Below are 72,089 nucleotides of genomic sequence, written 5' to 3'. Positions count from 1 at the left end.
CCAAGAATATTTATTCAGGAAAAATGGTCAGATCTTATCATGAACAATAAGCTTTGTGGTATTTTAAATTGCCTATTCTGAACCCCTTGGCCCCAGATCTGTGGTAGCATGGAAAACCAACAGATCTGCAATTATGTTACCCATGAAATAGCAGCCTGGCACCTAATGGAGAGGCAGAAAGATTTGGAGCTCCCCAGCATTCCCATCCTCAAAGAATTATCAATATTTGACCCATCCAGCAGCTCTCTAAAATGTTCCATGCTCAGACATGACTTCATTTATTCTCACTTAAAATCCATTTTCTGTAAACTGGCCTGGCCACCGGCATCAGAAAAAAACAAGCAAACAAACAAAAAACACTCAGCAGCAATTGTTTACCACTACAGCTTCCAAATGCAGGGTGACTAGTTGGGGCTAATAAGAAGGGAGAGAAACCATATGAGACTCTTGACTCCAGGAAACAAACTGGGGGTTGTGGAAAGGGAGGTGAGTGGCGGGATGAAGTATCTGGGTGATGGGCATTAAGGAGGGCATGTGATGTGATGAGCACTGGGTGTTATATGTAACTAAAGAACATTGAACATTATATGAGAGACAATCTGAGGGTTTTACGGGGGGTGGGGAGGATGGGTGATCCTGGTGGTGGGTATTAAGAGGGCACGTATTGCATGGAGCACTGGGTGTTGTACATAAACAATGAATCTTGGAACACTGCATCAAAAATGAATGATGTATTTTATGGTGACTAACATAACACAATAAAAAAAACTAATGATGTACTACTATACGTTGGCTAATTGGATTTAAATTTTAAAAAGCAGAAACTATCCAAAATATTAAAAAAGCAAAACTGGGAGAGGAAATATCCGTAGGATGCCTTGAAAAGTTCCAACATATAACTAAGTTCTAGAAGGCCATGAAGTGAACTGTGTGCATACTCAAAAGATATCTGAGAAGACCTAGCCCTCACTTCTAGCTGACATGGGGAATCTGAAGGGTTAGGCAGAGTTATAAACTGCCTACCTGAGCATTGAATTCATCTCAAAACATGCTCAAAGCATCCTGATAAAGGCTGGAAGATTTATTGGTTCAAGGAATTTAATTCAATCTCTGTATAGTCATTAGCTCATCAGTAAGCTATCAGAGAAGAGAATCCAGTGGCCACAGATGAAAAAGTATCCAGGTTTTAATGCATTATTTAGGTAAAGTCACTATGCAAACAATAACAATGGCAACAAATAATAACAATGAATCTGGAGAGGGAGGTATCATCTGATTTATGGAGTTTCCACAATGTATTATTTTAAAGGTCCTATATATATAAGACAACTTACAAAATGTGCAAACAGCCAAGAAGGTATGGCTCATGGAAAAAGAAACAGTCAATGTAAACTGTTCCTGATGAAGCCTAGACATTGGCTTTCTCAAAGACTTTAAATCAACTTTTCTTTTAAATTTTATTTTGTTTTATTTTCTTAGTTAAATTGTTTAAGTAGTTGACACACAGTGTTACATTAGGTTCAGGTGTAAAACATAGTGATTCAAGTTCTTTTTGTTTATGTTATGCTCACCACAAGTGTAGCTACTCTGTCACCATACAATGCTATTACAATACCTTTGACTATATTCCCTATTCTGTGCCTCTTATTCCCATGACGTACTGACTCCATAACTGGAAGTCTGTATCTCTCCCTCCCCTTCACCCATTTCATCCATCCCCTCATCGCCATTCCCTCTGGCAACCATCAATTTGTTCTCTTTACTTATATGTCTGATTCTGCTTTTTGTTTGTTTGTTTTTTTGTTTTGTTTTGTTTTTTAGATTCCTCGTATAAGTGAAACCAGATGATATTTGTCTTTTTCAGTCCGAATTATTTCACTTAGCATAATACACTCTTGGTCCATCCATACTGTTACAAATGGCACAATCTCATTCTTTTTTTATGGTTGCATATTCGTGTGTGTGTGAGAGAGAATGAGAGAGATTCCTTATCCATTCATTTGTCAATGGATCATTGGGTTCCTTCCATATCTTGGCTATTGTAAATAATGTTACAAGAAACATAAGTGTGCATATAGCTTTCCACATTCGTGTTTTCATTTTTGGGGGTAAATACCCATTAGTGGAATTACTGAGTAATACGACATTTCTATTTTTAATCCTTGGGGGATCATCCATCCTGTTTTCCATAGTAGCCGCACCAGTTTGCATTCCCACCAACAGTGCAAGAGGGTGCTCTTTTCCTCCACATCCTCAGAAACACTTGTTATTTCTTGTCTTTTTAATTTTTCCCATTCTGACAGATATAAGGTGATATCTCATTATGGTTTTGTAAATCAACTATTTATAAACATGTTTAAATAATTAAAGGAAAGCAAATCTACATAATTAAAGTTAAATGAGAAGAATATCTCACCAAATACAATAATTTAATAAGGAGACATTACTTTAAAAAAAATCGAAGTTCTTGGGTTTCAAGGACAGTAATGAAATGAAAAATTCCCCCATTGGATCTCAATAGCAGATTTGAACTAACAAAGAAAGAATCAGTGAATCTGAAGGTAGGTCAACTGAGATTATCCAGAGTGAGGAATAGAAATCAAAAAAAAAAAAAAAATTAAGAAGCTTGAACAGAGAGTCAGAGGCCTACACTGGGTGTTGTACATAAACAATGAATCTTGGAACACTGCATCAAAAACAAATGATGTATTTTATGGTGACTAACATAACACAATAAAAAAAAAAATACACATAACAGGAGTCTCCGAAAAAGAGGAGATAGAGGAAGGGGCAGGGGGATTATATGAAAAAAGAACGACCAAAACTTCCCAAAATAGTTGAAAAGCATTAATCTACACATTCAAGAACTTCAGTAGATCCACGTAGGATAAAGTCAAAGAGAGATACACCTAGGCACAACATAATAACACTTTCAAAGCCCAACACAAAAAGATGACTTTGAAAGCAATAAGAGAAAAGCAACTCATTACATTTAAGAGATCCTCATTTCTCAACAACAGCCATGGAGACCCAAAGCCAGTAAGATGACATTTTTCAGGTGTTGAAAGGAAAAGACTGTCAATGAGGAATTCTATATCTAAAAAACTATCTTTCAAAATTGAAGAAAAATTAAGACCTTTACATATTAACAAAACCCTAGAGATTCTGTCTTTCCCACAAGCAATATTAAACTGAACTTTCAGGCTGAAATAAGAGAACACTAAACAAAAACTCTAACTTACATGAAGAGTTAAAAAGCACCAGGAAAGGTAACCAGATAGGTAACTATAAAGACAGAGCATATGGATTTTGGTCCATTTCTTTTTTCTTATCTGATTCATGATATACAGAAAAAAATTATAAAACTGCATTGATGGGCTTATAATATATACACACATAATTTGTATAACAATAATAAGCTTTAAGAAAGAAGGAGAAAATTGGATAATAGTTAACAAAGCTTTTTTTTTTTTTTACTATTGAAATTAAACCAGTATTAGTCTATAGATTAAGAGAAACTGCCAATTGTAATCTCTAGGGCAAACCATTAAGAAAATAATTAAAGAATTTAGTAAAATTGAAAGTGAGGCAATTACCTTGTATAACAAAAATATCTGTTTAAACTTCAAAACGGGCAATATTAAATGAATAAAGGAACAAACGACATAAAATATACGGAAAAGAAATAGCCAAGTGGTAAACATGGATCCTATCTTCTCTTTAATTACATTTAATGTAAATGTACTAAATCTTCCAATCAAAAATCATATATCTGTACAATGGATTTAAAAAGCCATTGTCTAATCATAGGCTGTCTACAAGGGACACACATTCGATTCAAAGTAGATTGAAAGTAAAAAGATGGAAAAAATATATACTATGGAAAGAATAACCAAAAATAACCCCCCTCTTTTTTTTGGCTATCCTAATATCTGGTAAAATAGAGTTTCAGGCAAAAGAGAGTTACTGACCAAAGAAAGACAGTTGAGAATGATTAAAGCAATAATTATAGGAAGGATATAATGATTAAAAATCTGAATGCACCTAAGAACAGAGTGCCTAAATATATGACACAAAAGCTGACACAACTGAAGAGAGAAATGCACAATTCATCAGTAGCTGAAGACTTCAACAACCCACTCTTGCAAATGAATAAATAGAACAACTAGGCAGGAGATCAGCCAGAAATTAGGAGATTGAAACAACACTCTAAGCGAGTTATATCTAACAGATTCCTGTAGAATACTCAAGAGAGGAATACACATTCTTCTCAATAGGACATGGAATATTCTGCAGGGTAGGCCTTATATGGGCCATAAAATAAGCCTCAATAAACTTAAAAGGTTTTAATTTATACAAATGATGTTCTCTGAACAATATGCTAATACAGATGTTAAGAAAATGAGGTTGAAGGTGGATGTGAAATATTCATATCCCTTTGTAGGGAAGGGGTGCGAAATGAGGCCAAGTTGTATGATAAAAGCAAATTGCAGGAGAGTCTATACTGAAAATCGCATTTTTGTGGCAGGATGAAAACACAACAAAAGTGATAGAAACAGGACATCATTTGTACACATGGTCGTCCTCCATACTGGCCTCTACTAAGTTTGGTGGAACTTTCTGGGCACTCAAAAAGGCTGCATATATATAGTCGGTCTCAAGTTGACTTATGGTGGAAATGCATGGTGCAGCTTTGCCTTTGACAGTTATCCTGTGTGTGTGTGTGTGTGTGTGTGTGTGTGTGTGTGTGAGTGTGTGTATGTGAGAGAGAGAGTGTGATTGTGTTTGCGTGTTGTGTACATGTGTACACATATCTATATATACTCGTGTGTATATAAACATCTATATGTGTTTGAATGTATACATGTATTTGTATATATAAATTTGTATTTATATATGTGTGTATCCTTATATTTTTATGTATGTATGTTTACAGACATTGGAAAATTAGAGAACAGTATTTGTTTTTGTTTCAGTTTGTTACCTACAGTTATCACTTCATGTAGTGTGATTATAATAGCTGCTTTAATATCTTTTTTCTTTCACTTCCAATACTTGTGTCATCTTTGTGCTTGCCTCTCTTGCTTGCATTTTCCCATGGAATTTATTAATGTTTCCCTGGTTTTTCATATACTAATTGATTTTAAGTATATCTGGACATTTTAGTGTTCTGGTTTTAGAGAAAGTATCATGATATCCTATAGAAAATCTCAGAAAATCTCTTTTATCCTACAGAAAATCTCTTTCTTTAGATAGATAGATAGAGAGTAATGTTTTCCTTATTTTACCTTCGTTTTAGTTTCAGGCCACAAATTTGTAACTTTTGTTGGCTGTTGTTCCAGTCTAGGTTCACATTTCAAAGCCTTTGTGATGCTATTCATATCTGGCCATATATGTACCAACCAGTGAGGAATGTGGGATAATGACAGTGGTCTACTTATTTGATCAGTACTCAAATCATTTAATATTATTTTTGGGTTCAGGTACATGCATGCACAGTTTGTCTAGAGCCCAGATCTTTATGCACAATTTTATGTGGTCATTTTCATGAGCTCCATTATCTCAGCAAACTCATTGGTGAATTCTAGGGCTTCAGGGTACCTATACTGATTTTGGCTAAAGTATTGCAGTTTAATTTCTCTCCTCTGCCTTGAAAGTTCTCTGATGGATTTCACCTCAAAGCTAAATAGCATAAGTACAGAACTAGAATGAATAGGAGAAACAACAACAGCATTGATGGAAAAGGAGTGTTTCTGTGGGAGCTTTGTCTGTCCACACTTGGTGTTTTAGTTTTCTAGGGCTGCCATCACAAAATGCCCCAGAGTGGGTGGTGTAAACAACAGGAACTTATTTTCCCACAGTTCTGGAGGATAAAAGTCTGAGATCAACTTGTCAGCAGGTTTGGTTTCTTCCAAGGGCTCGCTCCTTGGCTTGCAGATGGCCGCCTCCTCACTGTGTCCTTACAGGATCTTTCTTCTGTGCGTACACATTTCTGGTGTGTCTTTGTATGTCCCAATCATCTCGTCTTTTCTAGGACACTGGTCAGATTGGGTTAGGACCTACCCGTATGATCTCACTGAACTTTAATTACCTTTTAAAGGGTCCTGTCACCAAATACAGTCAAGTTTGGGGATAATGAGTCCTAGGGGTTCCACATATGAATTTGGGGGACTATAATTCAGTCCATTAGGGGTAAATCTCCATGAACTTTGATTTGGCAATGGATTCTTAGATAGGACAATAAAAGCGTGAGGAAAGAAGACAAAACAGATAAAATTGACTTTGCCAAGCTAAAACCCTTTTTATGTCAAAGGATGTTACCAAGAAAGCAAAAACAAACTATAGGATGGGATAAAAATTTTGTGGCAAGCACATATCTAAGAAGGGTCTAGTATCCAGAATGCATAAAAAACACAACCCAACAACAAGTAGACAGTCCAGTTTAAAAGTGGACTTGGGGGGGGGGGCCGCCTGGGTGGCTCAGTGGGTTAAAGCCTCTGCCTTCGGCTCAGGTCATGATCTCAGGGTCCTGAGATTGAGCCCCACATCGGGCTCTCTCTGCTCAGCAGGGAGCCTGCTTCCCACCTCTCTCTCTGCCTGCTGCTCTGCCTACTTGTGATCTCTCCCTCTCTCTGTCAAATAAATAAATAAAATCTTTAAAAAAAGTGGACTTAGGATGTGAATACAAATATCTTCAGAAAAGATATACAAATATGCAATAAGGACGGGAAAATCAGCTCAACATTATTAGCCATTAGGGAAATGCAAACAAAACCCCCATGCAATGCCACAGCATACTCACAAGGGTGGGTGTAATAGAATTATTTTTAAATGAAAAATAAAACATATTGAGCAGAATGTGGAGAAATTGGGATCCTTGTGCATTACTGATAGGTATGTAAAATGAATGTCGTCCCTGTGGGAAAGAGTTTGAGAGTTCCCCAAAGAGTTAAATGCAGAATTACCATATGACTGACTCATGAATTCCACCCCCAAAATTGCCACATGTTCATGGCAGCCCTATTCACCCTAACTAAAAGGTGGAAACACCTCAAGTGCCCATCAACTGATGGACGGACAAACAAAAGTGGTATGTCCATACAGTGGAATATCGTGCAGCCATAAAGAGGAATCAAGTACTGATACATGCAGCATGATGGATGAACCTCAAAACCATTACGCTAAGTGAGAGAGGCCAGACACAAAAGGTCACATATTGTATGATTTCATTTGTATCCAATTTTAGGCAATATAGAATAAATGTAAGCTAGGTAAATTCACAGAGAAAGAGAGCAGATAAGTGGTTTCTAGAATGTAGAGTCACAGATGGCAAAACGGGGGAGAACTAATTAAAGGGTATGAGGTTTCCTTTTGGAGTGGTGGTGTATTTTGGGACTTGACAGAGGGGATACCTGGAGAGCACTGTGAATGTACTAAACGCCACTGACATGTACCCTCTAAAATGGTGAGTTTTTATCACAACAACAACAATAATGATAAACAGAATAAAGTGCTGATTGGCTTTACACTTTTACAAATAGCGAATTAACTTCAACATCTGCTAAATGCATCATTTAGGAAACCTTTATGTTCTTAATAGTGGGGCTCAAATTACAGTAACAGTTGGGAATCCCACTAAATTTTAAAAGGGAGCCCCTGAAATCTTAGGGGAGCTAATGAATATAAAATAGAGGTCAGAGAGGTTTCCCTTGCCTTACACATTGAAAGTATTGCCTTACCTCAATTCCCCATGGTCATGGCACCCATTGTCCTAAAGTGTCTATCCTACAGTGGGCATCAGCACTCTGACACAATGGTTAATAAAGTTAAACTCAATCTTTGTCACTTATGAATGGGCTTGACAAAATGGGACCCAATGGACTGTCCCCACTGAAAACACTGATTACGGGCTAAGGAAAAAATAAAACAGGGCCTATAAAGATTGAAATCCATTATGTAAGTTCTATGTAAAGAAGGAATGACTTCCCCCACTGCTTCTCCATTTGACCTTCTCCAGTTTGGCCTGTTCTTAGACGCGGAAAGAATGAAGGATGCCTCAGGGTGGATTCCCACAGCCTTGGTACCTCAGGGTCTGGTCTCACACATTAAGGCCCCCATACCCAATGTTCTTGAAATTATGGACTCCATTCAGTCAGCAACTGCTAAAGGCTTTGCTATTATAAACTTGGCTAATGTGTTCTGTTCAGTGTCTGTATATCAACAGCACCTCAGTTGCAGTGTGCCTTCACTTCTGAAAGGACACAATACACATTTACCTGGCTACACACGGGGTACCTCAATGGCCCTGCCGTCATCTACAATCTTTGCAGGCAAGATTGTAAGCACATCCACATTTGTCTAGGATCACAGGTATGACATTACATGGATGACCTCTTCCTCCAAGGATAGGCATTTGGAACTGTCAGGACATGCAAATATTCAGAGGGGCTTACAAAAGGCAGGCAAGCCATTGTCCCACACATAGGGCAAGACCATGCCACCTTGGTTAAATTCCTGAAAATTAGTTGGTAAACCAAGGGCTGCTTCATCACTGACATCGTCAAGAACCAGCTATTGACCCTCTTGGCACCCACAATGCTAGAAGAAACCCAGCATCTTTTAGAACTTTGTGGGTCCAGTAGGAAATTCCTTGTTTGCCAGTGTTAGCTGAGCCCACTGATCCCGTTATTTAAAAATTGGCCTGCCTTGAAAGGGCCCCCTACAACAAAAGGCTCTAGAATCTGTCCAAATTACAAAACAGCAGGCACTCCTGTTGGGGTCTGCCAGAGAGTCCTTCAGTATAGATGCTTCAGCGACCTCCTCTCATGCCTTTTGGACTCTCAGGACCCCCTGTGATGACCATAAGTTGGTAATGGAACTCTGATAAAAGAAACACTTCTCCTCGGCCCTACGACATGAGACATGGGAGCAGCAACTGCTGGCTGCCTAATGAACTCTCTTGGATTTAGAAATTCTCATGGGCCCCAGGCCTGTGACACTCAGCCAGTTGCCCATCAGGCCTTGGCTTACGTCGCAGCACCCCCACAAGTTTAGCAAAGCCAGCAAGGCAAGGCTTCCTTGTTACAGATGGAGGTAAACCTGGGCCCCCTGGTATATCCCACTTGCAGGAGGGCTTGGCCTTTGCTGTTGTCACTCCTTTGCCAGATGCCATGGTACTGGAGGATGTCATCCCTCTCTCAGACCCCTTGGCTACCACGGGAGTCCCTTGGGATCACCTGAGGTGAAGAGTACTGGGTGTTTCTCTGGTTTATGACTGGAATTTTCACCATCACTCTGGTCATCTGTGATGGAGCTCTCAGCCCTTGACCAGGACGTCTCTAATAGAAGATGGGACCCAAGGGTCAGCACAACTGACTGAACGTTGGGCGGTTACCTTAGCACTGGATGAGTCGGCCAACAGGCGGTCCAATCTGCACATTTTTAAAAGACTATCCAGGTCGCTGGCATTGTTCTGGCTGTCTGACAGGGGCAGTGGCAGCAACGACAATTCCTTATCCAAGACTGTCCCCTTTGGGGTAAAGAACTCCAGGGATATCTTACCCCACAGGCTCCCAAAATATAAATCAAGGAGACATGTAATTCTACATATATGAAAGCCACAATACAAGGCCTCACCTAAGATGCTCCTTATCTGCTTTGGAGTTCCAGACGTTATTGGTAGTGACCGAGGCATCCATTTCACTTTTCAGGATACACAATGCTGAGCTCATGAACAAGCATTCAAGAGACCGTTCCTTTCCCTATCTGGCCTCAGGCTGCAGGACCCATAGAGTGCCACAATGGCTTACCTCCCGGACTTCAAATTCAATGAAATAGAAGTGACCCATTTTGGTCATCTGTCACACGTCTGGGATGAATTGTAACAAAGTGTCAGCTCCGTTCCTTGGTGTTTCACTGCTGAGGGCTTTTAAACCTCGGCCCTCCCTCGACCCCAGTGCCGCACATTTGAGCGAGCTCATAAAAACACCCACATGTTCTCTCCCTTGGTGCCGTTTGGATGGGTGGGGTTCAAACTACACAAGCCGCTGCCAGCACATGGAAACTCTCATGTTGCCCCCATCCACTAACCATAATAGAACTCCCAAACCAGTCTCCTTTCCCGTCTTTCTCAAGCCTGTTTTTTGGAGCTGCCTGGGAAGCCTGTCCTGCTGTCTCCACTCCTGCCCCACCCGACAAAAGCCTCATTATGTAAGTAAGTAAGTAATTACACTTTTCATATTCTCTTGGTGGTGTGTGTGGTTCTACCAGTCCTGACATTTGAACCAAATTTTGGGTAGGGGTCCATACTGTCTCAGAGTGTCTGCAACAGCTCTTCTCATGATTATTCTAGTAGCACACTTGTGGCAGGTGTGCTCCCCATCCCTGAAACTTTAGTGTTTGTCAGATCCAAAGAGAGTGTGTGTCCAGTAAGGGATATAGCTCATGTTCTGTTGAACTTGAAGTTACATCTAGTATGCAGTCTTTCTTCTGTGTCCAATGACAACAGCAAATGGAATTAGTAAAACAAAACAAAACAACAGCTGTTGATTGCTTCTTAGTTTTAAGAACCTTTACACATGAGGTCTTGGCCAAGTGGGGCTGAATACAACAAAAAGTCTTGGACTGTTGACTGAGAAATTGTTGTAGGAAGCTTGTTCTTTCAATGTCTGCCATGCTGCATTAATCCGCTCGGGCTGCCATTACAAAATGCCATAGACTGGGTGACTTACAAAACAGACATTTATCTTGCATGGTTCTGGAGGCTGGCAAGTCCAAGATCAAGGGGGGTGCTAGCTGATCAGTTTCTTAGTGAGAGCCCTCATCCTGGCCTGCCGACAGCTGCCTTCTTTCTGTGTCTTCACAAAAGGTGATTTGGGGTGGGGGGAGTAAACTCTCTAACGTCTTCTGATAAAGGCATTAATCCCAATTTGCAGAACTCACTTTCATGGCCTCATCAAAGCCTAATTACCTACCAAAGACCCCCATCTCCAAATACCATCACACTGTAGGTAAGGGCTTCTATGTATGGATTTGGGCGGGGCACACAATTCAGTCCATAGCATGTGCTTAGCCCAGTCCTCTCTTTAAAAGAAGTAGCTCTCTTTCTTGGTTCATTCTTTGGAGGCTTGAAGTGAATGGGGGCACATTCATGAATCACCTTCCACCTCCTATTTTAGAACTTCTTCTGTTCTCTGTTCTCCCTGCATCCATTTCGACTTTGTATGTTTTTTTTCTAAGGAGCTTGAGTACATCAAAACATCCTGATTCTCTTTCTCTCTTACGGGAGGTCTTTCACCATCGCTGATATATTTTTTTTTTAAGATTTTATTTATTTGACAGAGAGAGATCACAAGTAGACAGAGAGGCAGGCAGAGAGAGAGAGAGAGGGAAGCAGGCTCCCTGCTGAGCAGAGAGCCCGATGCGGGACTCGATCCCAGGACCCTGAGATCATGACCTGAGCCGAAGGCAGCGGCTTAACCCACTGAGCCACCCAGGCGCCCCACCATCGCTGATATTTCATCCGCACACCTTGTTTTTATCTTAAGTAGCTGTGTCTCTACTGGCATATCCCAGGGTGCCACCATACAGGGACACTATAGTCTTGCTTGCAATCATTAGAATTCAAAGGAAGAGACTTGCATGGGATCAAAGGGGAACCCAGGGTACTAAAGCCTTGAGGGAGGCAGAAGGCTTTGATCACTCATTGGGCGACAAGCATGTCAATCGTTGCTTCTCAGCAAATGAGCTTCGAGCTCATGGTGGAGGAAGTGGCTCTTTGTTGACCCTTCCAATTTCCACCTCCCATCACCAGCCCAACTGAATCTTTTCCGCCTTGTCCACTGCCACCTTAGGCGCAGTCTTGGTTGGCCGATTCTTGGGCTGCCCCTCTGCCCTTCCTGTTGCGGGACTTCCACGGGCACCTTCACAGACTGTTGTACCCTCTGAAGTCATCTTCTCTGCCACCCCCACCGCCTCCAGACAGGTCCTGCTGCCAACAGCCTCCCCTCAGGGGCAGTCACTTCAGCGGCCGCCATCCTCACCGCAGTTGTTGCAGCAGCACAATCAAAACTCCGGTTGAGGCACTGACTGGCAAGTCCCTCCTGCCATGTCTGCCACAGAGGAGCAAAGTCTGATTCCAGGTGGCCAGGACCCCAGACCCGGTGGGGTCCCGGTGTCCCCTTCAGAAGGGGTGGATGGGGTCGAGGAAGCCGCAGCCTTCCTGGCTTCTGAAGGGGTTTCCCGAGACCTTCCTGAGGAGGAGGGTGGGCAAGATGCTGCCCAGGCCGCAGAAAAGAGCCAGGAGGTAAAGCTGGTAGACGAGGAGGAGGGGGGGGGGGAGAGGACGAGGAAGAAGAGGAAGAAGAGGAGGAGGAAGAGGAGTTCGAGTTCGAGTTCAAGTTTGGAGATCAGGAAGACTATGAGTACCAGTCACCAGAGTTTGAGTTTGGGAACCAGGAGGAGTCTGACTATGAGTCAGAAGAGGAGGGTGAAAACGAGGAAGAGAATGAAGAAGAAGAGGAAGAGACTGAACAGGAGGAAGACAATGGCCAAGAGCCCGCAGATGTCCCAGAAGTCACCACGGCTGCTCCTGAGACCCCCATGGCACGGTTTTGGTCCCTCTTCAGGGCTCTGCTCCATTCCCTTCTACACCGTATCCATGATAATGACCATGTCCTGGTCCAGCCCCATGCAGGCCGCGTGGGAATCAGGCGCCACTCCCGGGAGCCTGAGGACCCTGGAGAGGGACCAGCGCCTCCAGAGGTGGAAGAGCCAGGAGAAGGACCAGCTCCCCAGGACCAGGAGCACCCGAGAGAGGAAGCGGAGGTCCGGGTGGGCGAGTACCAGGCAGAGGGCACCTCGCCCTGGGGGCCGCAGGAACCAACAGAGGAGGCTGTATCCCCAAAGGCAGAGGAACCTACAGCAGAGGCTCACGGAAAAGAGGACGAGGCCCTGGGCGATGCCTCCAAGTCCTCGGAAGCTGGGGCCTGTGCCCCCGACAAGGTCCAGGTTGGCGAGTGGCCGTCAAGTCCTCGGGCCCTTGCAGCCCCCCTTGGGGCACCCAGCTCAAAGGCAGGCGGTGCTCAGCACTTGCCTTTGGCGGTGAAGCAGCGGGTCAAAGCTCTCAAAAATCTTCAGGCCCAATATGCACAAGTGGAAGCTCAATTCTACAGAGATTTTCACGATCTAGAGAAAAAGTATGCGGCCTTCTACCAGCCTTTGTTTGATAAGAGATCTGAGATCGCCAATGCAATCTATGAGCCCACAGAAGGTGAATGTCAGTGGCAAGTAGGTGTCCAGGAAGGCGCGTGGGGGGGAATGGAAAGAGAGCCTGCGGGGAAAGGGCCAACAAACGGCATACCTCACTTTCGGTTGACGGCTTTTAAAAATGTGAAGATCCTTGGGAGGATGATCCGAAAAAATGATGAACTTGTACTAGAGCACTTGAAAGATGTAAAAATTAAATTTTCAGGGTTCGAGGAACCAATGAGCTTCACCATAGAATTTATCTTCAAGTCCAACGAATACTTTTTCAATGAAATCCTGACTAAAACATACCAAATGCGATCAGACCCAGATGATTCTGATCCCTTCCTCTCCAAAGGCCCAGAAATTATCAGCAGCATAGGATGTGAGATCTACTGGAAAGAGGGGAGAAATGTCACCATGAAGACGAGCAAGCTGCAGAAAGGTGAGGACCGCAGAAGCATTGTATCCACCACCAAGAAGACGCCCAGCTACTCTTTCTTCACCTACTTCTATCCTCCTGATTCTCCTGAGGGCAGAGTAGTCGATGTCGCCACCGATTATAAATTGGGCTATTTTTTCCGTGAAGTTCTGGTCCCGAAGTCCGTATTATTCTTCACCAATGAAGCCAGTGAATGTAAGTGTGGAAGCTCTGATGATGAGGCCCGAGAAGCTGGAGGTGAGGAAAAGAAAGCAGACGAGATCAGAAATGAAGAACCTGAAAAAGGGCCTGAAAAGCATCTGGACCCAGGCGAGAGCAGTTCCTGAGAACCCAGGTATCTGTGCGTCGCTTTGTGTATCATCCAGCCATGCCTGACATACATCAATTATGCTTCTAACTTTTCTCAGTAAAGTAAATAACAAAATGTCAAAAATTTAGTTCTGTGAGCCAGTTCGATGTTAATTTTGGATATCGGTGTAGAATGAAGCATATTCTGAAATGTACTTCATTCACAGCTTCAAGTCCTTTCAGTTGTAGCTGTAAGTCTTCAACAGGTGGGAGATGTGTCAGCCTGGTAGCAGAGACCAATGTTTGTTTAGAACTCGGTTGCCAGAACAAGCGGCTAAAGGAACATAAATCAATACCAGCTGGGCTTTCAACATATAGCCACAGAACTATGGTCTTTTATGCTAAGTAGGAGACGATTCCTTTGAGAATGTGACTATCACAGGAATCGTCAGAATTTTATTTAGAATTTTATTTATTTATTTATCAGCCATTTAAACCATTTATTCAGTTGTAAATGTTTATATTTCAGGGGACAGTGAAAAGAAAACAGCAATAGGCATGGTAAGATTATTGTTAATCACTGGTTGATAATTAACTCAATCTATATCCAACATATTTTGTCCTTTCCTTTTACTTTCTTCTTTTACAGATATTGGAACTTGGGCCCTGGGGGGTAAATGAGTGTAGTTTATGGATAGAGCATAGGCCTTTAAAATCAAAAGAAATGTGTAAATACCAGAATGTTGTCTCACAGCAAACAAACAAGCCTTTTTGGTTTGGCAAATAGCAGTTGATTTTGTTGTGTCACAGAATGGAGGACCTCAGAGTATGCAAAAGCTTGCTTATACCCAGGTGTCTGGGTTATAAGAGAGATACATGATTTCTCATTTTAGCTCAGGCATAAATAGGATTGGCTATTCTTAGACTTAGAAAGTAACTGTTGCATTTCAATCAAGTTCAATTGTTAATTGTCTCTTGTTTCATCTACAGTTTGGAGGCATAGTAAGACATGAACGAAGAAAGCCACAATGAATTTGTTCTTCAAGGAATGGAGATTTTCTGATATTTATTTGTCTTTCGAAATTTTAGCACCACTGGTTTTCTTCTAATGTCATCATATATTTGAGAGATATGACAGCATTTTGATGTTGAAAATAAAAGTTCACTTAAAATGAATAAGCTGCAGACTCTTTAGATATATTACAATGACTTAAATCTATCTTTGTATATTTTTGTTTTGGCCACCTATTATTGAAAGGAATCACTTTCAATCATTTGATAAGCCTGTTTTAGGTTCCTTTATTCATCCTCCAATTAATTAAAAAACTTATAAACAATTTACATAAAGAAAGGTGAGGTTGTCCCTACTGTATTCTTTTGAAGTACATGATGGATGACCTTGCTTACCTGGAGATCAGATGGCGCTGGTTTTTACTGAGCTGATATGGACCAGCAGCATCATCATCACCTGAGAACTTGTTAGGAATGCAAATCCTCAGGCCTCACTCCATAACTTCTGAATTGGTAATTCTGTCACAGTTTAGAAGTCCTCCCAGATGATTCTGAAACTCAGTAAAGTTTGGGAAACATTTCAAGCAATGAATGAGGGGAAATCAGCTTCATTTTTGGTAGGAGCAGCATTAACTCAGTGATGTGAAGCTGTTTCGGATAGAGAGCAAGGTCAGAGCTGGGGATGAGAGTGGAATTCTCCAAGACCTGGGACACAGATAAAGACCCCCTAGAAGGACAAACTTTGGATGGTTGCAGTGAAAAATAATGCATAAGAGAACCATCTCATTCCAGAAGAATACAAACACTATGACACAATGTATATGAATTTTCAAAATATGCAAAATAAATTTATACATTATGGATACATATATATGTAGTAAAAAGTAAGCATTGGAAATGCCAGCATATACAGCATGCAGAAAGGCCTATAATGCAATGATAAGGAGCCTTTTTAGGACACTGGTTATGTCTTGTGTAGAGGGATAGTGAATAATTCAATTGGGGACAGGCTGTCTTAGTTTTTTACTTCTGTTATAAAAAATTACACAAAGTGGGTGGCCTAAAACAGAACTTCATACCTTCATACTCTGGGGTCTGATTCTGGCAGTTCCGGAGTTCTGGAGTTCTGATTTCAGGTGAAATCAGGTTGAGGACACAGACACATTTCCTTCTAAGATCCAGAAGAGAATATTCCTGTCTCTTCTAGATTCTGGTGATTTCTGAAATTCCTCTGTTTGTGGCAGCATAACTCCAATATCTGCCTCCATTATTTTATGTCCTTCCCTGTGAGTCTGTGATTCAATTCTGCCTCTCCTTTCTCTTACGTTCACATTAGTCATGGGGGTTAGGCTCACCATAATTCCAGGTTGAGTTCATCTTGTGTCTCTTAGCCTCGTTATATTTGCAAAGACCCTGTTTCTAAATAAAGTCACATTTATAGGGACCAGATACTAGGACGTGAAAAATTTCTTTTTGGAAAACGCAGTTTAGCCCAGTACAGGTATGCAGTGGGTGTATACAAATACACCTGTATTTGTAATGTTCGATTTCTTGAGTAAGGTGGTGGGTAAATGGATGTAGTATTGTCTATACCATAGACTGTGTAGGTCTGAAATATTTCCTAATAAAAATGACAATGTGTTAAAGAGGGAAAGGAGAAAACGGGCCTAAAATCTGGAAGCTGTTTAAGGAAAATGAAAGTCTTAATTTGCCAGAGTAGAGGATCAGAAGAAGGCCAGAAGTTTGATAGGAGAAGATCCTGTTTCTACATTTATATAAGACTGCCTAGGTTCTTGTATTTGGCATCGATACCTTTTTCTTTCGTATTCTGTGGTAGCACTCTCATGTTCTAACTAATATTAGAATGATCTATGTGTGTGTGTGTGTGTCTGTCCTCTGCTCCACCCCTTCAGACACTGTACAGATTGTGAAATTCTGAATAATTACAAGCTTAAAAGGTTTAATTTATCCTTCCTTCCCCAAATATCAAGCACTCTGTTCTCCCCCTTCCCAGGTGCTCAATTAATGCACCCTCAACCTTCCCTTTTCACCAGTGTTGGCATTTTAAAATGTATTATTACAGGAGTGCCTGGGCTGTTCAGTGCGCTGAGCATCTGACTCAATTTTGGTTCAGGTCATGATCTCAGGGTTGTGAGATCAAGCCCTGCATCGGGCTCTGCACTTGGCAGGGATTCTGCTTGGGGTTCTCTCTCTCCCTCCCCCTCTACCCCTTCCCCCTGCTCTCTAAAATAAATAAATAAGTCTTTAAAAATAAATAAAATGTGTTATCACATAGTACTTCTTATGACTAGAACTACATGGTGAGAGAATGTATAGGACCCTTCGTCATCATTATTTAAATGGAAAGGGCAGAGCAAATAGACAACCATCCACAAGTGTGATTCGAAGGCCCTCAGTTTGTGTCTGATTGGTTAATTCATGCTGTACCAGTTATTAAATACAGCATTTTTTCTTAGGCCCTATCAAAAGAGGCCCATCTCCTAAACATTATGCTTTGAAGGCTCTCTTTGGTTCTCTTGGTGATAGGTTCTTCCCACAGCACCAAAAGCCCAGTCTAGGGGCCAAAGGAATGCATGCACCCTCTGTACCTTAGCCCCCTCCATATCATCCTCAAGATACCTGGGACACCTAAACTCTTCATGTGAATGGACCCAAGCCTGCTTCCATTACCAGCATGCTTTTCACTGGGGCTTAGTTTTCTATTGTTTGAAGACTAACTGCACTGTTGGTGCATGTACTTCCAGGTGGCTATGGGGAGGGGTCTTGGCTATACATGAGGAAAAGTTAATGAGTTACTCTGGTTCTCCACATACACCCAGATGAGTCCTCAAAGGTGGGGGATAAAACTCAGGGTGGGAAGAGAAGGCAGACTGACTAATGTCTGGGCCTAGTCTAGGGCATTGGACATAGAGGGTTGGTGGTAGTTCCTCCCACACTGAAGGCTCAAAAGTTAGAGCAGTCTATGAATTCAAAACCCAAACTGGACCTTTCAGGCCATTATGAAGTATATTTGCCAAGGCATATTTTTATAGTTTATTGGTTGACTTAAACAATTTCACATAATTAGAAATACAGCATGTAAGCCCCCACTTGAAGTTTTGCCCCCAACTTTGCACATTTTATAAATGTTATACCTGGTTCATGTTAAACATTTGGTGTTTACTTTTTTCCCTCATGAGCTATCAGGCTCTCTCTCTGGTGTTTTATGCTGCTTTAAGGTAACCACATGACTAGGTCAGATGAAACAGATAGAGTCCTTGTTGTGCCCTTGTCCCACTACTCCTGTCCTAATTGTGTTTTTCATTTGGGTCCCCTTAAAATACAGGTAAGTATGACAAATACTTAAAACTTACAGCTCAAGGAAAGGGCCCTACCCATTCTTGACAAATGGACTGTGTGGGTTCTCTGCTGCCATTTGGTGGCTATCACTGGTATCTAATAGGTATTGAAATGCATTCTACTGATAGGGTGTCATCCCTTTGTAAGTGGGAGATTCTAGCTACATAGTAGTAGTTCTTGAGTCCACAATCCTCCACATTTTTAATAATTGGGATGCTTACACCCAGACAGTGCATTGGTATTCATGGTGAAGGAGATCTAATAGTGCACTAATGGACATGGCATTTTATTGACCACTTCATGACCATTTTTGTGCCCATGCTCTTGGCATTTTGATGTGGAATGGGCTTTTAAAAAGGTGACTAATAAAGATTACTTGAAGTTCCACTTCTGGCATGATAGCTTGAGGAGCTCTATGAATCTGCTCCCCAATGAAACTGAAAACAAATTAGTTTTAAAAAATCAAACTATCGGGGCGCCTGGGTGGCTCAGTGGGTTAAGCCGCTGCCTTCGGCTCAGGTCATGATCTCAGAGTCCTGGGATCGAGCCCCGCATCGGGCTCTCTGCTCAGCGGGGAGCCTGCTTCCTCCTCTCTCTCTGCCTGCCTCTCTGCCTGCTTGTGATCTCTCTGTCAAATAAATAAATAAAATCTTAAAAAAAAATCAAACTATCTAAATTATCTAGAAATGGTCCTGAGGACATATAGCAAGTACAGAAACATTTATTCAAGAATGTCTAGTAATATTTGCTAAGGACAGTGAGAGTCTGGTATTTGAGCAAAGACCCAAAACCTCCTTTCCCCTGCTAAATCAGCAAGACAGAAACTCCACTCCATATTGGTACAACCAAGAAAACAGGACCTCTTCTTCCCACAAAGAAGCCAGAGTGATCTTTCCAGAGAAGACAGAGCATCTGAGTTTCTCATATTGCCCCAAGCTACCTGTTGCTGAGTCTGAGTCTAGAAGAATACAGTCCAGAGTTGGGGGCTCCCATCTTCCATGCAGTCTTCATTCGTAGGATTACCTCGGATGAAGCACTGCTGAGAATATCGGGACCCCAATTTGGAAAGAGACTCCATATTGGGTAAAGCAAGCCAAGAAGACCTGAAACTACTGTCCCTTTCCACTGAAGGCCCAGATCCTAAAGCACAAGTGTCTCTCATTGAAAAGTTCACCATTCCCAGCTCTACATCTATAGCTCAGAGGTGTTTTGTTTGTTTGTTTTTTCCCCAACCGAAAAAGCAGGCCATTAAACAGAGGTCCCTGCATCTCTTCCCAAGGGAAATAAATCATTTTTGCAACAGACTATGAAGAAGTTGAAGCCTATGGCCCTCTCAAAAAATAATGGAGTTTGTGGTTAAGAGCAATTAAGATGAAATTGATAGAATTATTCAAATTAAAAGCTAAACTGTAGGAAAGCTAGTTTACTAGAAAGAACCAGGGAGACAGCCAAGAAGAACCCTACTGGAGTGAAAACAAATCTCAAGCACTGGCTTCAAAACTATTTCACCAAAGGAATCCAAATTTAATTGGATCAGTCTATTGAGCAATTTATGCCCTATCTAGCAACTGATGAAGATTACCAGCTGAAAGAGACAATCAAAGGGAGCCTTGCAATAGTCCTCCTAGCGTGATTGCAGGCATATCAAAGCCAGTGCTTGGTTCCCTGAGGAGGAAAATCAGAGGTTTCATGCTTTGGGGGAGGGGGAGTAGACTTTGACAAAACAATCCAACCAGTCATTAAACAAATGAAAAAGCAAAGAACAATAACAAACACCAGAGGGGAACCAGTAGAAGAGTTGCTACAACATATTGCCTCAAATGTGCAGTTTCCCACAAAAAGGAAGAGACATGTAAAGAAGCAGGGAAGGTTGCCCCCCGTTTTGATTTACTCCTATTCACTTCATTGGTGAGAAAGGGATGCTCCACACTAAATAGTATGGAATGGCCAAATGCACCATGCCTGACACCAGATAGATGAAATAAAACTGAAGTTTATTAATCAATGATACAGTTCCAAAGGAAATCATGGAAGTCCAAGCAAGGCCACATGGCAGTTGTTCTTGGAATCAGAGTTAATTGCAGGGGCTAAGGGAGGCAGGCTTTGTAGAAACCAAAGTTTGAGGTGACCCTTAATTTTATGTGAGGGTGTGATTGGTTTGAATAGTTTTGCAGTCTGTCAAGAAAGTGAAAACTATCAAGCTGAGGATTTGGTGGAGTGTAGCTGGTCTGGCTCTTAGAGGAGCTAGCTGGTTGGACCGGCCTTCCTGCTGGCTGGGGGCATATTGGGCAACAACATAGGAAAACACAGCTAGGCTTTTAAGGCCGCATGTCAAGGCAGCACATACATTTTTAAGCCTTCCAATATAAGCCCATAGATGGGAGAAAAAAATTGATCAAAAACAACTGCCTGGCTTTCCCTGTGGGTCCTGTTTGTGCAGGACCAAGGGGTCAGTAAGTGAGAGAAATTGTGAATGGATGAAATTGCTGCTGGTTCTATTGTTGCTGCAGGCTAAGCAGGAAAGACAACGCACATTGAGCAGTCAGGACCATCACTGGAGCTTGAGGATATATTTCTGGCATCACGGTTTTACATGAAGCAACCATAAAAGATGAAGCCAAGAGCAAAGAAAGCTTCTTGGGAATGAAACCAAACCTAAGCACAATGTTTTGCCAGAGCAACAAGGAAATATTCAGATTTTATGAAAACCTACATTTGGGAGGAGAAAATCCACCGAAGAATGAACTGGCTGGTTGACATCAAGCACAAAAGAGAAAATCCACTGAAAGAAAGTAGAATTGGACTTAACATGGCTAACAATTTGACCAGATCAACACCAGGAGCAAGAGAGAAGCCTGACAAGCATCTTGAAAGCTGGTGGTTATGAAATGACAAATCAGCATGTAAAGCAAAATGAGAACATAATCCTTCTTCTGGCAATCTCTGGTAGATTATATTATTGGGTCCATATTTTCTCATGTCTTCCAATTTTATTTTTGAACATGGAATAACTGACACATCAGAATCAGATTTTTTAGGATAGGCCGCACAATTGAAGAGATGGTAAAACCACTTAATATGGAACAAGTGGGTAGAACCCGTTCTGATATTACTAAATCAACTAATGGAGCAGTTAATTCAAATGAGGCTGTCGATAATGGTTTAGAAGAAGCAGAAGAAACAGTTCTTTGGGATATCTTACCCTTTATGCACCAGTAACTCTAGATACCCGTTATTTATCAGCTCATGCAGAGGCCACCTACGAGTCAGACTGGAAAGTACTTGACCTTTATTATGTCGGGCAATGTATTATGTTACTAACAGAAAAACAACTAAATAGGAAATCTGCTTTTCTACTGAAAAAAAAAAAAAAGAAGCACACCAGGATTATGCCCACTTTTAGAAATAAAACACTACGTGCACTGCAGTAAATGAGCTAGGAGATGCAAACCTTACTTTCCTCAGTCATTTCCAAGATATCATTGGTCAGATTTATGTGAAATAAGATTATTCTTCCAGGAATCCTTGATACCAATGTCTCAGATGTATAAAATTATCCTTTTTACTATTCCCAAGATGTTATAAGCAGATATCTTCTAAACATGTTAGCCACTAAAAGCAACTGTTCAGGCACTGGCCTTTCTGTGAACACTGTGTTCATTTACAAGGACTATATACAAAGGACTTACCCTTGGAAGACATCTTTCAAAAACTGTAATAGTTGTCAAACTAACACAAGCCTTTATATATCAGCTTTTTAAAAATTTTGCTTTTTTTTTTTAAACATATAATGTATTATTTGTTTCAGGGGTACAAGTCTGTGATTCATCAGTATTACACAACTCACAGCACTCAGCATAGCACATACATTCCCCAATGTCCATCACCCAGCCACGCCATCCCTCCCACCCCCTCCCTCCCAGCAACCCTCATAATGGAATCATTATAGAAAGCTGGCTCGTAGATTAAAATTTCAATGTACTCCTAAAGTGATTCCATTCTGTAGAAGCTTGTAGTCTTGAATGGAAATTTTCAACCTCATATCAGAAGAAAATTTTGCTTGCATGATTTGCTGTCTCCAGATTAAATACAAAGACTTGTCAAATCAATTAAGGGAGAGAGACTACAGGGCCCTTTCCTTTTGGACTAAGGCAAAACATTGTTATTACTATTGAATTTGTTCATTTTGTAGCCATCTTGCTTTTCTTAATTGTGGTGCTGAATGATAATCAATGGTTACAGAATGAAACTTCATCTCAGATTAAATACATAGAATAGGTAGGCTGAAACAAAAAAGTCCTTAGAATTCGTGCAACAATTTTTATGTAAGGAACATCTATAGTTTACATAGAATTATGTTTCTGCCACAGGTGCCTTGGCCAAGAGTCACACAGGATTTTATAATAAAAAAAGAAGATGAAAATGGATTTGTGTGGCTTTTTTTTCCCCCTTTGGAGCATATTATTTTGTTTTTACAATTTTTTTAATTTATTTTCAGCATAACAGAATTCATTGTTTTTGCACCACACCCAGTGCTCCATGCAATCCGTGCCCTCTGCAATACCCACCAGCTGGTTCCCCAAACCTCCCAACTCCCACTTCTTCAAAACCCTCAGATTGTTTTTCAGAGTCCATAGTCTCTCATGGTTCACCTCCCCTTCCAATTTCCCTCAACTCCCTTCTCCTCTCCATCTCCCCATGTCCTCCATGTTATTTGTTATGCTCCACAAATAAGTGAAACCATATGATAATTGACTCTCTCTGCTTGACTTATTTCACTCAGTATAATCACTTCCAGTCCTGTCCATGTTGCCACAAAAGTTGGGTATTCATCCTTTCTGATGGAGGCATAATACTCCATAGTGTATATGGACCACATCTTCCTTATCCATTCGTCCGTTGAAGGGCATCTTGGTTCTTTCCACAGTTTCGTGACCGTGGCTATTCCTGCAATAAACACTGGGGTACAGATGGCCCTTCTTTTCACTACATCTGTATCTTTGGGGTAAATACCCAGTAGTGCAATGGCAGGATCATAGGGAAGCTCTATTTTTAATTTCTTAAGGAATTTACACACTGTTCTCCAAAGTTGGTGCACCAACTTGCATTGTTTCTTTCTATTTGTTGTTCTAAGGGAATTTAAAGCCATTTATCTGTTACTTTAAGATTCTCATCTTAATAGAAATTTCCAGTAAAACTAGTTTTACTTTTCCTGTTAGGGTTTATAACTTTTTTTTTTTATATTTATTGACCTGCATTAGAGTTTCATTATGTATTTTAGATGATGTACTTCATAACTTTTTTAATTTTTTTTTAATTTTATTTTTTATAAACATATATTTTTATACCCAGGGGTACAGGTCTGTGAATCTCCAGGTTTACACACTTCACAGTACTCACCATAGCACATACCCACCCCAATGTCCATAACCCAACCCCCTTAACCCCCTCCCCCCATCAACCCTCAGTTTGTTTTGTGAGATTAAGAGTCACTTACGGTTTGTCTCCCTCCCAATCCCATCTTGTTTCATTTACTCTTCTCCTACCCCCTTAACCCCCCATGTTGCATCTCCTCTCCCTCATATCAGGGAGATCATATGATAGTTGTCTTTCTCCGATTGACTTATTTCGCTAAGCATGATACCATCTAGTTCCATCCACGTCGTCGCAAATGGCAAGATTTCATTTCTTTTGATGGCTGCATAGTATTCCATTGTGTATATATACCACATCTTCTTTATCCATTCGTCTGTTGATGGACATCTTGGTTCTTTCCATAGTTTGGCTATTGTAGACATTGCTGCTATAAACATTCGGGTGCACGTGCCCCTTCGGATCACTACGTTTGTATCTTTAGGGTAAATACCCAGCAGTGCAATTGCTGGGTCATACGTAGTTCTATTTTCAACATTTTGAGGAACCTCCATGCTGTTTTCCAGAGTGGTTGCACCAGCTTGCATTCCCACCAACAGTGTAGGAGGGTTCTCCTTTCTCCGCATCCTCGCCAGCATCTGTCATTTCCTGACTTGTTAATTTTAGCCATTCTGACTGGTGTGAGGTGATATCTCATTGTGGTTTTGATTTGTATTTCCCTGATGCCGAGTGATGTGGAGCACTTTTTCATGTGTCTGTTGGCCATCTGGATGTCTTCTTTGCAGAAATGTCTGTTCATGTCTTCTGCCCATTTCTTTTTTTCTTTTTTTTTTTTAATTTGACAGAGAGATCACAAGCAGGCAGAGAGGCAGGCAGAGAGAGAGGAGGAAGCAGGCTCCCCGAGAGAGCAGAGAGCCCGATGCGGGGCTCGATCCCAGGACTCCGAGATCATGACCTGAGCCGAAGGCAGCGGCTTAACCCACTGAGCCACCCAGGTGCCCCTCTTCTGCCCATTTCGTGATTGGATTATTTGTTCTTTGGGTGTTGACTTTGCTAAGTTCTTTATAGATTTTGGACACTAGCCCTTTATCTGATATGTCATTTGCAAATATCTTCTCCCATTCTGTCAGTTGTCTTTTGGTTTTGTTAACTGTTTCCTTTGCTGTGCAAAAGCTTTTGATCTTGATAAAATCCCAATAGTTCATTTTTGCCCTTGCTTCCCTTGCCTTTGGCGATGTTCCCAGGAAGATGTGGCTGCGGCTGAGGTCGAAGAGGTTGCTGCCTGTATTCTCCTCAAGGATTTTGATGGATTCCTCTCTCACATTGAGGTCCTTCGTCCATTTTGAGTCTATTTCCATGTGCGGTGTAAGGAAATGATCGAATTTCATTTATCTGCATGTGGCAGTCCAATTTTCCCAACACCATTTATTGAAGAGGCTGCCTTTTTTCCATTGGACATTCTTTCCTGCTTTGTCGAAGATTAGTTGACCATAGAGTTGAGGGTCTATTTCTGGGCTCTCTATTCTGTTCCATTGATCTATGTGTCTGTTTGTGTGCCAGTACCATGCTGTCTTGATGATGACAGCTTTGTAATAGAGCTTGAAGTCCGGAATTGTGATGCCACCAACTTTGGCTTTCTTTTTCAATATTCCTTTGGCTATTCGAGGTCTTTTCTTATATTTTCTTCCATATAAATTTTAGGATTATTTGTTCCATGTCTTTGAAAAAAATGGATGGCACTTTGATAGGAATTGTGTTAAATGTGTAGATTGCTTTAGGTAGCATAGACATTTTCACAATATTTATTCTTCCAATCCAGGAGCATGGAACATTTTTCCATTTCTTTGTGTCTTCCTCAATTTCTTTCATGAGTACTTTATAGTTTTCTGTGTATAGATTCTTAGCCTCTTTGGTTAGGTTTATTCCTAGGTATCTTATAGTTTTGGGTGCAATTGTAAATGGGATTGACCCCTTAATTTCTCTTTCTTCTGTCTTGTTGTTGGTGTAGAGAAATGCAACTGATTTCTGTGCATTGATTTTATATCCTGAAACTTTACTGAATTCCTGTACAAGTTCTAGCAGTTTTGGAGTGGAGTCTTTGGGGTTTTCCACATAGAGTATGATATCATCTGTGAAGAGTGATAGTTTGACTTCTTCTTTGCCGATTTGGATGCCTTCAATTTCCTTTTGTTGTCTGATTGCTGAGGCTAGGGCTTCTAGTACTATGTTGAATAGCAGTGGTGATAACGGACATCCCTGCCGTGTTCCTGACCTTAGCGGAAAAGCTTTCAGTTTTTCTCCATTGAGAATGATATTTGCGGTGGGTTTTTCATAGATGGCTTTGATAATATTGAGGTATGTGCCCTCTATCCCTACACTTTGGAGAGTTTTGATCAGGAAGGGATGCTGTATTTTGTCAAATGCTTTTTTAGCATCTATGGAGAGTATCATATGGTTCTTGTTCTTTCTTTTATTAATGCGTTGTATCACATTGATTGATTTGTAGATGTTGAACCAACCTTGCAGCGCTGGAATAAATCCCACTTGGTTGTGGTGAATAATCCTTTTAATGTACTGTTGAATCCTATTGGCTAGTATTTTGGTGAGAATTTTTGCATCTGTGTTCATCAAGGATATTGGTCTGTAGTTCTCTTTTTTGATGGGATCCTTGTCTGGTTTGGGGATCAAGGTGATGCTGGCCTCATCAAATGAGTTTGGAAGTTTTCCTTCCATTTCTATTTTTTGGAACAGTTTCAGGAGAATAGGAATTAGTTCTTCTTTAAATGTTTGGCAGAATTCCCCCGGGAAGCCATCTGGCCCTGGGCTTTTGTTTGTTTGGAGATTTTGGATGACTGTTTCAATCTCCTTACTGGTTATGGGTCTGTTCAGGCTTTCTATTTCTTCCTGGTTCAGTTGTGGTAGTTTATATGTCTCTAGGAATGCATCCATTTCTTCCAGATTGTCACATTTGTTGGCGTAGAGTTGCTCATAGCATGTTCTTATAATTGTCTGTATTTCTTTGGTGTTCGTTGTGATCTCTCCTCTTTCATTCATGATTTTATTTATTTGGGTCCTTTCTCTTTTCTTTTTGATAAGTCTGGCCAGGGGTTTATCGATCTTATTAATTCTTTCAAAGAACCAGCTCCTAGTCTCGTTGATTTGTTATTGTTTTTTTGGTTTCTATTTCATTGATTTCTGCTCTGATCTTTATGATTTCTCTTCTCCTGCTGGGTTTAGGGTTTCTTTCTTGTTCTTTCTCCAGCTCCTTTAGGTGTAGGGTTAGGTTGTGTGTACCTGAGACCTTTCTTGTTTCTTGAGAAAGGCTTGTACCGCTATATATTTTCCTCTCAGGACTGCTTTGTTGTGTCCCACAGATTCTGAACCATTGTGTTTTCATTATCATTTGTTTCCATGAATTTTTTCAATTCTTCTTTAATTTCCTGGTTGACCCATTCATTCTTTAGAAGGATGCTGTTTAGTCTCCATGTATTTGGGTTCTTTCCAAATTTCCTCTTGTGATTGAGTTCTAGCTTCAGAGCATTGTGGTCTGAAAATATGCAGGGAATGATTCCAATCTTTTGATAACGGTTGAGACCTGATTTAGACCCAGGATGTGATCTATTCTGGAGAATGTTCCATGTGCACTAGAGAAGAATGTGTATTCTGTTGCTTTGGGATGAAATGTTCTGAATATATCTGTGATGTCCATCTGGTCCAGTGTGTCATTTAAGGCCTTTATTTCCTTGTTGATCTTTTGCTTGGATGATCTGTCCATTTCAGTGAGGGGAGTGTTAAAGTCCCCTACTATTATTGTATTCTTGTCGATGTGTTTCTTTGATTTTGTTATTAATTGGTTTATATAGTTGGCTGCTCCCACGCTAGGGGCATAGATATTTAAAATTGTTAGATCTTCTTGTTGGACAGTTCCTTTGAGTATGATATAGTGTCCTTCCTCATCTGTTATTATGGTCTTTGGCTTAAAATCTAATTGATCTGATATAAGGATTGCCACTCCTGCTTTCTTCTGATGTCCGTTTGCATGGTAAATTCTTTTCCACCCCCTCACTTTAAATCTGGAGGTGTCTTCGGGTTTAAGATGAGTTTCTTGTAGGCAACATATAGATGGGTTTTGTTTTTTTATCCATTCTGATACCCTGTGTCTTTTGATTGGGGCATTTAGCCCATTAACATTCAGGGTAACTATTGAGAGATATGAATTTAGTGCCATTGTATTGCTTGTAAGGTGATTGTTATTGTATATTGTCTCTGTTCCTTTCTGATCTCCTACTTTTAGGGTCTCTCTTTGCTTAGAGGACCCCTTTCAATATTTCCTGTAGAGCTGGTTTGGTGTTTGCAAATTCTTTCAGTTTTTGTTTTTCCTGGAAGCTTTTAATCTCTCCTTCTATTTTCAATGATAGCCTAGCTGGATATAGTATTCTTGGCTGCACGTTTTTCTCGTTTAGTGCTCTGAATATATCATGCCAGCTCTTTCTGGCCTGCCAGGTCTCTGTGGATAAGTCTGCTGCCAATCTAATATTTTTACCCTTGTACGTTACAGACTTCTTTTCCCGGGCTGCTTTCAGGATCTTCTCTTTGTCACTAAGACTTGTAAATTTTACTACTAGGTGACAGTGTGTGGACCTATTCTTATTGATTTTGAGGGGGGGTTCTCTGAAACTCCTGGATTTTGATGCTTGTTCCCTTTGCCATATTGGGGAAATTCTCTCCAATAATTCTCTCCTTATACCTTCTGCTCCCCCCTCTCTTTCTTCTTCTTCTGGACTCCCAATTATTCTAATGTTGTTTCGTCTTATCGTGTCACTTATCTCTCAAATTCTCCCCTCGTGGTCCGGTAGCCGTTTGTCCCTCTTTTGCTCAGCTTCTTTATTCTCTGTGATTTGGTCTTCTATATCGCTAATTCTTTCTTCTGCCTCATTTATCCCAGCAGTGAAGTGAGAGCCTCCATTTTTGATTGTACCTCCTTAATAGCTTTTTTGATTTCAACTTGGTTAGATTTTAGTTCTTTTATTTCTCCAGAAAGGGCTTTTATGTCTCCCGAGAGGGTTTCTCTAATATCTTCCATGTCTTTTTGGATCCCGTCTAGAACCTTGAGCATCATCATTCTGAACTCTAGATCTGACATATTACCGATGTCTTTATTGATTAGGTCCCTAGCCTTTGGTAGTGCCTCTTGTTCTTATTTTTTTGTGGTGAATTTTTCCGCCTTGTCATTTTGTCCAGATAAGAGTATATGAAGGAGCAAGTAAAATACTAAAAGGGTGGCAACAACCCCAGGAAAATATGCTTTAACCAAATCAGAAGAGATCCCAAATCGTGAGGGGGGAGAAAGGGGATAAAAAGAGGTTCAGAAAGAAAAAAAAATGAAACAATTAAAAAGAAAACGAATAAAGAAAAAATATAAAAAGGAAAAAAATATATATATTAGATAAACTAGTTAAAAAACGTTAAAAAAGAAAAGGGTAAAAGTTAAAAAAAATTTAGCAGAAGAAGAGAAAAAAAATTGAAAAAGAGAAAAAAATTAACTGCAAGGCTAAAGAATCATGGGGAGAAAGCCATGAGTTCTGTGCTTTGCTTTCTCCTCCTCTGGAATTCCGCTGCTCTCCTTGGTATTGAAACTGCACTCCTTGGTAGGTGAACTTGGTCCTGGCTGGGTTTTTTGTTGATCTTCTGTGGGAGGGGCCTGTTGTAGTGTTTCTCAAGTGTCTTTGCCCCAGGCGGAGTTGTACAGCCCTTACCAGGGGCCGGGCTGAGTGATCTGCTCGGGTTTGCTTTCGGGAGCTTTTGTTCCCTGAGCGCTTTCCGTAGAGTTCCGGAGGACAGGAATGAAGATGGCGGCCTCCCAGTTTCTGGCCTGGAGGAGCCGAGAGCCCGGGGCCCCACTCCTCAGTGCACCTCAGAGAACAGCATCCAATTACTCCCATCACCCTGGCCTCCGGCCGCACTCTGAGCTGACCGAGCCTGCGACCGGCTCAAGGTAACTCGGAGCTGAGAGCTCACTCCTCGGCTCTATCTCTGTAGCCGGCTTTCCCATTCTAATACCTGCAATCTCTGTGACACTCAGACACCCCTGATCCTTCTGTGACTCTTTGGGACCTGAGGCCACACTGACCCCATGTGGGCTTCACCCCGGTTTAGCCTCTGGAGCGATGTCCCTCAGTGGAACAGACTTTTAAAAGTCCTGATTTTGTGCTCCGTTGCTCTGCCGCTTGCCGGGAGCCGGCCCCTCCCCCCGCAGTCTATCTTCCCGTCGCTTTGGATTCACTTCTCCGCAGGTCCTACCTTTCAGAAAGTGGTTGATTTTCTGTTTCTAGAATTGCTGTTCTTCTTCTTTCGATCTCCCATTGGATTTGTAGGTGTTTGCAATCTTTAAGTAAGCTATCTAGCTGATCTCCTGCTACCTGAAGTAGTCTCAGCCTGCTACTTCTCCGCCATCTTGACTCCTCAGCTCATAACTTTTTTAAAATGGTCATTTTTTTAGAATACACTTGAATTCCATTTGCCTACTTATTCTGCCTGCATAATGCATATTTGTTTGAAGCCACTTCATAGGTTTTTAAAAATAGTCAATTTTTAGTTTTCTACCATACACTTGAATGACATTTTCCTACTTTTCTGCTTGCATATTTTATATTTGCTAAAAAACAATCTCTACTTTCAGTCCATATAAGTTCCATTTAGAAAGATGCACATTAGCACTTTGTTACTAAAATATCTTACTGTAGGTAAAATCTTTTCAGAAGTGTATAGAATGGGTAGATAGGAATATATGAATAATACTCAAAAGATTTAAACCATTGTGATGACATATATCCCAAATGGTAATATGGGCACACAGATTTAATGGATAAAGTTATGCTTCAGACATCACGTGCTCAGGAATCTTTAAGGAGAGTGAGTTCAGCCATCTTTTGTATTTAATTTGGTTACTGTTCTCGTTAGTTTTCTCCAAAAATGAAACATTCAGCACAGTGACTCAATATTTTCACTTATTTTGCATGGGCTGAGAGTACCTCTGTTATGTTCTCAGTGATAATCAAGTTAAAACTCTGCGCAACATTTCTGGTAACTAATATAACCTATACATATTCCTGAGGCATAGCACACATTCAAGCCATAAAGGTAGTTAATATGCATTCATAGTGGTTTTCTCTGCTATAAGAAATTTGTCTTTAAGGCTTGATTCTCCAGTAGAGCTACTATAGGTGGTTGATACTTTTATAGTAATGTTTAATCTGCTTTGAGGGACGGTTTTTTTTTCTTTTTTTTTTTTTAACTTGAAGGTGTAATATGTAATAAAATGCTTTTCCTGTCAACTGCATTAACTTGTCACAGGCTCAGGATATTTTTCTATAAAGGGACATAGGCTCAGACTGCTTTTCTTTAAAGAGTGTCAAAGAACAATACTTTTTTTCTGGAGAGAGGTTTGATATTTTCTATGCTTGTTAAGAAAGTGTAGTACTAGAAATTAAGAGCAGACAAGTGGAAGTTGGTTATTTCAATTGGTTATTATGTATGTTAATTGCTTACTAGTAAAACTTGTATATCTTATATATTAGATACAGCTTCATTTTCAAATGAATTCTAAAACTAGGAGAACACTTACCTTTGTATTATTTATTTAAAAAACCAAAGGTTATTACAATCTTAAGTGTATTAACAAAGATTTCACATTTCATCAGGTTGAGCATATTCTTATTCTATTATCTGTTGGGTATGTAGTTAGCATGTATACTGAAGTGTTCAAAAATTAGTATGTTTGGGGCACCTGTGTGGCTCAGTCTGTTGGCCATCTGACTTGATTTCAGCTTGGGTCATAGTCTCAGGGTCGTGGGATCAAGCCCTGTGTCAGGCTCTGTGCTCTGTGAGGAGCCTACTTCAGGACTATATCTCTCCTTCTGCCCCTCCCTCTGTTAGCTCAGTCTCTTTCTATCTCAAATAAATAGATAAATCTTTAAAAAAAATTAACATGTTCAACCAGCCTTTTTTTGTGGAACTTACTTATTTATTAAAAAATAATTATTGAAGCTTCATCATGGAGACATCAAAGATGGTGGAGGAGTAGGAGGATCCTGGGCTCATCTCATCCCAAGACCACGACTAGATAACTATGAAATCACCCTAAATACCCCAGAAATTGGCCTGAAGACTAATAGACCAAACTCCACAGTTAAAGAGAGAGAAGAGGCCACATTGAAGAAGGTAGGAAGTGGAGGGGCGCCTGGGTGGCTCAGTGGGTTAAAGCCTCTGCCTTCGGCTCAGGTCATGATCTCAGGGTCCTGGGATCGAGCCCCACATTGGGTTCTTTGCTCAGTGGCGAGCCTGCTTCCTCTCTCTCTCTGCCTGCCTATCTGCTTACTTGTGATCTCTGTCAGATGAATGGATAAAATCTTAAAAAAAAAAAAAAAAGAAGGTAGGAAGTGGAGAGATGTGGTTTAATGGAGAAAAAGATTGAGGCTACTGTGGAGGGGAGGGTGCTATGGTCATGGAGGAGGGTGAGGGAGAGGAGCACACAGGGGAACACACAAGGACAATATTTCCCCAAATCCACTGGCTTGGTAAATGAGAGGGACTGATTTCTGTGAGTTCTGGCAACCAGCAGAGCTTAAAACCTATAGTTTTAAAGGTCAGCTGCCTTGGGAAGGGGCAAGATGGTGGAGGAGTAGGGGACCCTTTTTAAACAAGTCCCCTGAATTGAGCTAGATATCTACCAGAGCATGCTGAACACCCATGAAGTCAGCCTGAGATGTAAGAGTATACACTTCTGGATCTCTGCAGGGACAGAAGATCATCAATGCAGGGGTACAAAGGAGTTTGGAGTTCAGGGACAGACATCAGCAGATAAACAGAAGTGGGAGGGAGCCACCAGAAGTGAGCCATTGGAAAGTAATAACCCAATGTGAAAGTGCCCTGTGCTTGGGGACCAGCAATAGCTTGGAGACTCATTGCTGCGAGACAGGAAGGGACTGATAACAGCATTCAAACACAATAAAGGGACTTAAGGGACAATTGCTGGGACTAGGCAGCCACAGGTATGGACCCAAGCCCATGGTCCTGGGACCAGTGGCAGCCACTGCCAGCTCACGCCTGAGAGGACCCAGAGTGAACTTGAGTCAGTGGTCCCTGGGCCTGGTGGCTACTGCCGCCACAACTGCATCCACTGCAGCCACCTCTGCTGGGGCTCAGAGGACCAGGTGTGGACTTGAGTCAGCAGTCCCTGGTGCTTGTGGCTGCTGCTGCTACCACAGCTGCTGCAGCCTCCGACAAGGCTGAGAGGACCTGGTGCATACTTGAGTCCCCCATCCCTGACTGGCTGCCACCGGGACCGGGCTCACCCAGACCAGTATTGCTCATGGTTTTGGTGGCACGGGGGATCAGAGACAAACGGAGTCCTCATGCGACCACTGAGACAGTGGCTGGGGGTGCGCACCGCCTGTGGGAGGCTGCAGTATTCAACAGGGTTTGCAGAGGGGGAGTCTGTGTGTTCTCGACCATTCAGAGAGGAACAGACTGTGACTTCTCTCTGAGGCAAAAGTCTGGGTGCAGACAGTTTACCTTGCTCTGACCCTTCAAAAAGGCATGAAAAGCTGCCAGAGAACGAAAGCCTAAAACACTGGCTTATGTGGAGCTCAGGCCCTTGATAGGGGGCAGGGCAACTCAGCCCAAGCAGGAATGATGGGAAAACAATGCAACAGGTCCCTCCCCAAGAAGACAAGCTGAAAGAACAAGAGGACAGCAACCATAGGGTCCCTGTAAAACTATAAAACCCCAACACCAGGGGAAACCTGTATTTTAAGCTCCCAGTATTGCCCCACAGCATGCATATTTTGTAAATACAACTTTTCTCTCTCTCTTTCTTTTTTAAATTCATTCTCATGATTCTTGTTCTTTTATTTTTTTTACCTGCTTACTGTTTCAATAAGATGTTTAATACAACTTATTCCATAGTAAATTTTTAACTTGAACTTTTCATGCATATACTTTTTCTTTTTTTTTCTTTTATATATATATAGATATAAGCTTCAAAGTGGTCTTTTTTCCCTATTCAGATATATATATATATATATATATATATATATATATATATATATATAACTTCTAATTTCCCTGTATCTCTGGAAAGTTGAGTCCTCTAACAAAGATAATAAGATACATCCAGGAAAAACTGAAATACCCTTCCTCACTCACATCAAGGGATTATAACCACCTTCCCATCACCCACCTTTTTGTGTGTTTTAATTTTTTTTCTTTTTCTATTGTCAGTCATATCAATCATACTGTTTGTTTTTGTACTTTACAAATCTTATTCTTAGGGCTCATTTTGGCTTTTTCTTTCTTTCTTTCTTTTTAGCAGTGACTTTCGATTGTTCCAAAACTTCCCAGAGTGCACCTTGCCTGGATCGTGATTGATATTTTTAGCTCTACATCCCCTCAACCACAACTCAACAGAACGACAAAGAGAAGGAATTCTCAACAAAGAAAAGACCCAGAGACAATGGCCTTTCCAGCAGATCTAATGGACATGGATCTAAGCAAGATTTCAGAAACAGACTTCAGGGTAGCAGTTATGAAGACAATAGTCAGGCTGGAGAAAACTATTAAAGGCAACAAAGATTCATTAATGGCAGAAGTGAGAGCAGATCTGGCAAAACTTAAAAATGCTATCAATAAGATCCAATCTAATCTAGATACTCTGACAGTTAGGGTAAATGAGACAGAAGATCAAATTAGTGGTCTAGAAGACAAACTGATAGAAAAGAAGGATCAGGACGAGGCCTAGAACAAACAGCTTAGAATCTGAATAAAAACAGAATTAGAGAAATAAATGATGCCATGAAATGTTTCAGTGTCAGAATTGCTGGACCCCTGAGGGGGTAGGGAGAGAGAAGACTAGAAGATATATTTGACCAAATAGCTGAGAACTTCCTTAATCTGGAGAATGAAACAAGCATTTGTGTCCTAGAGGCAGAGAGGACCCTTCCCAAGTTCAAGGAGGACAGACCAATGTCCCAGCATGTAACAGTAAAACTTGCAAATCTTAGAACCAAGGAAACAATTTTAAGGGCAGTTAGGGTAAAGAGATTCCTTACATACAGAGGGAAGAACACTGAACAACATCAGACCTGTCAATGGAGACCTGGCAAGCTGGAAAAGGCTGGCAAGGCATAATCAGGGCACTAAATGAGAAGAACATGCAGTTAAAAATCTGACAAGGCTGTCATTCAGAATAGATGGAGTAGTAAGGAGCTTACAGGATGGGCAGAGACTGAAGGAATATGTGACCACTAAGCCAGCCTTGCAAGATATAGTAAGGTGGGTTCTTTAAAAGGAGAAAGACCCCAAGAGTGATACAGAACAAAGATATACAGAAACAATCCATAGGAACAAGGACTTCACAGACAACATGATAACAATAAAATCTTATCTGTCAATAATCACTCTCAACATGAACAACCTAAATGTGCCCATAAAATGGCACAGGGTTGCAGATTGGATAAAAAGACAGGACCCATCCGTATGCTGTCTGCAAGAGACTCATTTTGAATCTAAAGATACATCCAGACTGAAAGTGAAGGGATGGAGAACCATCATTCATACCAACAGACCTCAAATCAAAGCTGGAGTAGCAATTCTCATATCAGACAATTTAGATTTTAAGCTAAAGTCTATAGTTAGAGATACAGAAGGACACTATATCATTCTAAAATACAAGAAGATATAACAACTGTAAATATCTATGCCCCAACATGGGAGCAGCCAACTAGATAAGCCAACTGTTAACCAAAATAAAGAGACATATTGATAAGAATATGTTAATTGTAGGAGAGCTTAACACTCAACCTCAGCAATAGACAGATCAACTAAGCAGAAAATCAGCAAAGAAACAAGAGCTTTGAATGACACATTGGTCCAGATAGACCTTATAGATATATACAGAACATTCCACCCTCAGACAAAAGGATACTCATTCTTCTCGAGCACACATGGAACATTCTCTAGACTAGACCACATACTGAGTCACATATCAGGTCTCAACCATTACCAAAAGATTGAGATTATTCCCTACATATTCTCAGATCACAATGCTTTGAAACTGGAACTCAATCACAAGAAAAAGATTGGAAGAAATGCAAACACTTGGAAGCTAAAGACCATCCTGCTGAAGAATGTTTGGATCAACCAGGAAATCAAAGAAGAACTTAAACAATTCATGGAAACCAATGAGAATGAAGACACATTGGTCCAAAACCTATGGGATGCAGCAAAGGTGGACCTAAGGGGGAAATATATAGCCATCCAAACCTCACTCAAAAGAAAAAAAAAAAAATAGAAAGTCCTGAATACACAAACTATCTTTATACCTTAAAGATTTGGAGAATCAATGACAAATTAAGCCTATCCTATGCAGGAGAAGGGAAATAATTAACATTAGAGCAGAGATCAATGATTTAGAAACCAGAGATACAGTAGAACACGTCAATGAAACTATAAGCTGGTTCTCTGAATGAATTCATAAGATTGATAAACCACTGACCAGGTTAATACAAAAGAAAAGAGAAAGGACCCAAATTAATGGAACTATGGATGAAAGGGGAGAGATCACAACTAACACCAAGTATATAGAAACAATCATCAGAAATTATTATCAACAGCTATGTGCCAATAATTTAAGCAACCTAGATGAAATGGATGCATTCCTGGAAACTTATAAACTTCCAAGACTGAAGCAGGAAGAAACTGACAACCTGAATAGACCAATAACCAGTAACAAGATTGAAGCAGTGATCAAAAACCTCCCAAAGGACAAGAGTCCAGGACCTGACGGATTCCCTGGGGAATTCTAACAAACATTCAAAGAAGAAATAATACCTATTCTCTGGAAGCTGTTTTTTAAAAATAGAAACAGAAGGAAAACTTCCAGACTTTCTGAGGCCAGTATCACCTTGATTCCTAAACAAGGCAAAGACCCCATAAAAAAAAAAAAGAGAGAATTTCAGACCAATATACCTGATGAATATGGATGCCAAAATTCCCAACAAGATCTTAGCTAATAGGATCCAACAGTACATTAAAAGGATTAGCCAACATGACCAGGTGGGACTTATCCCTGGGATGCAAATGTGGTTCGACATTCACAAATCAATCAATGTAATAGAACACATAAAAGAAGAGACAAGAACCACATGGACCTCTCAATTGATGCAGAAAAAGTATTTGACAAAATACAACATCCTTTTCTGATTAAAACTTTTCAGAGTACAGGGATGGAGGGAACATTCCTCAATTTCATAAAATCCATCTATGAAAAGCCCACAGTGAGTATCATTCTCAGTGGGGAAAAGCTGAGAGCCTCCCTATTGAGAGCAGAAACATGACAGGGATGCCCACTCTTGCCACTATTTTTCAACATCATACTAGAAGTCCTAGCAATAGCAATCAGACAACAAAAAGAAATAAAAGGAATCCAGATTGTCAAAGAAGAAGTCAAACTCTTTTCACAGATGACATGATACTTTATGTGGAAAACCCAGAAGACTCCACCCCCAAATGGCTAGAACTCATATAGCAATTCAGAAATGTGGCAGAATACAAAATCAATGCATGGGAGTCAGTTGCTTTCTCATACACTAACAATGAAACTGTAAAAGTGGAAATTAGACAATCAATTCCATTTACAATAGCACCAAAACCATAAGATACATTGAAATAAACCTAACCAAAGAGGTAAAGGATCTATACTCGAGGAACTACAGAACACTCATGAAAGAAATTGAAGAAGACACAAAAAGATGAAAAAAAAATTCTGTGCTCATGGATGGGAAGAATAAACATTGTTAAAATGTCTATGCTGCCGAGAGCAATCTCTACTCTCAACTCCATCCTGATCAAAATGCCATTGGCATTTTTCATGATGTAACAATCTTCAAATTTGTATGGAACCAGAAAAGACCCTGAATCACCAAGGGAATGTTGAAAAGGAAAAGCAAAGCTAGGGCATCACATTGTCTGATTTCAAGCTTTATCACAAAGCTGTAATTACCAAGACAGCATGGTACTGGCAGACAAAACATACACACAGACCAAATGGAACAGAATAGGGAGCCCAGATATGGACCTTCAACTCTCTGGTCAAATAATCTTTGACAAAACAGGGAAAAATATCCAATGGAAAAAAAGTCTCTTCAATAAATGGTGCTGGGAAAATTGGATAGCTATATACAGAAGAATGAAATTTGACCATTCTCTTACACCGTACACAAAGATAAACTCTAAATAGATGAAAGACCTCAATTTGAGACAGGAATCCATCAAAATTCTAGAGGAGAACATAGGCAATAACCTCTTCGACATCAGCCACAGCAACTTTTCAAGACACATCTCCAAAGGCAAGGGAAAAAATGTGAAAATGTGAAAATGAATGTTTGGGACTTCATAAAGATCAAAAGTTTCTGCACAGCAAAGGAAACAGTCAATAAAACAATGAGGCAACCCATAGAATGGAAGAAGATATTGGCAAATGACACTACAGACAAAGTGCAGAGAGCCAATATCCACAAAGAACTTTTCAAACTCAACACCCAAAAAACAGATAATCAAGTCAAAACATGGGCAGAAGACATGAACAGACACTTCAGTGAAGACATACAAATGGCTAATAGACACTTGAAAAAATGTTCATCATCATTAGCCATCAAGGAAATTCAAGTCAAACCCACATTGAGATACTACCTTACACCAGTTAGAATGGCCAAAATTAAGGCAAGAAACAACAAATGTTGGAGAGGATGTGGAGAGAGGGGAAACCTCTGACACTGTTGGTGGGAATGCAGGTTGGTGCAGCCACTTTGGAAAACAGTGTGGATATTTATCAAATAAAGCTACCCTGTGACCTGGCAATTACACTACTGGGTATTTACCCCAAAGATACGGATACACTGAAAAGTTCCATATGCACCCCAATGTTCATAGAAGCCATATGTACACCAATGTTCATAGAAGCAATGTCTACAATAGCCAAACCATGGAAAGAACCAAGATGCCCTTCAATGGATGAATGGATAAAGATGGTGTGGTCCATGTATACAATGAAATATTATTCAGCCATCAGAAATGATGAATACCCCACTTTTGCATCAACATGGATGGTACTGGAGGAGATGATGTTGAGTGAAATAAGTCAATCAGAGAATGTCAATTATCATATGGTTTCACTTACTTGTGGAACATAAGGAATAGCATGGAGGACATTAGGAGAAGGAAGGGAAAAATGAAATGGGGTGGAAATTGGAAAGAGACATGAACCATGAAAGACTGTGTACTCCGAGAAACAAATGGAGGGCTTTAGAGGGGCAGGGGGGATGGGTTGGCCCTGTGATGGGTATTAAGGAGGGCATGTATTGCATGGGGCACTGAGTGTTACACATAAATAATGAATCTTGGAACACTACATCAAAAACTAATGATGTAATCTATGGTGACTAACATAACATAATAAAGAAATAATAAAGGTCAGCAGGCTTGGCTTGGACAGAGCCAAGGAGGCACTACTCTGCTTCTGGAAAGAAGGAAAGAGAACAATTCAGGGGCCAGATATCGTGGAAACATCAATCTGAGGAATACTTGGTGCATACAGTGGGGAGATCATTGGCTGGTCTCAGAGTATTTCCCTGGAGCTTCATGGAGATGCCTCTCTGAGAACAGGGGAGCTGGCTAGGGTCATTTCTCTCCCTCATCCCCTGGCATAAATACAGAGCCACCTGAATGAAGCAACTCAGCACAGACACTGGCTGCGTAACTTGCTTTTACCAAGCCCCACCCCCTGTAATCCCATAAAACTGCCATTCTCAGCCAAGTCTGCCTCAGTCATGGCATGGCAGGCCCCTCCTCCAGAAGAACAAGATAAACCCCTGCCCAAAACATTTCCCAACCAGGGAGCTCTGCAGGGCCTCAGTTCTGTTGGAGTTAGTGTCAGGTCTCATTTCACAAACAGACCAGAGCACACATAGTTAAAACCCGCTACATTCAGGCCAGAGACTAAACACTGCCCATAGAAGGGAAGTAAGGCCTCTGTAGAAAATTGGCCTGAAGAATAGAGCAGACAGAACACAATAGCAGAACACACAGAATACACTGGAGACACTCCCTGAAGCACCAGGCCCTGGGCACTAAATGACCTCTTCTTCATAACATTGTTACTTTCAGGATCAGGAGACACAAATGGCTTTTCTAACACAGAGAAGAAGGCAGAGACTTAGACACTGTGAATGTAATAACATTCATATTATAGGAGTGCCAGAAGAAGAGACAAAAGGACGCAGAAAATTTATTTCAGAAAGTAGTAACTGAAAACTTCCCTAATCTTGGGAAAGCAACAGACATCCAAATCCAGGAGGCACAGAAAGCTCCCATTAAAATCAACAAAAGCAGGCCAACACCAAGACATTGCAATTAAATTGGCAAAATACAGTATCAAAAAATCTCAAATGTAGCAAGGCTAATGAAGTCCTTAATTTAAAAGGGAAAACCCATACGGCTAGATGGATATTTCTCAACAGAATATTTGCAAGCCAGAAGGGAGTGCCATGATATATTCAAAGTGTTGAATGGGAAAAATCCACAGCCAAGAATACTCTATCTAGCAAGGCTATCATCCAGAATAGAAGAAGAGATCAAGAGTTTCCAAGACATAAAAAACTAAGGGAATTTGAGACCAGCCCTAATCCAGCCCTGCAAGAAATATTCACTGGGACTCTTTGAGTGCAGTGAGATCAAAAGTGACAAATACAGGAAAGGATCAGAGAATCCAGAAACAGCAAAATGAGTAATACAAAGGCAATAAATATATATCTACCAATAACTGCTGTGAATGTAAATGGACTAAATGCTCCAATCAAAAGACATAGGGTGTCAGAGTGGATAAAAAAACAAGAACGATCTATATGCTGCCTACAAGAGACTCATTTTACACTTAAAGACACCTGCAGATCAAAAGTGAGGAGTGGAGAAACACTTATCACACAAATGGATGTCAAAAGAATGTTGGAGTAGCAATATTGGACAAAGTAGACTTTTTTGTTCTTTGTTTTTATCCTGCTTTGGTATCAGGGTCGTACTGGCTTCATGGAATGATTTTGAACATGCTCCATCTATTTCATTATTTGTAAGGTTTTGATAAAGATTGCCATTATTTATTTTTTAAATGTTTGGTAGAATTCATCAGTGAAACCATGTGGTCTTGGTCTTTTCTGTCCTGGGAGATTTTTCATTCCTCATTCAACTTGCATTCTTGTTATTGGTCTAAGGTGATTTCTTGTTTCCTGGATTCAAGATTCATGATTCAGTTGTAATAATTTGTGCATTTTTAGGAATTATCTTTTTTTCTAAGTTATCTGATTTGTTTTTATATAACTGCATATAGTAATCTATTATTACACTACGTATTTCTGGTTATCTGTTGTATTGGTTTCTCTTCCACTTCTCATTTTGGTTTTGGGTCTTTCTTTTTTCCTTAGTTGGTCTAAGGTGATTTCTTGTTTCCTGGATTCAAGATTCATGATTCAGTTGTGATAATTTGTGCATTTTTAGGAATTATCTTTTTTTCTAAGTTATCTGATTTGTTTTTGTATAACTGCATATAGTAATCTATTATTACACTATGTATTTCTTTGGTTATCTGTTGTATTGGTTTCTCTTCCACTTCTCATTTTGGTTTTGGGTCTTTCTTTTTTCCTTAGTTAATGTAGTTAAAGCATTGCAAATTTTGTTTTTTTTTGGGGGGGGGGGTTTGTTTTGGAAAAACTGGTCATTACTTCCAATGTTATGTTATTGTTTATTCTGGTTTCTATTTTATTTATTTATAATTTTTCTTTGACATTTCCTTCCTCTACTAAATTTCAGCTAGTTTCTTCTTTTCCTATTTCCTTGTGGTGTAATGTTAAATTGTTTATTTGAATTTTTTTCTTAATACAGGAAATTATAGCATTAATTTCACTCTAACACCTGTTTTTGCTGCATCTCATGACATATATATATGTGATAAGTATTAACTTTACTTGTCATCATACTTTTGTGTCTTCTTTAATCATGGCTCCTTTGGTTCTTTGAACATATAGTGGTTAATTTGTCATTATTATTTGTTAAGTCTAACATTAAGTCACTCTCATTTAAAAACTACACTGAAAGACAAATGTTGGTATCATGTACAAAAAAATAATTATGGCATATTTTCTGCAAAAAATAGTTGACATCATTTGCAATTCATTATGACATTTTAAAAAAATTTACTTGATGGTATTTTGCTTGCAGGAAATGTTATTACACTGAACAAGAACCATTGAGATACATTTTTGTTAGAATATCTAGTCATCTTTATGCTTTTTGTCTCTATCTTTCTTGAAATAAAATACAGTGTTCAAAAAAAGGAACTACCTGTGAGAGCAACTTAATGTTAGATTTAGCAAACAGTAATTACAAATTAACCACTGTATGTTCAAAGAACCAAAGGAACCACCATTAAAGAAGACACTAAAGTATGATGACAATGCCTCAACAACAACAACAACAACAACAACAAAAGATTATCAGTGAAGAGACAGAAATTAGTTAAAAATCACCAAATGAATATTTTGGAGTGAAAAATACAATAACTGAAGTAAAAATTCATTGGAGGAGTTCAACACTTGATTAGAAATATTCAGAATAAAGAGTTAGCAAGCTTGAAAATAGGTTGATCAAATAGCATAGAAAAATAGAATAAATACAAGTGAACAGAATCTCAGAGACATTTGGGAAAATTAATTATATATAATTATATATATATATATATATATATATATATATATAATTAATTATACCAACATGACAAAGAGATGCCAAAGAGAACCACCACAGTAAAAATGTTGAAATTGAAACTCCAAGAGAAAATCTGAAATCACCAAAAGACAACAACCTGTCACAACGGAATCCCAATAAGATTATGAAATGACTGCCCAACAGAAACAATGGAGGCCAGAAGGCAGAGAAATACAGTGTGTATAGAAGAAAACTGTCGACCAAGAATCCTGTCAAGAAACGTGATCTTTCAAAAATGAAAGTGAATTAAACACATTTGAGGAAAACATATGCTTATAGAATTTCTTGCATGCACACCTGCCGTATAAGAAATATTAAGGGAAGTTCCTTAGGCTGACAGTGGGTGACACCAGAGGGTAATCTGAGTACAGACACATGCCCACAAAGAACAGAGCAACAGCAAGAGCAACTGTGTATTTAAAAGAGATGATATGGATGCATATTTATTCTCTTTTACTTTCTTAACTGATTTAAGTAGCAGTTTATGAAATAATATTGGGGCTATAATACGTAGAAATTTAATTTATTTGGTAATAATAGCACAAAAAGATGGGTTGGAGCAAAGTATTGGGCTTTATTCCATATGGTGACTTGAATTCTCAAGAACAAATGAAAAGAACTAGCTATGATAAGGTTAATATAACAAAACTTATGAATACATACTTGTTCTCCTTTCTTCTCTCAGATTCTTTAAGAGACAAAGAAGTGTATAAAGCAATAATTATAACAATGTATTCTTGGAGTTGCAACATTTATCATTTAACATGCATAGCAATAATACCAGAAAATAAGACTAAGGGAATACAGCTATATAGAAGTAACATTTCTATATCTAACTGGAATTAGATAATATAAATATGATGCTGCTGCTGAAAAGTTAAGACATATATGTTAAACCCTAGAACAACCACTAAAAATAACTCAAAAATATAATGAAAATGAAAAGTCTGGCTTCTGGATAAAAACTTACGTATGAGGCTGGGAAACTGGCAGACAAGCTGAACCCTAAGCTCACCTCATCCCATGGATACAACTGGATAATACTCATATCAGTGCAATGACCCAGACAAAGACCCCAAAACTTGCAGAATAACTCCACAATTAAAGGTAGAGAAGAGGCCACATGGAAGAGGGTAGGAAGAGAGGAGACAAATTGAGGAGCTAAATGGTCTAATGGGACTGTCCTTGGGAAGAAGGGATACTGCAGACACAGTGATGGGAAAGAAACAATCACACTTCATAGCCCACACAGAAAAGACAAATCCCATTACATCTGGCTTTAAAAACCAGAGGGGCTGAATTTCATGAGTTCTTTCTTACAATGATGGAACTTTAAACCTGAAATTTTAAATAACAGGAGGCTTAGGTCTGAGAGAGCCAGGAGGGTGAGAGGAATTGAGTCCCTTCCCTTAAAGAAACACTATAATGAACAGCCCATGGAGATACAACACAGAAGCGGCAATTTGAAAAACTGCTGGGGCTTATGGGAGGGAGAGTTGTATGCATCTCAGTGCAGGTCCTGGAGGGACAGAGATCACTGGGAGAATTTTCCAGGAACAAAGGAGCTGGCAGGCACCATCTTGCTCCCCTGACCCCCAACATAAACACATGGCCACTTGCCGGAAACAGTATGGTGCCAACACTTGCTAACACTACTGCTCTGCCTCCCACCTAATGCTTAGGCATATCCACTGCCTCCAACCAGACCTACCTCAGGCCTGGCACTGATGTTCTTCTACCCCAGAGGATCAGCACACAATACTTGCAAACATTGCAAGTCCTGTCCCCATGTACATGGTGGATTCACCCTTTTTAATAAGTTCTTGGCTGAAACCCATCCAAGTGGTACCACAATTCAGATGGTATGCAAATAGACCTGAAAGGGGCCAGCATCACTCCAAAGTGACTCCTGCCCCAGCAAGAGGGTAAGATAACCACAGATAAGAGTCAGACTATGGCCCCAAAAGTGGACTGGTGGCAGACAACTGGTCTAATTGCAGGCCCTGACCACCAATGAAGGCTACTCAGAGGACAACAGAGGGAAATTTCCCTGCAGATTGGTGCTACAAAATCTTGAAAATGCCTGGTCTGACTCATCTCAAGCCAAAGGTACCCCCAGACTGGCCCACTAACACCACAGGGATCAAAAACTGCCCACAACAGGTAAAGAGATCCACTGAAGAAAGCTTGACTAAAAGAAAACAGTGACTCAGTCACGGCAGCAGGGCACATGCAACACATCTAGTAGATCCTCTGAAGAACCAGGTTCCAGTGAACAGGAAACACTGCACTGCAGGGCACTACAGGACATTTTCTTCATAAAAACTCTAATTTCAAGAACAGGAGATATTGCTGGCTTTCTTAACACAGAGAAACAGCCACAGAGAGGAGACAAAATGAGGAGAGAGAGGAATATATTCCAATTTTTTTTAAAGAAGGACAAAATCACAGCAAGAGACCTAAGTAAAATGGAGGTAACTAATATGCCTGATATAAAATTTAAAGTAATGATCATAAAGATACTGGACTTGAGAAAAGAATGGAGGACCTAGGTAAGACCCTTAACAAAGACATAAGAAAGAGACAATCAAAGATAAAATACAGTTAATTAAAGTAAAAATAAGAGCAGAATAGAGAGCCCAGAAATGACCTCTCAACTCTATGGTCAAGTAATCTTCGACAAAGTAACAAAGAATGTCCAATGGAAAAAAGACAGTCTCTTCAACAAAAGCTGTTGGGAAAATTGGACAACCACATGCAGAAGAATGAAACTGGACCATTTCCTTACACCACACACAAAAATAGACTCAAAATGGATGAAAGACCTTAATGTGAGACAGGAATCCATCAAAATCCTTGAGGAGAATACAGGCAGCAACCTCTTCGACCTCAGCCGAAGCAACTTCTTCCTAGAAACATCGCCAAAGACAAGGGAAGCAAGGGCAAAAAATGAACTATTGGGACTTCATCATGGCAAGAAGCTTTTGCACAGCAAAGGAAACAGTCAACAAAACCAAAAGACAACTGACAGAATGGGAAAAGATATTTGCAAACGACGTATCAGATAAAGGGCTAGTATCCCAAATCTATAAAGAACTTATTAAACTCAACACCCAAAGAATAATCCAATCAAGAAACAGGCAGAAGACATGAGCAGACATTTCTGCAAAAAAGACATCCAAATGGCCAACAGACACATGAAAAAGTCCTCAGCATCACTAACCATCATAGAAATACAAATCAAAACTACAGTGAAATATCACCTCACACCAGTTAGAATGGATAAAATTAACAAGTCAGGAAATGACAGGTGTTGGTGAGGATGCAGAGAGAGGGGAACCCTCCTACCTTATTGGTGGAAATTGGAAACAGTATGGAGGTTCCTCAAAAAGTTGAAAATAGAGCTACCCTATGACCCAGCAATTGCACCACTGGGTATTTACTTTAAAGATGTAGTGATCTGAAGGGACATGTGCACCCCAATGTTTATAACAGCAATGTCCACAATAGCCAAGCTATTAAAAGAGCCTCGATGTCCATCAACAGATGAATGGATAAATAATATATGGTATATATATATACAATGGAATAATCTGCAGCCATCAAAAAACTCAAAATCTTGCCATTTGCAGTGACATGGATGGAACAAGAGGGTATTATGCTAAGTGAAATAAGTCAATCAGAGAAAAACAATTATCATATGATCTCACTGATATGAGGAATTTGAGAAATAAGACAGAGGATCATAGGGGAAGGGAGGGAAAAATGAAACAAGATGAAACCAGAGAGGGAGATAAACCATAAGAGACTCTGATTCTCAGGAAACAAACCGAGGGTTGCTAGAGTGGAGGAGGGTGGGAGGGATGGGGTAGCTTGCTGATGGCCATTGGAGAGGGTATGTGCTATGGTGAGGGCTGTGAATTGTGTAAGACTGATGAATCATGGATCTGTACCCCTGAAACAAATAATACATTATCTGTTAATTAAAAAAAGAAAGAAAGTAAAAATACACTAGATGTCAAAAATAGTAAACCAGATGAAGCAGAAGAATGAATCAGTAAACTGGAGGACAGAGTAATGGAAAGTAATCAAGCAGAATAGGTGAAAGAAAAAAATTAGGGAAAATGAGAATAGACTTAGGGAACTCAGCAACACCATCAGGCGTAATAACATTCGCATTATATGAATACCAGAAGATGAAGAGCGAGAAAAGTGAGCAGAAAATTTATTTGAAGAAATTATAGCTGAAAACTTCCTAAATCTGGGGAAAGAAAGAGAAATCCAGATTTGGTAGGTACTGAGATCACCCAACAAAACCAATTCAAAATGGTCTACACCAAGACACATGGTAATTAAAATGGCAAAAAGTAGAGATAAAAAGAGCATTTTAAAAGCTGGAACAGAAAAGACAGTTATATTCAAGGGAAACACCATAAGGGTATTAACAGATACCACAGCAGAAACTTTTCAGGCCAGAAGAGAGTGGCATGGTATATTCAAGGAAAGGAAAAAAATCTGCAGCCAAGAATATTCTATCTGCAAGACTATCATTCAGGAAAGGAGAGCTAACGAGTTCCTCAGACAAACAAAAACTCAAGGACTTCATTACCACTAAACCAGCCCTACAAAAAAATATTAAAGGGACTCTGAGTAGAAAGAAAAAAAAAACATAACTAATAGTAAGAAAGCACAAAAGCAGTATAAATAAGTATATCCATAAAAATCAGTCAAGGCACTCACAAAATAAAAGGACATAAAGTACGACACCATATACCTAAAACGTTGGGAGGAGAGGAGTAAATAATGAGTTCAAGCTGAACTGACCATCAGCTTAATATAAAGTGTTATATGCAGAAGAGGTCATATACAAACCTAATGGTAACCACAAATCAAAACCAGTAAGAGATTAAAAAAAAAAAGAGCAAGGAATCCAAGTAAATGAAAAGATCAAGGAAGAAAAGAGATCAAGGAAGAAAAGAACAGAGAAGAACTACAAAAAGAACCACAAAACAAGTAACAAAAAAAAAAAAAAAAACCAATAAATATATACCCATCATAACTACTTTGAATGAAAATGGACTAAAGACTTCAATCAAAACACATAGGATAGCAGAATGGATAAAAAAGCAAGAAACATCTATATGCTGCCTTCAAGAAACCCGTTTCAGACCTAAGGTCACATGCAGATTGAAAGTGAAAGGATGGAGAAGTACTTATGCAAGTGAATTTGAAAAGAAAGCTGAGGTAGCCATAAATGTTTCAGACAAAATAGACTTTAAAACAAAGACTATAAGGAGAGAAAAAGAAAGACACAATATAATCATAAACAAACCCTTAAACAAGAAAATATAACAATTGTAAATATTTATGCATCCAACGTAAGAGTACCCAAATACATAAAGTAGTTAATAATAAACATAAAGGAACTAATTGATGGTAATACTATAATAGTAAGGGACTTTAACACTCCATTTACATCAATGGATAGATAATCCATTCAGAATGACACATAGGACCAGATGGATCTTATAGATATATTTAAAATATTCAATCCTAAAACAGCAGAATATGCATTCTTTTCAAGTGCACATGGAACATTCTTTTTTTTTTTTATTTGACCGAGAGAGATCACAAGCAGGCAGAGAGGCAAGCAGAGAGAGAGAGAGGGGAGGAAGCAGGCTCCCTGCAGACGGGAAAGCCCGATGCGGGACTCAATCCCAGGACCCTGAGATCATGACCTGAGCCGAAGGCAGAGGCTCAACCACTGAGCCACCCAGGTGCCCCCACATGGAACATTCTTTTTTTTTTTTAAGATTTTATTTATTTGACAGAGAGAGATCACAAGTATACAGAGAGGCAGGCAGAGAAAGGTAGGGAAGCAGGCTCCCTGCTGAGCAGAGAGCCCGACGTGGGATTCGATCCCAGGACCCTAAGATCATGACCTGAGCCGAAGGCAGCGGCTTAAACCACTGAGCCACCCAGGCGCCCCGGCACATGGAACATTCTTTAGAATAGATCACATATTAGACCAGAAAACAAGTCTCAAGAAATTCAAAAACATCCACGTCATACAATGCATCTTTTTTTTTACTAAGATACTATGAAATCAACAGTAAGAAAAGATCTGGAAGGAGCATAAATACATTGAGATTAAATAACATGTTAACTAAGCAATGAGTTACTTTTCAACCAGGAAATCAAACAGAAAATTAAAAAAATACCTGGAAACAAATGAAAACAAAGACGCAGTGGTCCAACATCTTTAGGATGCAGCAAAAGCTTTCCTAAGAAGAAAGTTTATAAAAATAGAACCCTACCTTAAAAAGCAAAAAGCATCTCAAATAAATAACCTGACCTTACACCTAAAGCAGCTACAAAAAGAAAAAAAAACCCTAAAATCAGAACAGGGAAAGAAGTAATAAAGATTAAAAAATAAATAAACAAAATAGTTCTCCCCCCATAAAAAGAACAGATCAAAGAAACTAGGAGATAATTCTTTCAAAAGATGAACAAAATTGATAAATTTTTAGCCAGAATCATCAAAAAGAGAGAGAGGATTCAAGTAAAGAAAATCATAAAGGAGGAGAAATAAACAATACCACATAAATACAAAGGATTATAAGAGATTATGAAAAAATTATTTTTAAAAGGGAGGCAAACCAAGAAATAGACTCTAAAATATGGGAACAAACTAAGGGTGTGGGTGGAGAGAATGGGTTAAATAGGTGATGGGTATTAAGGAGGGCACTTGTTGTGATGAGCACTGGGTGTTGTATATAAGTGATGAATCACTAAATTCTATACCCGAAACATATTACACTGTATATTATCTTAACTGAAACTTTAAGTAAAAATTTGGAGAAAGAAAAAAAAAGGCAAATTATATGCCATCACATTGGCAAGCTAGAAGAAATGTATAAATTTCCAGAAACATAAAACCTAATACTACAACTGAAGCAGGAAGACATAGAAAACTTGAACAGACTGATTACCAGCAATGTAATTGAATTACTAATCAAAATATTCTCACCAAACAAAAGTCCAGGACCAGATGGTTGTACAGGTGAATTCTACCAAACATTTAAAGGATGTAATATACAATGTAATATATATAGAATGTAATATACCAATTCTTCTCCAACTATTCAAAAAAAAGAAGACAAAAGAAAATTTCCAAATTCATTCCATGAGGCCAAAATTACCCTGATAACAGAACCAGAAAAAGACACTACAAAAACAGAGAACAGGCCAATATCTCTGATGAACATAGGTTCAAAAATTCTCAACAAAATATTAGCAATTTGATCAAAAATTTTTTGGCTAAAAGAATTTAAATTTTAAAAAATATATTAGCAATTTGAGGGATGCCTGGGTGGCTCAGTCAGTTAAGTGACTGCCTTTGGCTTAGGTCATGATCCCAGGGTCCTGGAATTGAGTCCTGCATCTGGCTCCTAGCTCAGCTCAGGGAGCCTGCTTCTCCCTCTGCCTACTGCTCTCCCTGTTTGTGCTCAATCGCTCTTTCTCTCTCTCTGACAAATAAATAAACAAAATCTTTTTTAAAAAGACAGAAAATATTAGCAATTTGAATCCACCAATACTTTAAAAAAAAGCATTCGCCACAATCAAGTGGGATTCATTCCCTGAATGCAGGTTCAATAGTCAAAAATCAACATGATACATCACATCAATAAGAGAAAGGATAAAAATCATATGACCATTTCAATAGATGCAGAAAAAGCCTTTGTTGTATTTTGGTACAACATCCATTCATAATAAAAACCCTCAACAAAGTAAGTCTAGAGAGAACATACCCAAACATAATAATGGCCATATATGAAAAATCCACAACTAACATCATAATCAATGGTGAAAACGAGAGGTCAAGAACAAGACAAGGATTCCAGTTTCATGACTTTTATTCAACAATGTACTGGAAGTCCTAGCCATAGGAATCAGACAACAAAAATGAATAAAAGACATCCAAATTGGTAAGTTTCCACTATTTACAGATGACATGATATTACATATAGAAATGGCTAAAGACTCCACCAAGAAACTACTAGAACTGAAAAATGAGTTCAGAAAGATCATAGAATACAAAATGAATATATAGAAACCTGTTACATTTCTATGCATTAGTAAGTAAGGAGCAGAAAGTAAAATTAAGAAAATTCCCATTTATAACTTCACTGAAATTAATAAAATACCTAGGAATAAACTTAACACAAGAGGTGAAAGACCTATACTCAGAAAGCTATAAAGCACTGATGAAAGAAACTGAAGATGACATAAACTAATGGAAAGACATTCCATGCTCATGGATTGGAAAAACAAATATTGTTAAAATGTCCATACTACTTAAAACAATCTACAGATTTAATGCAATCCTTATCAAAATACCAACTGCATTTATCACAGAACCAGAACCAACAATCCTAAGGTGTGTATGGAAGTACAAAGACCCCGAATAGCCAAATCCATGTTGAAAAAGTAGAGCAGAACTGGAGGTATCATGGCACCAGGGTGGCTCAGTGGGTTAAGCTTCTGTCTTCCGCTCAGGTCATGATCTCAGGGTCCTGGGATTGAGCCCTGCATCAGGCTCTCTGCTCAGCAGGGAGCCTGCTTCCCCACCCATGCCTGTGTCTCTGCCTACTTTTGATCTCTGTCAAATAAATAAATAAAATCTTCAAGAAAAAAACTGGGGAGGGGCCAGGTCCCGGCAAGCGGTGGAGCAGCGGAGCACAAAACCAGGACTTTTAAAAGTCTGTTCCGCTGAGGGACATCGCTCCAGAGGCTAAACCGGGGTGAAGCCCAGGCAGGGTCAGCGTGGCCTCAGGTCCCGCACGGTCAAAGAAGGATCGGGGGTGTCTGAGTGTCCCAGAGCTTACAGGTATTAGAACGGGGAAGCCGGCTACAGAGACAGAGCCGAGGAGTAAGCTCTAAGCTCGGGGTTACCTTGAACTGGTCGCAGGCTCAGTCAGCTTGGAGCGCGGCCAGAGGCCAGGGTGACGGGAGTAATTGGGCGCTGTTCTCTGAGGGCGCACTGAGGAGTGGGGCCCCAGGCTCTCAGCTCCTCCGGGCCGGTGACCAGGAGGCCGCCATCTTCATTCCTGCCCTCCGGAACTCTACGGAAAGCGCTCAGGGAACAAAAGCCCCAAAAGCAAACCCGAGCGGATTACTCAGACTAGCCCCAGGTAAGGGCAGTGCAACTCCCCCTGGGGCAAAAACACTTGAGAATCACTACAACAGGCACCTCCCGCAGAAGATCAACAAGAAACCCAGCCAGGACCAAGTTCACCTACCAAGGAGTGCAGTTTCAATACCAAGGAGAGCAGCGGAATTCCAGAGAAGGAGAAAGCAAAGCCCGGAACTCATGGCTTTCTCCCCCATGATTCTTTAGCCTTGCAGTTAATTTAATTTTTTTTTCAATTTTTTTTCTTCTTCTGCTAAATTTTTTAACTTTTACCCTTTTCTTTTTTAACGTTTTTTAATGAGTTTATCTAATATATATATATATTTTTTTCCTTTTTATATTTTTTCTTTATTGTTTTTTTTTTAATTGTTTCTTTCTTTCTTTTTTTTTTTCTTTCTGAACCTCTTTTTATCCTGTTTCTCCCCCCTCACGATTTGGGATATCTTCTGATTTGGTTAAAGCATATTTTCCTGGGGTTGTTGCCACCCTTTTAATATTTTACTTGCTCCTTCATATACTCTTATCTGGACAAAATGACAAGGCGGAAAAATTCACCACAAAAAAATAAGAACAAGAGGCACTACCAAAGGCTAGGGACCTAATCAATACAGACATTGGTAATATGTCAGACCAAGAGTTCAGAATGACGATGCTCAAGGTTCTAGCCGGGCTCGAAAAAGGCATGGAAGATATTAGAGAAACCCTCTCGGGAGATATAAAAGCCCTTTCTGGAGAAATAAAAGAAATAAAATCTAACCAAGTTGAAATCAAAAAAGCTATTAATGAGGTGCAATCAAAAATGGAGGCTCTCACTGCTAGGATAAGTGAGGCAGAAGAAAGAATTAGCGATATAGAAGACCAAATCACAGAGAATAAAGAAGCTGAGCAAAAGAGGGACAAACAGCTACTGGACCACGAGGGGAGAATTTGAGAGATAAGTGACACGATAAGACGAAACAACATTAGAATAATTGGGAGTCCAGAAGAAGAAGAAAGAGAGGGGGGAGCAGAAGGTATAAGGAGAGAATTATTGGAGAGAATTTCCCCAATATGGCAAAGGGAACAAGCATCAAAATCCAGGAGTTTCAGAGAACCCCCCCTCAAAATCAATAAGAATAGGTCCACACACCGTCACCTAGTAGTAAAATTTACAAGTCTTAGTGACAAAGAGAAGATCCTGAAAGCAGCCCGGGAAAAGAAGTCTGTAACGTACAAGGGTAAAAATATTAGATTGGCAGCAGACTTATCCACAGAGACCTGGCAGGCCAGAAAGAGCTGGCATGATATATTCAGAGCACTAAACGAGAAAAACGTGCAGCCAAGAATACTATATCCAGCTAGGCTATCATTGAAAATAGAAGGAGAGATTAAAAGCTTCCAGGAAAAACAAAAACTGAAAGAATTTGCAAACACCAAACCAGCTCTACAGGAAATATTGAAAGGGGTCCTCTAAGCAAAGAGAGACCCTAAAAGTAGGAGATCAGAAAGGAACAGAGACAATATACAATAACAATCACCTTACAAGCAATACAATGGCACTAAATTCATATCTCTCAATAGTTACCCTGAATGTTAATGGGCTAAATGCCCCAATCAAAAGACACAGGGTATCAGAATGGATAAAAAAACAAAACCCATCTATATGTTGCCTACAAGAAACTCATCTTAAACCCGAAGACACCTCCAGATTTAAAGTGAGGGGGTGGAAAAGAATTTACCATGCAAACGGACATCAGAAGAAAGCAGGAGTGGCAATCCTTATATCAGATCAATTAGATTTTAAGCCAAAGACCATAATAACAGATGAGGAAGGACACTATATCATACTCAAAGGAACTGTCCAACAAGAAGATCTAACAATTTTAAATATCTATGCCCCTAGCGTGGGAGCAGCCAACTATATAAACCAATTAATAACAAAATCAAAGAAACACATCGACAAGAATACAATAATAGTAGGGGACTTTAACACTCCCCTCACTGAAATGGACAGATCATCCAAGCAAAAGATCAACAAGGAAATAAAGGCCTTAAATGACACACTGGACCAGATGGACATCACAGATATATTCAGAACATTTCATCCCAAAGCAACAGAATACACATTCTTCTCTAGTGCACATGGAACATTCTCCAGAATAGATCACATCCTGGGTCTAAATCAGGTCTCAACCGTTATCAAAAGATTGGAATCATTCCCTGCATATTTTCAGACCACAATGCTCTGAAGCTAGAACTCAATCACAAGAGGAAATTTGGAAAGAACCCAAATACATGGAGACTAAACAGCATCCTTCTAAAGAATGAATGGGTCAACCAGGAAATTAAAGAAGAATTGAAAAAATTCATGGAAACAAATGATAATGAAAACACAATGGTTCAGAATCTGTGGGACACAACAAAGCAGTCCTGAGAGGAAAATATATAGCGGTACAAGCCTTTCTCAAGAAACAAGAAAGGTCTCAGGTACACACAACCTAACCCTACACCTAAAGGAGCTGGAGAAAGAACAAGAAAGAAACCCTAAACCCAGCAGGAGAAGAGAAATCATAAAGATCAGAGCAGAAATCAATGAAATAGAAACCAAAAAAACAATAACAAATCAACGAGACTAGGAGCTGGTTCTTTGAAAGAATTAATAAGATCGATAAACCCCTGGCCAGACTTATCAAAAAGAAAAGAGAAAGGACCCAAATAAATAAAATCATGAATGAAAGAGGAGAGATCACAACGAACACCAAAGAAATACAGACAATTATAAGAACATGCTATGAGCAACTCTACGCCAACAAATGTGACAATCTGGAAGAAATGGATGCATTCCTAGAGACATATAAACTACCACAACTGAACCAGGAAGAAATAGAAAGCCTGAACAGACCCATAACCAGTAAGGAGATTGAAACAGTCATCCAAAATCTCCAAACAAACAAAAGCCCAGGGCCAGATGGCTTCCCGGGGGAATTCTGCCAAACATTTAAAGAAGAACTAATTCCTATTCTCCTGAAACTGTTCCAAAAAATAGAAATGGAAGGAAAACTTCCAAACTCATTTGATGAGGCCAGCATCACCTTGATCCCCAAACCAGACAAGGATCCCATCAAAAAAGAGAACTACAGACCAATATCCTTGATGAACACAGATGCAAAAATTCTCACCAAAATACTAGCCAATAGGATTCAACAGTACATTAAAAGGATTATTCACCACAACCAAGTGGGATTTATTCCAGCGCTGCAAGGTTGGTTCAACATCTACAAATCAATCAATGTGATACAACGCATTAATAAAAGAAAGAACAAGAACCATATGATACTCTCCATAGATGCTAAAAAAGCATTTGACAAAATACAGCATCCCTTCCTGATCAAAACTCTCCAAAGTGTAGGGATAGAGGGCACATACCTCAATATTATCAAAGCCATCTATGAAAAACCCACCGCAAATATCATTCTCAATGGAGAAAAACTGAAAGCTTTTCCGCTAAGGTCAGGAACACGGCAGGGATGTCCGTTATCACCACTGCTATTCAACATAGTACTAGAAGCCCTAGCCTCAGCAATCAGACAACAAAAGGAAATTGAAGGCATCCAAATCGGCAAAGAAGAAGTCAAACTATCACTCTTCACAGATGATATCATACTCTATGTGGAAAACCCCAAAGACTCCACTCCAAAACTGCTAGAACTTGTACAGGAATTCAGTAAAGTTTCAGGATATAAAATCAATGCACAGAAATCAGTTGCATTTCTCTACACCAACAACAAGACAGAAGAAAGAGAAATTAAGGGGTCAATCCCATTTACAATTGCACCCAAAACTATAAGATACCTAGGAATAAACCTAACCAAAGAGGCTAAGAATCTATACACAGAAAACTATAAAGTACTCATGAAAGAAATTGAGGAAGACACAAAGAAATGGAAAAATGTTCCATGCTCCTGGATTGGAAGAATAAATATTGTGAAAATGTCTATGCTACCTAAAGCAATCTACACATTTAACACAATTCCTATCAAAGTGCCATCCATTTTTTTCAAAGACATGGAACAAATAATCCTAAAATTTATATGGAAGAAAATATAAGAAAAGACCTCGAATAGCCAAAGGAATATTGAAAAAGAAAGCCAAAGTTGGTGGCATCACAATTCCAGACTTCAAGCTCTATTACAAAGCTGTCATCATCAAGACAGCATGGTACTGGCACACAAACAGACACATAGATCAATGGAACAGAATAGAGAGCCCAGAAATAGACCCTCAACTCTATGGTCAACTAATCTTCGACAAAGCAGGAAAGAATGTCCAATGGAAAAAAGGCAGCCTCTTCAATAAATGGTGTTGGGAAAGTTGGACAGCCACATGCAGATAAATGAAATTGGATCATTTCCTTACACCACACACGGAAATAGGCTCAAAATGGATGAAGGACCTCAATGTGAGAGAGGAATCCATCAAAATCCTTGAGGAGAACACAGGCAGCAACCTCTTCGACCTCGGCCGCAGCCACATCTTCCTGGGAACATCGCCAAAGGCAAGGGAAGCAAGGGCAAAAATGAACTATTGGGATTTTATCAAGATCAAAAGCTTTTGCACAGCAAAGGAAACAGTTAACAAAACCAAAAGACAACTGACAGAATGGGAGAAGATATTTGCAAATGACATATCAGATAAAGGGCTAGTGTCCAAAATCTATAAAGAACTTAGCAAAGTCAACACCCAAAGAACAAATAATCCAATCAAGAAATGGGCAGAAGACATGAACAGACATTTCTGCAAAGAAGACATCCAGATGGCCAACAGACACATGAAAAAGTGCTCCACATCACTCGGCATCAGGGAAATACAAATCAAAACCACCATGAGATATCACCTCACACCAGTCAGAATGGCTAAAATGAACAAGTCAGGAAATGACAGATGCTGGCGAGGATGCGGAGAAAGGGGAACCCTCCTACACTGTTGGTGGGAATGCAAGCTGGTGCAACCACTCTGGAAAACAGCATGGAGGTTCCTCAAAATGTTGAAAATAGAACTACCCTATGACCCAGCAATTGCACTGCTGGGTATTTACCCTAAAGATACAAACGTAGTGATCCGAAGGGGCACGTGCACCCGAATGTTTATAGCAGCAATGTCTACAATAGCCAAATATGGAAAGAACCTAGATGTCCATCAACAGACGAATGGATAAAGAAGATATGGTATATATACACAATGGAATTCTATGCAGCCATCAAAAGAAATGAAATCTTGCCATTTGCTATGACGTGGATGGAACTAGAGGGTATCATGCTTAGCGAAATAAGTCAATCGGAGAAAGACAACTATCATATGATCTCCCTGATATGAGGGAGAGGAGATGCAACATGGGGGGTTAAGGGGGTAGGAGAAGATTAAATGAAACAAGATGGGATTGGGAGGGAGACAAACCATAAGTGACTCTTAATCTCACAAAACAAACTGAGGGTTGATGGGGGGAGGGGGGTTGGGAGAGAGGGGGTGGGATTATGGACATTGGGGAGGGTATGTGCTATGGTGAGTGCTGTGAAGTGTGTAAACCTGGCAATTCACAGACCTGTACCCTGGGGATAAAAATGTATTATATGTTTATAAAAAATAAAATTAAGAAAAAAAAGTTGTAATAATCTAAACAGTATGATACTGGCACAAAAATAGACACATAGATCAATGGAACAGAACAGAAAATCCAAAAATAAACCCACAACTATATGGTCAATTAATCTTTGACAAAGGAGGTAGGAACATGCAATGTGAAAAGGACAATCCCTTCAATAAATTATTTGGGAAACCTAGACAGCTACTTGTAAAATAATGAAACAACCACTTTCTTACACCATATACAAAAATAAATTCTAAGTATATAAGGACATAAATATGAGTCCCAAATCCACAAAATTCTAGAACAGAGCATAGGCAATAATGTCTCTTACATTGGCTATAGCAATATCTTTCTAGATATGTCTCTTGAGGCAAGGAAAATAAAAAAAAAAAACATTGGGACTTCATTAAAATAAAAAACTTCTGAGCTGGAAACAATCAACAAAACTAAGCAACATCCCATGGAATAGATATTTGCAAATGACATATCTGATACCGGGTTAGTATTCAAAATATAAAAAGAACTGATACAAGTTATTACCCAAAAAACAAATAATCCAATTTAAAAATGGATAGAAGACATGAATAGACATTTCTCCAAAGAAGACAGTCCAATGGCCAAGAGACACATAAAAAGATGCTGAACATCACCCATCATCATCAAATCCACAATGAACTATAACCTTACTCCTATCAGAATGGCTCAAACAAAAAACAGAAGAAACAAGTGTTAGCAAGGATGTGGGAAAAAAGGAATCCTTCTTTACTGTTGGTGGAAATGCAAACTGGTACAGACACTATGGAAAATAATATGGGGTTTCCTCAAAAATTTTAAAAATAGAAGGACCATATGATCCAGTGATCACAGTATTGGGTATTTACCCAAAGAATACAAAAACACTAATTGGAAAGATATATGCATCACGATGTTTATTGTGACATTATTTGCAATAACCAAATTATGGATGCAGCCCAAGTGTCCAAGTGTCCAAGATGGATGGATAAAAATGTAGTCTATATATAAAATGGAATATTATTTAGCCATAAAAGAACAAAGTCCTGTCATTTGCCACAACATGGATGGAGCCAGAGAGTATAATCTTAAGCGAAATCAATCAGAGAAAGACAAATATTATATGACTCCATTCACACGTGGAATTTTCAGGACTCTGAGAAAAGAAAAGAAAACAAATGAACAATGAAGAAAAAAGAGATGAACCAAAAAACAGACTCTTAACTATAGAGACAAACAGATTGTTACCAGAGGGGAGGTGGGTACAGGGATGTGTGAAATAGGTGATGGATATTAAGGGTACACTTACCTTGAAGAGCACAGAGTAATATATGGAACATTTGAATCACTGTATTATACATCTGAAATGAATATAACACTGTATTTTAACTACACTGGAATTAAAATTTTAAAAACTAAAAAGAAACAAAACAAATGAACCAATGAAAAAGAAACCAAAACAAAGACTCTTAGCCATAGAGAACAAACAAGTGGTTTTCAGTGGGATAGGCGTGAAGAGCATTAAGGAGTGCACTTACCTTGATGTGCACAGAGTAATATGTAGAATTGTTGAATCACTATATTATACACCTGAAACTAATTTAACACTGTACGTTAACTATACTGGGATTAAAAGAAAAACTTAGGTGTGATTTCTGAGGCCTGACTATAAGCAATCATAAAGGCTTTACATGGCAGACCTCACAAGAGAATCCTGCTGTTCCCAAACCGGATTTGTACAACCAATGAACTGAAGTCTCTAAAGGGAGTTGTGGTCAAGAAATCAGGTTCTCTTGGCTTTCTATGCTCTTACACAGATCTGCATTTCTAGCCTAGGTGCCTCCATTTAGAGGCCTCTCGATCTCTTACCTTGGCAGAGGCTTTCCTTGGGTACCTCAGCTGAAGTCTCCTTAGAGGGGATGGAGAGGGAAGGAACCCTGAAGACACTTTTTCTCTCTAAATCAGTCCTCATTGCTTTCTCAGCCCTTCCCCTTTACAATACTTCTGGGATCCTGTGTCCATAAAACTGCAGGACATTTTCTTTCAGGGGTCCCTTCACAGTGGAACAATCCTCACTTTTGTGTTCATTTATCTGACCCTTTATTGGTACTGGTCCGTGGGCAAAAATGGAACAGAGAGGAGTCAGCACTCTCTCCAGTTTAGATATTTGCTTTTTCTTATGGCAGCTAGTAATTTAAGACTTGAGTGTTACTTTCATTTTTGGCTTGCTGTCTAAAGCATCTATTCTGGCAGATCAGTTTTCTCTCCAGCTCAGCTGAACTCCTGAAAACTTTGTATAGTGAGCCAGACAATTTACCACAGTGCCATTCTGGAGAAGCAGAAAGCCTGCAGATCCCATGAGGTACCTTTGGAAAATATTCAGAGCCTGCAAGATATATCAAAAGGGTGCTAGCAGAACATTTCCAGACTCTGAGTGTCTCATGGGGCACATTGTCAGCCATGCTTATGGGTCTTGAGGAGTGCTAGAGAAAGACATGCAGCATTCTTAGAAGCAGATTTTTAGTATAAACTTTTTAGTTCTGGGAGAAATCACTTTGGTCTCTGACTTTCCAGCCTATCTTGCCTGGCTAGTCAGATAAGTGATCCAACAGAGGAATTTGAAAAAAGCCAGGCAAGCAGTATCCTAGCCAGTGCTTAAGGCTCTTCAACAATGGGACCAGAGATGGGCATGAGGGGCTGTCACATAAGCTGAGTAACTCCAAGTATGTTACTGGTACCAATAAACACCCTGCAGTGAGCAAGTTGCTGAAACTGCAAGGGAAAGAACAGTGTAGTATCCCTCAAGATTGCTTTGTCCAGCAGCCCTGAAGATACCTTAGGAATTTAAATTCCTCCAGACAATCTGGCTAGTTAATGAATGGAGAGTAGTATGGTGTGGGGTGCATTACTACCACCCATCCTTCAGAGTGGCCTTTACAGCAGCTGTTGCCAGGATAACAGAACGCAAACATCAGCAGCAAAAGCAGCTGCAGCCTTCTGGTTGCTGCCCTCCTTCAGAGAAACCTGGGATCTACTTGAACAGCCCTACCCAGCATGCTCCCAGGAATCTCAGCCAGGAAACAGCTGTCCTTCCAAGCCAGTTGCTTTACCCACTCTCTGCCATCTCTCTGTCTCCAGAAAACTTTTGGCTAAATGCAGGAAGTTGGCCATGCTGGGACCTGTGAATGATGCAGTTCCTTTTCCCTTTACTTCTCCCTGTGGGCCTCAGGATAAATCAAAAAGCCTGCAGCTTTTGTCTAGTTGTCTCAGCTTTCTTATTTTTCTACTTCTTCCTTTTTTTTTTAAATTTTTAAATTTGAGGTATGACCAGCATATGACATTATGTTGGTTTCACAGGCACAACATAATGATTCAATATTTGTATACATTGTGCAATGACCACCATAAGTCTAGTTGTGCAATGACCACAATAAGTCTAGTTAATATCCATCATTTTACATAGTTACAAAATTTTTTACCTTGTGATGAAAAATTTTAGATTTATTTTCTTAGCAATTTTAATATATCTAATGCATATTATTAACTATAATCACCATGTACATCTCTATGACTTATTTATTTTATACCTCAAATTTTTTTCCTTTTGTCCCCCTTCACCCATTTCTTTCACCATCCCTATACACCTTTCCATTGGCAACCACCAATCTGTACCCTGTATCTTTGAGCTTATTTTTTGGTTTTTAATTTTGTTTTTGTATTCCATATATAAGTGAGATCATACCATGTCTTTCTCTGTCTGATTTATTTCACTTGGCATAATTACCTCAAGGTCCATCCATGTTGTTATAAATGGCAAGATTTCACTTTCTATGGCTGAATAATATTCCATTGTGTGTATATATACCACGTATTTTTTTATCCATGTGTCCATTCCTGGACACTCAGGTTGTTTCCATTTCTTGGGTATTTGAAATCTAGGAGTGTGATGCCTCCAGCTTTGTTCTTCTTTATCAAGATTGTGTTATGTATTCAAGGTTTTTGTGGTTACATACAAATTTTCGGATTGCTTGTTCTACTTCTGTGCTAAATGCCTTTGGATTTTAATAGGTATCTCATTGAACTTGTAAATACTTTTGCATAATCTGAACATTTTAACACTATTCTTGCAATCCATGAGCATGGAATATCTTTCCATTTATTTGTGTCACCTCCCATTTCTTTTATCAATTTCTAATAGTATACACTATATAGGTCTTTTGCCTCCTTGGTTAAATTCATTCCCAGGTATTTATTCTTTTTTGATATAATTATAAATTAAATTATTTTCTTAAGTTCTATTTCTATTTCATTATTAATGTATAAAAATGCAACAGATTTTTGTATATTGATTTTGTGTCTTGCAACTTTATTGAATTTTTTTCATTATTTCTAACAGTTTTTTGATGGACTCTTTAGGGGTTCTATATATATTATGTCATTAGCAAATGGTGACAGCTTTCCTTCTTTCCCTTTTAGATTGCTTTTATTTCTTTTTCTTGCCACTTTCTCTTGTTAGGACTTCCAATACTATGTTAAATAAAAGTGGCCAGAATGGACATCCTTGTCTTATTCCTGATCTTCGAGGAAGCGCTTTCTCCACTTTCCACCATTGAATATGCTGAAGCTGTGGGCTTTTCATATATGGTTTTTGTTATGTTAAGGTACATTCTGTTTATATCTACTTTGTTGAGAGTTTTTGCAGTATTATATGTTGGATTTTGTCAAATGCTTTTTCTAGATATATTGAGATGACCATGTGATTTTTGTCCCTTATTTTATTAATGTGGTATATCATGTTGATTGATTGTGGTATATCCTTGCATCCTTGGAATTCTGCATGATCATGGTGTATTAATCCTTTTATTGTATTCTTGACATTGAATGTCACTAAAGGTCTATGCGCAGCACTTGAACTCCTCAAAGTTCTGTTCCAGGTATGTGAGGAGAGGGGGCTGATATCCCTGGTCACTGGTCCACATTCCAGGCTCCAGTCTCCTCCTCATCTCTACTCAATCTGACCTCCATTCCTAATCACAAGAGACCTCACCAGCATATATGTGGTTACTGAAGCCCAGTTTTCCACTCTTCCCTGAATGCAGCCACAAACTTTTGGCCACCCCCAAGTCTTGGAAATAGAACACTGGTAGTGTCACTTAACCCTCAGGGGCACAGATACAGTGAAGAGGAGCATGCAGACTTCTTGGTACTTGAGGACTTGGACCTCTTGGGCAGGGAATTTAGGGCCCCAGATACATGGAACATAGGTGGGGGCAGGCAGTGTCAGTTCTGAGTGTGCATATACCTCTGATGCCACATACAGGATCCCTAGCTGTTTGCAGATAGGTAAGACTGGAAGAGGATGGGAATGAAGTCTCTAAACTGTAGGGTGTCTGAGAAGTTCCTTTATCCTGGGTCTCAGAGTATTATTATAACCAACAGCGGGTTCAGCACAGGTACTGTGATAGCCAGCCTCCAAGAGCACCCCAATTATCTCTGACTCCTAGTGTCATGTCCTAGTGTCTCATGTAATAGAAATGACTTACAAAACCAACTATTTAGCATACAGCAATAGAAAACTAAAACAGATGTTGGCACCTATAGTAGGGTACTGCAGTAACAAAAACCTAAAATGTGGGATTGGCTCTGAAAATGGCCAGAGAGCAGAAGCTGGAAGGACTTTAAGAAGAAAATTGGTGTTAGTAAAAGATGCTTTGAAGAGATTATTACCAGAAGGCTTATGGCCATTGTAGAGGCTGCCCATGAGAGCTTAAAGGAAAGTGAGTAAAACATTAGTGGAAACTAAAGGAAAGAATCTCTTGTTATTTAGTTCAGTGGTGTGGGAATAAGAAAATGTACATAACTGGGTGATACAACCAAGGAGATTTCCCAGAGTGTTGAAGGTGCCTTTCTTCTTGCTGTTTATAACAAAATATGAGATGAGGAAGTTAAAAGATAGACCTTAGTGTAAACAAAAGTGAGGCAGAACTTGATGCTTTGAACATCCCTAGCCTCTCTAACATGGCAAATGATGCTAAAGTTCAGAAAAACCTTCCAGGCAAAGGCCGAATGCAGAACCCTTCCAATAATCACATCCATGTGCCCATCACCCAACTAAGAAATATAACATTACAAATTCAACTGAAGCACACTGTGTGCTTTATTGGGTTGAATTATATCCTCCAGAAAGATATGTCCAATTCTAAATCCCTGGTATGTGTAAATGTAACCTTACTTGGAAATAGATCTTTGTAGTTGGCATTAAATTAGGGCTCTTGAAATAGAGTTATCCTGGATTTGGGGTAGACCCCAAATGTATTAAGTAGTGTCCTTATAAGAGAAAGCTGAAGAAGATTTGTGCCACATAAGCACAGGGAAGAAGTCTATGTGAAGAAAGAATTAGAGACTGTAGTTATTGTGTCAATAACCAAAGAATTCAAGGAGACACCAGAAGGTGAAAGAGGCAAAGAGGATTCTCCCCTAGAGCTTTGGACAGAGCATGGCTCTGCTGGCACATTGATTTTAGATTTCTGGCCTACAGAACTGTGAGACATTAAATTTTATATTGTTTTAAGATAGCTAATTTGTAGAAATTTGTTATGAAAGCCTTAGGAAATTAAAAGTAACCCTTCCAAATTGAATTCTTTTCTCTCCCTCTTCACAAGACATAACCACTATCCTAAATAGGAGTCTTATCATTTTCATCATGCGTTTCTACATGGTTCATATGCATGTTATTTCCCATGCATGCATTTTAGTGCATATATGTGTATCTATAATCAACATGTGACTGTATATGTTAAAATTTCATATACCTGGTATCATAACACTTCTATTCTTATGGAACAAGTTTATTCCCTCACCCATTTTTTCCACTGCCACCACCCAATCTTTGCCCCTCTAGGAGGTCTTTCTGTGTCTCAGGCCTCTAAGAATTCTAGTCTCTTCTGCAGTCTAGCCTTTGCTATTTCATTCAGTTTACTCAAAACAGTCCCAAGTCATTGAATTAATGTTGGTATTACCATAGGAGAAGCTTAGTTCCTTAGGACACCTCCACCCCATCACAGCTCTAGACTAGTGGTGCTTAAATTTTAGTGTGCCATGGGGGCGCCTGGGTGGCTCAGTGGGTTAAGCCGCTGCCTTTGGCTCAGGTCATGATCTCAGGGTCCTGGGATCGAGTCCCGCATCGGGCTCTCTGCTCAGCAGGGAGCCTGCTTCCCTCTCTCTCTCTGCCTGCCTCTCCGTCTACTTGTGATCTCTCTCTGTCAAAATTAAAAAAAAAAATTAGTGTGCCAAAAGACATGTAAAACTCTGATTCCTGACCCACCTTCAGATTCTGATACATTAGATATGCAGTAGGGCTTGAGAATTTGCATTTCTAAGTTCCCAGGTGATGTAGATGCTGCTGGTCCATGAAAGCCAAGGGGCACCACCTGGTCTCCAGATAAGCTATGCCATACATGGGTTTCTTTCAATTAAACGCAATAGATATTAGACCAGACTCCTCTTTCTCTTTACATAAATTGTTCATAACTTGGTACTGTAATTAATTTGAGACTGCAACAAAAGAACTTAAAACATGACTGAAAGTGATCCCTTTCAATCACAGTGAGGTGGGCCAAAACAAAGAAACAAAAAGATACAGTTATAAATTTGTGTCAGTAACTAAAAACATGACAACTTACTAATTTCAAGAAAAATTTATTTTTAACCTGAACAAATGCTGTCAAATTTATCTGAGAAAGGTAAAAATCAGATGTTGCTGGATATCAATTTTTCTGTGATGATATCTGCAAAAAAACCAGTGTTAAAATTCATATGGGCTATGGGGCGCCTGGGTGGCTCAGTGGGTTAAAGCCTCTGCCTTCAGCTCAGGTCATGATCCCAGGGTCCTGGGATCGAGCCCCGCATCGGGCTCTCTGCTCGGTGGGGAGCCTGCTTCCTCCTCTCTCTGACTGTCTCTCTGCCTGCTTGTGATCTCTGTCTGTCAGATGAATAAATAAAATCTTTAAAAAAAAATTAAAAAAAAATAAAATTCATATGGGCTATTGAAAAGCAGAAAATCTCAAATCTGTACGGAACAAAATCGTTGTTTATTCCTCCATTGTGACTTTCTCTGTATGCCTCACAACTGTAAAATGAAATAAGAGACAATTAACAATTGTAAACTAATAATATGCAACAGTGATTTTCAAAATATAAGAAAATAGTCAATCCTATGTTCTATTAACAAGAGCAATCAACACTTACCCTCTTGTAACATACATGTTTGGATAGGGCTTTAATCATCTGATCATACCAACCTCCTCTCCACTTGTTAAACACCAAAAACATGTGCCTTGGACTAGTTATGTTTTGTTTCAGAGACTTATTTAATAACTCTTTCACCTTAAAAGCCTATACACCCTATCAATCTACTTGTATCCACACAGGGCCTCCATTTCCAAGTTGGCAAAAGTGAGTAGAGGAACAACAGAAAAAAAAATGAAAAAGGCATTTGCACATTAGATTCTAGAGTTAATATCAACCAGTGATTAACAATAATCTTACCATGCCTATTGCTGTTTTCTTTTCACTGTCCCCTGAAATATAAATATATATAGTTTGATTTTTTAAAACTAATTTGTTTTCAGTTTCATTGGGGAGCAGATTCATAGAGCTCCTCAAGCTATCATGCCAGAAGTGGAACTTCAAGTAATCTTTATTAGTCACCTTTTTAAAAGCCCATTCCACATCAAAATGCCAAGAGCATGGGCACAAAAATGGTCATGAAGTGGTCAATAAAATGCCATGTCCATTAGTGCACTATTAGATCTCCTTCACCATGAATACCAATGCACTGTCTGGGTGTAAGCATCCCAATTATTAAAAATGTGGAGGACTGTGGACTCAAGAACTACTACTATGTAGCTAGAATCTCCCACTTACAAAGGGATGACACCCTATCAGTAGAATGCATTTCAATACCTATTAGATACCAGTGATAGCCACCAAATGGCAGCAGAGAACCCACACAGTCCATTTGTCAAGAATGGGTAGGGCCCTTTCCTTGAGCTGTAAGTTTTAAGTATTTGTCATACTTACCTGTATTTTAAGGGGACCCAAATGAAAAACACAATTAGGACAGGAGTAGTGGGACAAGGGCACAACAAGGACTCTATCTGTTTCATCTGACCTAGTCATGTGGTTACCTTAAAGCAGCATAAAACACCAGAGAGAGAGCCTGATAGCTCATGAGGGAAAAAAGTAAACACCAAATGTTTAACATGAACCAGGTATAACATTTATAAAATGTGCAAAGTTGGGGGCAAAACTTCAAGTGGGGGCTTACATGCTGTATTTCTAATTATGTGAAATTGTTTAAGTCAACCAATAAACTATAAAAATATGCCTTGGCAAATATACTTCATAATGGCCTGAAAGGTCCAGTTTGGGTTTTGAATTCATAGACTGCTCTAACTTTTGAGCCTTCAGTGTGGGAGGAACTACCACCAACCCTCTATGTCCAATGCCCTAGACTAGGCCCAGACATTAGTCAGTCTGCCTTCTCTTCCCACCCTGAGTTTTATCCCCCACCTTTGAGGACTCATCTGGGTGTATGTGGAGAACCAGAGTAACTCATTAACTTTTCCTCATGTATAGCCAAGACCCCTCCCCATAGCCACCTGGAAGTACATGCACCAACAGTGCAGTTAGTCTTCAAACATTAGAAAACTAAGCCCCAGTGAAAAGCATGCTGGTAATGGAAGCAGGCTTGGGTCCATTCACATGAAGAGTTTAGGTGTCCCAGGTATCTTGAGGATGATATGGAGGGGGCTAAGGTACAGAGGGTGCATGCATTCCTTTGGCCCCTAGACTGGGCTTTTGGTGCTGTGGGAAGAACCTATCACCAAGAGAACCAAAGAGAGCCTTCAAAGCATAATGTTTAGGAGATGGGCCTCTTTTGATAGGGCCTAAGAAAAAATGCTGTATTTAATAACTGGTACAGCATGAATTAACCAATCAGACACAAACTGAGGGCCTTCGAATCACACTTGTGGATGGTTGTCTATTTGCTCTGCCCTTTCCATTTAAATAATGATGACGAAGGGTCCTATACATTCTCTCACCATGTAGTTCTAGTCATAAGAAGTACTATGTGATAACACATTTTATTTATTTTTAAAGACTTATTTATTTATTTTAGAGAGCAGGGGGAAGGGGTAGAGGGGGAGGGAGAGAGAGAACCCCAAGCAGAATCCCTGCCAAGTGCAGAGCCCGATGCAGGGCTTGATCTCACAACCCTGAGATCATGACCTGAACCAAAATTGAGTCAGATGCTCAGCGCACTGAACAGCCCAGGCACTCCTGTAATAATACATTTTAAAATGCCAACACTGGTGAAAAGGGAAGGTTGAGGGTGCATTAATTGAGCACCTGGGAAGGGGGAGAACAGAGTGCTTGATATTTGGGGAAGGAAGGATAAATTAAACCTTTTAAGCTTGTAATTATTCAGAATTTCACAATCTGTACAGTGTCTGAAGGGGTGGAGCAGAGGACAGACACACACACACACACATAGATCATTCTAATATTAGTTAGAACATGAGAGTGCTACCACAGAATACGAAAGAAAAAGGTATCGATGCCAAATACAAGAACCTAGGCAGTCTTATATAAATGTAGAAACAGGATCTTCTCCTATCAAACTTCTGGCCTTCTTCTGATCCTCTACTCTGGCAAATTAAGACTTTCATTTTCCTTAAACAGCTTCCAGATTTTAGGCCCGTTTTCTCCTTTCCCTCTTTAACACATTGTCATTTTTATTAGGAAATATTTCAGACCTACACAGTCTATGGTATAGACAATACTACATCCATTTACCCACCACCTTACTCAAGAAATCGAACATTACAAATACAGGTGTATTTGTATACACCCACTGCATACCTGTACTGGGCTAAACTGCGTTTTCCAAAAAGAAATTTTTCACGTCCTAGTATCTGGTCCCTATAAATGTGACTTTATTTAGAAACAGGGTCTTTGCAAATATAACGAGGCTAAGAGACACAAGATGAACTCAACCTGGAATTATGGTGAGCCTAACCCCCATGACTAATGTGAACGTAAGAGAAAGGAGAGGCAGAATTGAATCACAGACTCACAGGGAAGGACATAAAATAATGGAGGCAGATATTGGAGTTATGCTGCCACAAACAGAGGAATTTCAGAAATCACCAGAATCTAGAAGAGACAGGAATATTCTCTTCTGGATCTTAGAAGGAAATGTGTCTGTGTCCTCAACCTGATTTCACCTGAAATCAGAACTCCAGAACTCCGGAACTGCCAGAATCAGACCCCAGAGTATGAAGGTATGAAGTTCTGTTTTAGGCCACCCACTTTGTGTAATTTTTTATAACAGAAGTAAAAAACTAAGACAGCCTGTCCCCAATTGAATTATTCACTATCCCTCTACACAAGACATAACCAGTGTCCTAAAAAGGCTCCTTATCATTGCATTATAGGCCTTTCTGCATGCTGTATATGCTGGCATTTCCAATGCTTACTTTTTACTACATATATATGTATCCATAATGTATAAATTTATTTTGCATATTTTGAAAATTCATATACATTGTGTCATAGTGTTTGTATTCTTCTGGAATGAGATGGTTCTCTTATGCATTATTTTTCACTGCAACCATCCAAAGTTTGTCCTTCTAGGGGGTCTTTATCTGTGTCCCAGGTCTTGGAGAATTCCACTCTCATCCCCAGCTCTGACCTTGCTCTCTATCTGAAACAGCTTCACATCACTGAGTTAATGCTGCTCCTACCAAAAATGAAGCTGATTTCCCCTCATTCATTGCTTGAAATGTTTCCCAAACTTTACTGAGTTTCAGAATCATCTGGGAGGACTTCTAAACTGTGACAGAATTACCAATTCAGAAGTTATGGAGTGAGGCCTGAGGATTTGCATTCCTAACAAGTTCTCAGGTGATGATGATGCTGCTGGTCCATATCAGCTCAGTAAAAACCAGCGCCATCTGATCTCCAGGTAAGCAAGGTCATCCATCATGTACTTCAAAAGAATACAGTAGGGACAACCTCACCTTTCTTTATGTAAATTGTTTATAAGTTTTTTAATTAATTGGAGGATGAATAAAGGAACCTAAAACAGGCTTATCAAATGATTGAAAGTGATTCCTTTCAATAATAGGTGGCCAAAACAAAAATATACAAAGATAGATTTAAGTCATTGTAATATATCTAAAGAGTCTGCAGCTTATTCATTTTAAGTGAACTTTTATTTTCAACATCAAAATGCTGTCATATCTCTCAAATATATGATGACATTAGAAGAAAACCAGTGGTGCTAAAATTTCGAAAGACAAATAAATATCAGAAAATCTCCATTCCTTGAAGAACAAATTCATTGTGGCTTTCTTCGTTCATGTCTTACTATGCCTCCAAACTGTAGATGAAACAAGAGACAATTAACAATTGAACTTGATTGAAATGCAACAGTTACTTTCTAAGTCTAAGAATAGCCAATCCTATTTATGCCTGAGCTAAAATGAGAAATCATGTATCTCTCTTATAACCCAGACACCTGGGTATAAGCAAGCTTTTGCATACTCTGAGGTCCTCCATTCTGTGACACAACAAAATCAACTGCTATTTGCCAAACCAAAAAGGCTTGTTTGTTTGCTGTGAGACAACATTCTGGTATTTACACATTTCTTTTGATTTTAAAGGCCTATGCTCTATCCATAAACTACACTCATTTACCCCCCAGGGCCCAAGTTCCAATATCTGTAAAAGAAGAAAGTAAAAGGAAAGGACAAAATATGTTGGATATAGATTGAGTTAATTATCAACCAGTGATTAACAATAATCTTACCATGCCTATTGCTGTTTTCTTTTCACTGTCCCCTGAAATATAAACATTTACAACTGAATAAATGGTTTAAATGGCTGATAAATAAATAAATAAAATTCTAAATAAAATTCTGACGATTCCTGTGATAGTCACATTCTCAAAGGAATCGTCTCCTACTTAGCATAAAAGACCATAGTTCTGTGGCTATATGTTGAAAGCCCAGCTGGTATTGATTTATGTTCCTTTAGCCGCTTGTTCTGGCAACCGAGTTCTAAACAAACATTGGTCTCTGCTACCAGGCTGACACATCTCCCACCTGTTGAAGACTTACAGCTACAACTGAAAGGACTTGAAGCTGTGAATGAAGTACATTTCAGAATATGCTTCATTCTACACCGATATCCAAAATTAACATCGAACTGGCTCACAGAACTAAATTTTTGACATTTTGTTATTTACTTTACTGAGAAAAGTTAGAAGCATAATTGATGTATGTCAGGCATGGCTGGATGATACACAAAGCGACGCACAGATACCTGGGTTCTCAGGAACTGCTCTCGCCTGGGTCCAGATGCTTTTCAGGCCCTTTTTCAGGTTCTTCATTTCTGATCTCGTCTGCTTTCTTTTCCTCACCTCCAGCTTCTCGGGCCTCATCATCAGAGCTTCCACACTTACATTCACTGGCTTCATTGGTGAAGAATAATACGGACTTCGGGACCAGAACTTCACGGAAAAAATAGCCCAATTTATAATCGGTGGCGACATCGACTACTCTGCCCTCAGGAGAATCAGGAGGATAGAAGTAGGTGAAGAAAGAGTAGCTGGGCGTCTTCTTGGTGGTGGATACAATGCTTCTGCGGTCCTCACCTTTCTGCAGCTTGCTCGTCTTCATGGTGACATTTCTCCCCTCTTTCCAGTAGATCTCACATCCTATGCTGCTGATAATTTCTGGGCCTTTGGAGAGGAAGGGATCAGAATCATCTGGGTCTGATCGCATTTGGTATGTTTTAGTCAGGATTTCATTGAAAAAGTATTCGTTGGACTTGAAGATAAATTCTATGGTGAAGCTCATTGGTTCCTCGAACCCTGAAAATTTAATTTTTACATCTTTCAAGTGCTCTAGTACAAGTTCATCATTTTTTCGGATCATCCTCCCAAGGATCTTCACATTTTTAAAAGCCGTCAACCGAAAGTGAGGTATGCCGTTTGTTGGCCCTTTCCCCGCAGGCTCTCTTTCCATTCCCCCCCACGCGCCTTCCTGGACACCTACTTGCCACTGACATTCACCTTCTGTGGGCTCATAGATTGCATTGGCGATCTCAGATCTCTTATCAAACAAAGGCTGGTAGAAGGCCGCATACTTTTTCTCTAGATCGTGAAAATCTCTGTAGAATTGAGCTTCCACTTGTGCATATTGGGCCTGAAGATTTTTGAGAGCTTTGACCCGCTGCTTCACCGCCAAAGGCAAGTGCTGAGCACCGCCTGCCTTTGAGCTGGGTGCCCCAAGGGGGGCTGCAAGGGCCCGAGGACTTGACGGCCACTCGCCAACCTGGACCTTGTCGGGGGCACAGGCCCCAGCTTCCGAGGACTTGGAGGCATCGCCCAGGGCCTCGTCCTCTTTTCCGTGAGCCTCTGCTGTAGGTTCCTCTGCCTTTGGGGATACAGCCTCCTCTGTTGGTTCCTGCGGCCCCCAGGGCGAGGTGCCCTCTGCCTGGTACTCGCCCACCCGGACCTCCGCTTCCTCTCTCGGGTGCTCCTGGTCCTGGGGAGCTGGTCCTTCTCCTGGCTCTTCCACCTCTGGAGGCGCTGGTCCCTC

General features: G+C 39.8%; 2 protein-coding genes and 1 pseudogene across 2 annotated transcripts in view; 2 read left to right on the top strand and 1 right to left on the bottom strand.

Annotated features, from left to right (window-relative positions):
- The first annotated feature begins 12,106 nt into the window (after positions 1–12,106).
- LOC125091457 (nucleosome assembly protein 1-like 1) lies at positions 12,107–15,089 on the top strand. The gene is made up of 3 exons (XM_047715105.1): positions 12,107–12,304; positions 12,370–14,021; positions 14,966–15,089. Exons 1-2 carry the CDS (start codon positions 12,107–12,109, stop codon positions 14,011–14,013), a joined length of 1,842 nt encoding a protein of 613 aa, XP_047571061.1. The 3' UTR covers positions 14,014–14,021; positions 14,966–15,089.
- Positions 15,090–21,406: 6,317 nt separating this feature from the next.
- On the top strand, positions 21,407–34,339 carry LOC125091456 (CTD small phosphatase-like protein 2; annotated as a pseudogene).
- Positions 34,340–69,738: 35,399 nt separating this feature from the next.
- The window catches only part of LOC125091455 (nucleosome assembly protein 1-like 1), a 2,984-nt gene continuing 633 nt past the window's right edge, over positions 69,739–72,089 (bottom strand). Inside the window, exons 1-2 of the mRNA XM_047715104.1 lie at positions 70,810–72,089; positions 69,739–69,865 (exon numbers count right to left, since the gene is read on the bottom strand). The exon at positions 70,810–72,089 is cut by the window's right edge and continues 633 nt beyond it. Coding sequence (XP_047571060.1) covers positions 70,818–72,089 — 1,272 coding nt within the window. The 3' untranslated portion in view covers positions 69,739–69,865; positions 70,810–70,817. The remainder of the gene's footprint in view (positions 69,866–70,809) is intronic.

This window comes from Lutra lutra, chromosome X (genome assembly GCF_902655055.1).
Source record: "Lutra lutra chromosome X, mLutLut1.2, whole genome shotgun sequence".
NCBI lineage: Eukaryota > Metazoa > Chordata > Mammalia > Carnivora > Mustelidae > Lutra > Lutra lutra.
Note: the sequence above shows the minus strand (reverse complement) of the source record. Positions and strands in the feature narration are given on the sequence as shown.

Bases quoted from the DNA above. Each gene is read 5' to 3' on its own strand.
- LOC125091457 (XM_047715105.1), top strand. From the start codon at position 12,107: ATGTCTGCCACAGAGGAGCAAAGTCTGATTCCAGGTGGCCAGGACCCC. The intron at 12,305-12,369 runs GTAAAGCTGGTA...GAAGAAGAGGAG, and splicing joins CCGCAGAAAAGAGCCAGGAG to GAGGAAGAGGAGTTCGAGTT.